Genomic DNA, 61,595 nt, shown 5'->3' on the forward strand with positions numbered 1-61,595 from the left:
TAGGTCTTTAAATACAGAAAGACATACCTGGAATTAATTTAAAGACTTAATTTTCATACAGGGACTCAGTGGCATGTAACACCTTCGATAACTTATAAGTATTTCACTGCAAAAATGTGTCCACATTTTACATTTACAACTATATACATACATATAACACAGCGTTTATTCACTTTACATTAAAAAAGACTGATTAAACAACGCAAACCTCTTAAATTGCTGCAGTCTTCCAAGAGCACACAGCCACGACACAAAGCAGCTGTTTTGAAATTTTAAATTGCCGATGACGTTGTTGCCTTTTGTCCAATCACCTCTCAGCAAATAGCGGGGGTGAGATTTTTCTTTTCGTAGAGATATTCAATTCTAAAACTCGAAAGCTAGCTACAAGTTCGTTTTATTGGACGTGTTTTAAATAAAATATTTCAGTAACGCTTATGAATTTTCTACAGTGCTTTAGACTTTCCCCCCCAAAATTCTGTCGCTATAACTAATACCCAACCACCCTCTGACATTTCTACTCGATGGTACGTTCCGTGTCGTAATCGGAAGAAGATTGAAAACATCTCAAACGCGGGCAGCGTTTCGTTCAAGGGATTCATTGAAAATAAGGTAGTAAAGTCTGTCAGTTACTGCTGTATTCTGAGTTTAGATAGACCCTCACCATTAAGGGTTAGTTACGACATTGCCAGGCTGCGGTTTGACTGGTAAAAACGACAAGCAGTGCTCCCGCATTTAAACCAGAAGCACTCACGTTTTGCTTCTAGACAGGTGACATGTTACCACCATTATTATTATTATTATTCTCCCGGTTATTCTTCCACAAAAGCCACACTAGTTTAGCTGAGATATCATATTCACCTAGTTTTCCTTCACAGAAATAACATGAAAAGAAGCGACCTTGTTGTAACTCAGCGAGAAAAAAACGTAACTCATAAGCAGTAACACAATTTTAAGCACTGTCTATATTTGTAGGGGGGGGGGAGAGAGAGAAAAACTACTCAGTGTGTATATTAACTGCGCCGAATCTAATGTTGATCAATGTAGTTTGGTAAAACATAGCCCAGCTGTGTCCTACTTGCTGTGCATGAGTCTGTAACTACTGGGATATGAAAAACAAGAAAGTTTTTGATTGACGTTTGGTTTTTAAGATCCTTAGCAACTGTAACCCTGCAGACTTTTTTTTTCTTTTTTTATTGAACATAAGCAAAAATACTGATTTAATTTAGTTAAGTTTAACTTTATTTTTTATCTGCAAGATACAAAAGAGGGTTTATAAATCCCCAGCTAGTATAGTTAACAAAAACTAAGATAAAAGTAGGCCTGAAAACAATTTTAGTTGACTGAAATAAAATCCAGTCTAGACTTTTTAAAAATATACATTCAATAAGGTCCTGGAAATGTTCTTGATATAATGGCATCAGTTGCAGCAGATTTGTGTGTTGTACCTCCATGATGTACAGCTACAACAAGTGGTTGTAGCTCAGGAGGTAGAGTATGTAGGTATGATGTATGAATGTGTGTGAATGTTAGATAGAAAGATAGGTGTAGAAACAAGCGCTTGTTTGAATGGGTGAATGATGCATGTTGTATAAAGCGCTTTGACTGCTCTAGTAGAGTACAAAAACGCTATATAAGAACAACTCCATTTACCACATCTAAGGTGCTCTGTTGAATTGAGATCTGGTGAGTGTGGAGGCCATTTGAGTACTGTACTGTTGAGTACATGTTCAAGAAACCAGTTTGACATGATGAACAGCTTCTGATGGTCAACTGTGGCTCAGTGATCAAATTGTGATAAACCAACCAAGAAAATATCCCGCATTACCAGCCTGAACCATTGATACAACGCAAAATAGAAAAACAGTGGGTCTGTTTTGCATTACTTAACAGAACTGACTTATTTTAAGACATTTTAATTAACACAACATTTATTTTGTGCCTGACTATTTTCATTCGATCCCTTTAAGCGTTAAGACAAACCTAATGTTATTTATCCTAAAAGTTGGGAGCTTGTTTTGTTAATCAGTTAAAAATCAAGTTAAACGCACCCTTTAACAAAATAGCTTAATATCATCATATATGTAGTGTTGAGACTTTTAATTATCACAGTTATCATGACTGCTGGTACATTTACCGATAATAATCTGATCAATAAACTGATGTTCTTGTTTAAAAGTGGTTTTAAACAACAGTTATTGATGATCATCCTAATCATTTCCTATCGGTTATCCTTCTGATTCCTTCAGTGGAACGTACACGCAACATGCAGGAGGACTCAAGCCACAGTCCCAGCTACACCGTGCCATGTGACGACTACGTTCATGTGGTGGAGTTCAGTCCCTTCAGCTCCGGTACCCCGGCATCTCTCCTGGCCTATGGTGGAAACCAGTACCTGGTGGTGGGCACCTGCCTCTTCCAGGTTAGAGATACAGTCTCACATGTTTTGGTTCACTGAGTGCACATCTGTTTCCTTCTCTGAATGCAACTTTGCTCCTACAGGAGGAGGATGTGGAGGTCGAGGGAGTTGAATTCAATGTTCTTCGAGCTTTTCACCATGAACTGCGTGTCGACGCTCTAGCCTGGAGCCCTGAGTCTCGGCTGGACAGGATACCCACTATCAGGTACTAGGCCACCTGCATCCCGCGTGCTTTGGCCTTCTTCTTTTTTTGATATCCAAATCAAGTCTTTTTATTAACATCGTTCACTTTGTAGCTTGGTGGCTTGTTTAAAACTCTTCATGTAAGCTCTTTCTGAAACATGAATGAAGACACCCGTGTTCAGCTTCAGGAGCTGAAGACATTAATTAAAAACATGGGTAGTCACTTTTGAGCTTGATTGAAGTTTCTCATGTGATGTTGTGCGTATATTATTCAAGATATTCCCCAACTGGTTAGCAGTGGTTCCCTGATGTTTCTGGTTTTCGCTGGGTTAAATCAGTTGCCTCCAGCATAACCTTTTTGTGTATGCCAGCAGATTCCTACAGTTGCCTGTAGGTTTTCATGTGATATGACCACCAGCTCCAGTGGTTCCTTAGGTTGCTTAGGTTGCTAGCAGGTTGCAACAGTTGCCTGTAGTTTTCCATGTAGGTCTGCAAATACTCGCCAACTACTAGGTGAGTGACTGTAAAATTTAAAAAAAAATGTAATGCAAACTGGAAATGGAAAAAGTTCAGCCATGTTATTTATTAACCGGTTGGAATATATACACATTCTTACCCAAGCAACAGGTGGTTGACAGTGTCCAAGCCAATGTAACTGGTGCCTTATTAGCAAAAGACATTTGGTTGGACATTTGTAGCTCATCTGTAGGTCATGGACCTCTTTTTGCGCGAGAGGTCACGATGAGGCAGGATTAGGTCTCCAGCCAACTTTCACTTCCACATTAGACATTTACGTCTTTTAACATAACAGGATGACTGTTGTAAACACAGTTTTTGGGACCAGAGAAGAGACATTTGCAGCGAAAGCACACCAGCCAGTGAAAGTAGTCATCACTGCCTCTTGCTGTCACACTGCAACTGCCAGGATGTGAGCAAAGTTGTTTCTGGTGCCTTTGGACAGGAGGGAAGTAGCCCAAGCAAAGATTGTTAGAAAGCAAGAGTTTCCGCCTAACTGAAGCGGTGGATGGGAAGGTTTCGCGGTCCCCCTGGAGGTGTTTAGCCTTTCTGTAATTGAAAAGGAAAGGCAGCTGGTCTTCTGTGGTTTACTCCACAGGACCCTTGAGCCAGCCCTGTGACGTGCGCACTTGTTATTGCGCTGATGACTACCCACTCAGGTTCCATCCCTCCCTTCAGGCTGCACATAGCTGTGCCTTCCAGGAAAAGTACAACGTTCTCACGGGTTTGCCTCAAGTGGGGGCCCAGAGAGAGTAACAGAGAGGGGAGAAGAGGGGCCTCGAGCTGCCACCACAGCAGCTTATAATGAGAACAAGCCTGGAGACTATTAGAACCACAGACTTCCACTGAACACACACATTTTTCAGCCTTGCCTGTCATTTACTATATACAGTGGACAACAGGCTGGCCTTTATCAGAGAGTTAAAGGCACAAAGAGAAGACGGAGAGAGGGACGTGAGAATGACGTGACAACAAAGACCCCCAACCAGGCTCAAACCATAGAAGCTAAAGTTCATGTTTGTGGCATTTTACCCTCAGATGCCCTCAGAGATGATTGCAGCTTGGATTAGTAGGCAACCAGAAACGGACATGCATCAGTAAATTACATGCTAATATATTCTGTAGTTTGCACAGAACATATTTTAAAACCTCAGCTTGGCATCCTAGTTTGCTGCATGCATGGGTATATTTGCAAGGATGTATTCTTTTTATTAAATGTATTTTCTAAATTTCTTTCAGCAAATAATAGAAGTACTCTGACAAATAAATAACTGATGGATATCGTATAATCCTATAATTCCAACTCTACTGTCTTGGGTTCCTTTCATTGTTTCAAACAGAGTTATTATAGTTTTGTATTTTGTGATTGGTTTTTATATTTATTTTATCCTGACATTTTATTTATGTTTGGTTTAATTCAGCCTTGCTTTGTCAGATAAAAAAACTAAACCAGAGTTCTTGCTCCTCCACATCAAAAGTAGGCAGCTGAGGTGGTTCAAACATATCTTACCAGAAGGAGGTCAGGGGGCAGACACATGACACACTGGAGAGATTTTATCTCTGATCTTGGAATGGCTCGGTGTTCCCATGGAAACGTCGAAGGAGGTGGTTGGGAAGAGTGAGGTTTGGACATCTCTGCTGCCCAAACAACCCGGACCAGGTTAGGCAGAATAAGTTGCAGTGATGGTAATATAAGAAGAGACTGAATAGCATTAAAATGGGGGGAGTCTAAGAAGAGGCATGGTCTGATATCCCCGCGTTGGTGTTCTTCCTCAAACACCAAAACTAATGTTGTTCCAGGGTTAACACTGTGATGCTCACACCGCACACCAAACCCTAACCCTAACGCTAACCATGTCCCCAACAGCCCTGTTTTTTTTTGTTTGTTTTTTTTTCCCGAGTGGACATTGGCAGCTTTTTTTCCATGTCACAGAACTATGACATATGTGATTGACCAAGATTAATTATGATGATTCAGGAAGAACGCCAACAAGGGGATGTCAAGTACACCCAAGGCAGAGAAGCCCAGACCTCCCCGACCACGTCTTTCAGCTCATCTGGGGGAACACCAAGGTGTTCTCAAGCCAGGTGGGAGATGCGATCTCTCCAATGTGTCCTTTTAAAAATGAAGTTCCAGTTTTATTCAGCTGTATCTGAAAGTCTTAGTGTTCGACGACATAGCTCCTGGAATCACTGGGACGCTGGGGATCAGACCACTGGGCTTCCACCCATAACTACTGTCCGACTTACTGGACCCATGCGGTGCTTCTTGTGCGTTGCGGACCCACAGAAGGCCAGGTCCACATTCGTCTTTGGGCTGCGTCCAACTGGCCCTCATAGGCTAAGGCCCGGCTACCAGACGCTCTTTCTTAGACCCCTCTCCCCGGGCCTGGTTCCAGGGGGCCCTGGTAACCCTATCCTGAGCAAAGTAAACTGGCTCCTTGTTCTCTTGTTCATAAGGGTCGTCTGAATCACTCTTTGTCTGGTCTCTTGCCCAGGACCAATTTGCCTTGCAAAACCCAACTAGGAGCAAATGCCCCCTCAACATAGCTCCTGGGATCAGTGGGGCACAGACCTCCCCACCACAATAAAGCAGGGATTCATAAATGTAATGATTACAAGATGAAAGGGGAAAAAATTCACATATGCATACAGTATATACACTCTAAATGTTGCTTCTTTTTTATGTAAAACATTAAGCCAAGATTCTGCTAATTTTGGTCAGGCAGACCTTTCAAAGATGTTCTCACTTTCAAAAACCTATCCTTTTTCAACCTCTGTGGGGTTGAAATGATGGCACAAGGTAGAGTGAGTTTATGTCAACAAAACAAAAATCCACTGGAGTTTCCCCTTTTTATTCAATGGGAATGGCTTTGACATTTAATTTTAAAAAAGGCAAAACGCCAGCGTGTGTTCCATGTTTTACAACAAACACTAATACGTAGGTTGAGAGGGCCTGTCCTAATATAATCTAATCTACTGTAGCAGTAAAACCCTGGAGCACGTTAAGGCTGTTTGTAGTGACATCATGCCAAATCCATCTGTGCCTGTGCTCGAAAATGTGTGAACTGCTGTCTGTTTATTCTGGTGATATGTGTGTGTTTTTCTTGTCATAAGTGAGTTAGTGTAATTGTGTGAATAATTGCAGGCGCTGGTATATACGAGGACTGATTAGAGGGGAAAGTCCTCTGCCTGGCTCTGCACAGGTTTTTTTGAACAGAGGCGTGCACAAATGGCGTGAGGATTCTTATTTTTCTACGTGTTTATCTTAGCTTGCAATCAGAATCTCCCTGGCAGTGTTTCTACTGATCGGCGTCCAAGTTTCTACCACACACACACACACACACACACACACACACACACACACACACACACACACACACACACACATAGAGTCTCATCCAGAGGTGTCAGTGTAGGTGGTTGCATGATTTCGTTTGTCATCGGTCTGACTGTTTTGATGCTCACTCTGTGTTTTTATGCCCTCTCTTTGCAGGTTGTGCACGGCTGCAGCTGACAGAAAGCTACGCCTGCTGACTTCTGATCTTCAGGATAGGCATGAAGTCAAGGTAATACAACATCTGGAGCGCATTGGCCACAACTGCGCTTGTCATTTGGCATCAAACTTTTGCTGCTTAGTGCTGACGTTCAGTGCTTAGCAATAGAGGAAGTAGTTAAACTGCTAGAAAACATTCATTTAACAACTTATTGATTGGTATATTTTCTGTTTTTGTTCACACGTTTGTTTTTCCCATGCTGTCACTAGGTAATGGAGGGTCACACCAGCTACATTAACCATTTGGTGTTCGAGCCCATGGAGGGGAAACAAATTGCTTCCGTCAGTGATGACCACACTTGCAGGTCAAACCCGTTTTATTGCCGTGTGTGTGCGTGCGTGTGTGTGTTCCCAGCTTCTGATTTTCAGTTCTGTTCTCTGTTAATGGTGCAGAAAGTTCTGACAGTGTTTCCACAGTGAAACACGATGCTAAGCACAACATGCTCCAGTGTGACTGTGCGTAAGCACAGAGCTGCTTTGTAGCTTTTCTAGCTAATTGGTTAAATATGGAAATCCAATTAGCTGCAGAAAGATTTTCCTCTCTCTAAAGGGGGGTGGGTGTCCCGTAACAGGGTCCCCAAAATTTCCTTTTCAATTAAGCCGAGAGGAGGGGAAAAAGTGTGTCAGTAGCTGGGGTCACCACAGGGACAACCCCTGTAACATTGTGAGGCTGGTTCTGCTGCAACATACAAGCATGTCATTTAGCTTTTACTTCTGGCTGCCCCCTTCAGCCACATAGCCGTCAGTATTAGCTGCCCTGGAGGTAGTTAAGTCATATACTTTTAGCTAGTTATTTCAGCTAGTGTTGCTTTTTATGTCAAATGGCAGCAGCAGCATTGTAGAAACTCTAATATTTTTAGATTCAAACAAAAAAAATGCAGTTAGTTGGAGATAACGGACTGGATATAAAGATGAACATAGCTACTCTTACACCACCTATCATGGAATAAGGGGTGACTAAGTAAATCAAGACTGTGGACACATAGTAACGACTCCATGCACCAAATCCTACTCTGCTTTATGTCAACCAGTTGGGGAATATCTTGAATAATATGCGCACAACATCACATGAGAACTTCAATCAAGTCATAAATTGGGTTAGGAGTAGGCTTGTTTTCACATAGTCTTTTTATACAGTTGGACCTGATTGAGTCGACACCTTCTGGCTAATAGAAAGAAGAAAAAGTTTTGTTTTTCAGACCTGACTGTAGACTGCATATGTAGCTATGTTTCTCTGTGAAGACCTCCAAAATACGAGGCCTTGTAGATCTCAGAGGGGAGTCTGGTGTGGGAATGGAGAGTAGACCTTTAACTGAGGAATCCAGTGTCTGGGATGGGGTGTAGGGGAGGAGAAGGTTCTGATAATTACTGGATTTGTAGCTGAGAAGAAGGATTTTACAGGAGACCTACCTTGACTGGGAGCTGGTGGGGGTGATGGGTTAGCAGGACTTGGTGCAAAGAACTTTCCAGAGCAATGACTTGGAAGCCACAACCAAGAGTTCAGCCTTATTGTTGTTCAGTTAGAGAAAGTTGGTTGACATCCAGATTTTGATATCTTCCAGGCAGTGAATCCAAAGCAGAAATACCTTCAACATGCAGTTTTTTTACTGGCTAGTCTGGTTGCTGAAAGACTTCAAGTGTTATAGAAGTATATTTGAAACGACTGCTCATTTCCCTTGCTCTGTGACCTCAGTAAACACTTTCCACATGGCTTTATGATCTCAGTTGCTAGTTTCAGGCCTTATCAAATAAAAAGTGAAGATTATCATAATTTTAAGAGTTACAAACGAGCATTATCTAAGTCCTTCCTGTCTTGTTCTTATTTACACAGGTAGTGCCATGCCTTGCTTTTCGTGTCTGGTTTCAAAACACCAAGATATGAAAGCCCAGGCATGCAGCTAACCACTACCAATACCTTGTTGGCATTTACTACCACATCACAGACAGTCCTTTATCATGCTGGCATTAAGAGAGAGTTTAATCTCATATTCTGAAAAAAAAATGCTATTAATACCTGTACCAGTTGATGTGGATTCTGAGGTGGAGGATATTTTTCCAGTAATTTATTGTGAAACTATGTGCGTTTGCGTTAGTATTGTATGATTTTATTTGTCTTGAGAGTCAAACTGCATTATAATTCAGCATTTTTTTTTTAAATTGTGCCTTCTTCTTATGTTTTCATTTCCACAAATAATGGCATCATATACAGTGCTTTGAAAAGGTATTTATGTATTTTTTTAGAATCATGGCATAATTTCTTAGATTTTCTCCGTATTTGTCACATTTACTTCTTTCACATCATCAAACAAATACTAATATTAGATCTCCAAACCTTTGTCCTTCTGTGTAACTTGAGTGCTCTTGAGCTTCAGGATATCAACTGATGGTCAGAAATTTTCTGGTAGAGAGCAGAATTCATGGTTTCATCAACTACAGCAAGTTGTTCTGAAGCAGCAAAGCAGCCCTAGACCATCACACTACCACCAACATGTTTGACTGTTGCTGTGATGTTCTTTTTATGAACTGCTGTGTTAGTTTTATGTCAGATGTAACGGGACTCAAACCTTCCACAAAGTTCAGCTTTTGTGTTGTCGGTCCACAGAACATTTTCTTAGAAGTCTCGGAGATCATCAACATGTTTTTTGGCAAATTTGAGATGAGCCTTTGTGTTCTTATTGGTCAGCAGTGCTTTTCTTCTTGAACTCTCCCATGGATGCCATTTTTGCCCAGTCTCTTTCTTATTGTTGAATCATGAACTCTGACCTTAACTGAGACAAGTGAGGCCTGCAGTTCTTTAGCTGTTGTTCTGGGTTCTTTTGTGACCTCCTAGATGACTCATCGATGCACTCTTGGGGTAATTTTTGTCGGCCGGCCACTCCTGGGAAGGTTCACCACTGTTTCGAGTTTTCTCCATTTGTGCATAATGGCTCTTACTATGGTTCGCTGGAGTCTCAAAGCTTTAGAAATGGGTTTTTAACCATGACTTTGTTTCTCAGCTGTTTCTTTAGATTGTGTATGATGTGTTACTTTTTTGAGTGATTCTTTTGTACCCTGCTCTCTGTAAGAAATTATAAAGGGGCAAATAATTTTTCACAGCCCTTTACTTGGTCAGTTTTTGACTGTCATCAGCGTAGTGATCGGCCTGTCCATTCACATCTGAACAAGTCTCCTCAACTCTTTTCCTCCGCTCCCTCTGCCGAGTGTCCAGAGAAAACAGGAGTGCGCTCTCTCTGCTGAAAGATTTAAATTCTGTCATGTTGAGAAAATATGGGACGCAGGAGGAAGACAGAGGAGGAACAAGGGATAGATCAAGTTAACAGGAGACGACCTTCCAGTCAGCCCACACAAACTGAGCCTCGATATGTGAACAGGAAAGAAAGGGAGGGAGGTTTCTATCTGCATGTATAGACTCATGACCTCTCCATCAGTCTGTTAGCTTTGGCTGGAGTGCCTCTACTATAAGTTTGTTTAGTGTTGTCATCACTGTCCCCTGCAGCTGTGGGACCTCTGCTGTTTCCAGTATGCAACCTGACGCTGGAGCATCAAGGTGGGGAACCAGACTGCACTTCCTCAGAGATGGAGTCTTGCTTCATGTAGTCTAAACAACTCATGGTGTCAGTGTAGGTGGAAAGGGTGTGGGTTATGCCACCTAGAGATCACGAGGGCACACTGCAGGGTCCTGAGAGGATTTGGGGCTGACTGAGTTCACCGCTGAACTCAGGAAAACGCCCACCTGCTGCTGCTGCTGCTGCATTATGTGTATGGTTTAAAGCAGTATATCCTGTTCTCACTGATAATCTGTTTGTTTTTTCCTCAATCCCTCATCTTGTGTAAGGGGAGAAAAAATTACAGTACTGTGATAGCCTGTCCTCGATTACTGGTTCCCAACCTTTTTGGGTCCCTATAAGATTAGTTCAAATAACCCTCTGTAACCCCACCCACTCAACATGTTCTGAATTTGTTGTCATGGATTACAAACCTGACCTTATTCAACACTTTTAGTTACATAAAGGTGGATATTTTGTTAATGTGGGCAGCTTCCATTACTGCTGCCTTTTTTTTTTCTTTTTTTTTTTTAATAAGTAATCTTGGAAGTTGGGAAAATTGTGTGAATCCTGTGTGATCATGTGTTTTAAAGTCAGTAGAGCGTAAGAAATGCTATTTTTATAAAACATTTAATACATTTTTTTTGTTTCTCGCTCTGTGATGTCAACAACTAAATAAGTCGTTAACCAACATTTTCCACCTTTCTCAGTTGTTTCTGGGTCTTGAGAGAGCATTCCTGTCACCTTTTCACACTCTGGACCACGTTTTTTTTAGATTGGTCTTAGCTTATAAAGAAGAAGCTAGATGTTTCTAGATAATCGAGATTCAGTGTTGCTTCCTGCTAACAGATTTGTCAAATTACAGACTTTGTGCCTGACTGATATTTTCCCATAGATTTATATAGGAACTGAAATATTTTTGCAATTATAGCTATCGCCATCTGGGGGCTTTATGGAAAAAAACACACACAAAAAACAGCCATGTCCATCTTTTATATACAGTATATGGTTCCAGCTGTCCTTTTAGCCTCATCAGAAATGGTGTTACTGGAAGGATGAATGTCAAGAAGCCATTCTAAAGGAAGGAAAACCGGGAGAAAGGCTGAGGTATGCCAAATTATTCAAGAACTGCACTGAAAATCACTGATTTGATGAAGTGATGGATCCAAACTTGAAATATGTACGGAGGCTTTAGGAGAGAGGTACAACAGTGAGTATCTGGAGCCATTGTAGAACACGGTGAAGGCCCTTTCATGGTTTTGGGGCTTGATTTCAGCCAGTGATGGTGGGGATCTTGTCAGATTTTTAACCACCATACAAAACCACCTGGAAAGCATCTCGTTATCAACAGCTTGAATGATTTCAAACACTCTGCCAATGCAGTAAAAACATACCTGAGTAGAAAAACACACAAGGGAACACCATCAGTCATGGATCGGCCTCCCCAGAGCCTGAACCTCAACATCATCTTAACAGACAACTGAACAAAAGGCAGAAACATCCAAAGAAGAGCTCTGAATGTCCTTCAAGAAGCCCGGAGAACTATTCCTGGAGACTACTTAGTAATTGAGTTCAGGTTGTGTGGAAGAACAAGGGAGGTCACACCAAATATTGACTTTTCAGTTTGTTAGCCGTATATATTTGTGTTCCCTGTTCATGTAGTGACCCTTCAAGGTACCAGGAATATGATTCTTATTTCTCACCTTTGATTATTTATTCTATTCTCTAAAACAAATTGGGTCACACAGTGCTAACGGCATTTCCCGTTTCCTTCATTTATCCGAAACCCCAAAAAACCACAACGCTCCAACCTTATTGTTTGCTCACTTAGATCACTTCCAATGTCCTTTTCATCTCTGTTGTTGTACATGGAAGCAGAGAGTTATTGCTTGATGTAGTGTGATGCAATAACAGTGCTTTATCAGAAGCGGTGACGTGTGTTTTCGTGTCTCATGTCTTTCACCTCATTCGGCAGAGGTTATGTTTTTTTGGGGAGCTGGCGTTCTCCATTTGAAGGGGAGAGCGGTTGACCGCAGTTTGGCCGTTGGTGGTGTAGCGTGCAATTGAGCTCTGCTTGGCTAGTGGTCTAAAAGAATAGGGTTTAGTCGTTGTTTTCCTCATGTGGTCTGGGGGTTTTTCCTCTCTCTTTTCTCTTTTCTTTTTTCCCCCCTCCTTCATTCTCCACAATGGAGGCCCAGGCTGCACATGGGCAGAGGAAAGAAGCCTAGAGTTTTGACAGCACCCTATCCTACTGCCTGCACGGGAGACGAGGCAGGAAAAGTTGAGTGTTTACTGTGGTCTTCATCTGAGACGGGGCATATCCTCCCCTACACCGCACCGCTGAGGACATCAATCTCTCCAACAACACACTTGACATTTAGATAGTCTTTGGAGGTACTTTATTACATGATGTCTTTTGCATGACCTCATCAGTCAGCGCCTTCCCATGCTTCACAAGCATTTGTTTTATATTCCCAGAAACACTTGCAGCCTTCCCTGTGCCCCCATCTCCACCTTTTCTTCTAGTTCAGATGTGGTTAACCGTAGATCCAGGTCTCAGGAACCGCAGCTCTCTCAGTCCAAGTGATTCATTACATCCGTGGTGTTGCTGAGCTGCTTTTGCGATCATACATCTTATTTAGCTGCTGGAGCCACACTCTAATTAAGATCGGTCCTAATCCTCCCAGAGCTCTCTGTTTCATTTGCATAAAGTAGGATGCTGTTCAACTTTTCTCCGCCACGCTTCCCCAGCTGACATGCGTTTCGCCGCCATACACTGTATTCCACAGAAAATGAATGGCAGCGGGCCGCCCACAGTGAAACATTTGGTGTAATGCAAGTAGAGCATAACGCCGACTCAGGCGAGGGTGCTTAGCCCCCTACCTCCATTCCACTCCAACCCACCTTCCTCTGCCCCTGCTGTCATAGCTCAATGTAATATGAGGCTGGCGTTTTTTCTGTAAGAGGAGTCCAGCATAAGTCTGTCTGTCTTCGAAGCTTGAAGGCCCAAATCTGAGAAAAGAGCCCATTTTCCCTGGAAAAGGATGAAGACAACTGTACCCTGCTGCAGATTAGAGGCAACCATGAACTTCAGTGAAAAGACGCCACCCATTATTTACTCACCAGCCTTTTACTGTGAAAGCCAGGCATGTTTCCACAAAGCTGCAGATTTATTGAAAAATCAAAATCTTTTTTTAAAGATGATTTTGGTGTGTGGGAACTAGAGATCCCAGGTTTTCCAGTTTGGATTTGTTGGCTTAGTCTATCTGCTGATATCAGTATCAATCCAGTGTTAAAGTAACAATGCTATATTCCTAGCTCCAACACGATTCACCAGTCTGGCATTAGTTGGTATCTTTGCTGCTGTGATCTTTATAGCAACAACAACCAGCAACTCACAAATACAGCTAACCAAATTTTGTGCTGAAGACAACAAGAGTTAAATCAACAGGAACAATATCCATCCATCCATTTCCTTTCACGCTTCCAAAGAGGTTATAGTAGCGGCAGGCAGACCGAGGTATTCTGAACGTCCTTCTGCCCAGATGTTTTTTCCCTGTGTCTTCTGAGAGATTCTGAGACACCATCAGCCCAGATGAGATATATGGTCATCCGCCACTTTATTGGTTAAATCTGTTCCACTGCTCATTAACACGAATATCTAATCAACCAATCACATGGAGGCAACTCAGTGCATTTAGTTAGTTAGATATGGTCAGGCAAAGCATCAGGATGGTGAAGAAGGTGATTTTTTTAACGTGGCATGGTTGTTGGTCTGAGTATTTAAGAAATTGCTGATCTGCGATCTCTAGGGTTTACAGAGAATGGGTCTGAAAAAGAGAAAATATATGAGTAAGTAGCAGGTCTTTGTGCAAAACAGCCTTGCTGATGTCAGAGGACAATGGCCAGAATGCTGCGAGCTGATAGGACAAAAAAAAAAAAAAACAACCCAAAAAACCAACAGTAACTCAAATAACTACTCACTACAACCATGGAATGCAGAAAAGTATCTCTGAACGAACCGCACGTCTCATCAGATGGCCTGAAGCAGAGGACCACACTGGGTACCCCTCCTCTGAGCGAAAAACAGGAAACTGAGGCTGCAACCCACATAGGCTCACCAACATTAGACGATAGATTAGAAAAGCGTTGGTCTGATGAGTCCCAGATTCCTCTCTGACATTCAGATGAAAGGGTTAGAATTTGGTAAAACCAACATGACATCTTGGAATCTATCCTGTCTGATATTAACTTATCAGGCCAGTGGGGATGGTGTAATGGTGTGGGGGGATATTTTTTGGCACACTTGTGGTTCTTTACTACCAATTGAGCATTGTTAAAAACACCATAGTGTGCCTTTCTTCCGATGGCTACTTCCAGCGGGATAATGCACCATGTCCATGACAGTGAGTTCACTGTACTCTAATAACCTCCACAGTCACCAGATTTCAATCCAAAAGAGCTTCTTTGGGATGCTGTGGAATGAGAGAATGACATCATGGATGTACAGCTGACAAATTTGCAGCAACTGTGTGATGAATCTGTGCCATGAAGAATTAAGGCAGTTCTTAAGGTAAAAGGGAGTCCAACCCAGTGCTAGCAAGGTTTATCTAATAGTCTCTCCAGTGAATTCTGGGACTACCAGGGGCATGTCTAGAGAACTTTCCAGGGAGGCATTCTGATCAGTCCAGACAGCTTGCAGCCAGCAGTAACCCATTTCGACCTTGTTTACTTGGTCATTTATCCAGACTCATGAACACAAGTGAAGGCTGGAACGTAGACAACTTATAAATCAAGAGCTTCACCTTTAGGCTCTCTTTACCACAACATCTGCATGCAGTTTCATGCTCCACCCTCCCATCACTCAAGACAAGATGATGGTGCAAGTTGAGGGAGTTTGATAACTACTGCAAACATACACAGCTGCAGCAAACACAGAACCATATCAGCCGTATCTGATCCAAATATTGGATCATTGCATGCCTTAATAGGAATAAGAAAACTCAGGGCATTATATTTGCAAAGGTCAAGGCTGTGTGTGCCATTATGCTTTTGCATTTAGCACTACTGAGAAAGAAACCTTTGGAAGGTCAATTCGTTCTAATGTTATGTAAGCGCTAAGGGTGGCTCAAAATCCCATGCTATTTTTAGGCGCCTGCTCTAAAGCCCCATCTTTGCTGTTAATTAAGAGGTAGTGGATTTTGTTTTTGGATTTTAGGCCAAGAACAGTTCACATGTCAAACTGAATCAATCCGTAGCACAACTAATTAGAAATGATTAGAGCCCTGTGTTTTTTTACCTCCTACACAATAATGAGACAGTTATACAGGTTTTGGCAATTAATTCTCACAGCACTTGCGAACACAGTGTCAGTTCCAATACTCTGGAAACAAAGTGGGTCAAACAAGGTGCCTCACTCTGAGATCACTCTGCATTTTATTGGTGTCCATTTTAATCTTTGTTGTCCACGTGAATTCATGTCTGCAGGGTGTGGGACCTGGATGGGAATGAAAGCGCTACTTTCCGGCTTCAGTCTCCTGGCATCAGTGTGTGCTGGCACCCAAAGGAAGTCTTTAAGGTAGGAGTTGCCTACTCTAAATCTGAGGTAAAACCCCTGAGTAGTATAGATGGTTTACAGCTGGAGGGTCAGGTGTGAGGTCAACTTTATGGATGCCCTCACTCCTCCTAGACATCCTCATTGTTATCAGAAACACTTGACGTTCACGTGGGTGGTCAAATAAGCCAAATAAAAGATTCTGCCCAGCATTCAAATATAGATTTTGGTGTGAAATATCTTGATGTGGTGCCCAAAGCACACATTTGGGTAAAAGTGCTTCAGCAAGCCACAACAAAAAGCCTGCTGAAGTGTACAGAGGAGGGTGAGAAACAAAAAAATATAGTTCTTAAATCCTTTTATAATGTTGCAGAGTCCAACAGAGTTCATTCTGCTTAATTTCTACTTTCTATACTGTTGCATGCTGGGACGATATATTGCACACCATATACATAAATCAGTATATATTTCACTGAAGCTCCACATCTCTAAACCACTGTCTCTGTCAATATGGTTTTTACTGCATAAAGTCATAAAGTCAAAAATAAAAATACAATAAATTATACACTAAAAACCATAAATCTGTCAGCTTTGTTTGCACAAAAACAAACGCCAGGATGTCCTGCTCAGCTAGATCTGAAAGCAAGTGAGAATAAATGACTGAATGATTGGGCAGCTCTTATGTGAAAAAATAGGTTGTTCCACAGATTAGGAGCCGCCACCGAAAAGGTCGTATCGCCTTTGCCTTTGAGCCTGGAAGTAGTAACATCCAAGAACAATTGGTTCCTAGACCTCAGTGCTTTGGTAGGAGTGTAGAGCTTCTACGCCAAAACACTGAGACTCTTAAAAACAAGTAATAAAATTTTAAACTGGATCCCGAGATGGACTGGAAACCAGTATAGGGAGGCCAATACAGGTGTGATGTGGTCACACCATTTCTTTACTGTCAGAAGGCGAGTTGCTCCATTTTGTAGAGCCTGCAGGCTACGAAGTAACGACTTAACAAAGCCAACGTACAAAGAATTAAAACAGTCTAATCAAGAGGTATTAAAGGTGAGAATTACTCTCTCAAAGTCATGTTGAAGGAGATTGTCCTTCACCTCACTGAAGAGATTTAATTGAAAAAAAGCTCATCTTGTTTCCCTGATAAAGACCTTTCACGACCTCCCCAGTACCCTTAATGACGAGTTTTGATGCCTCAGTGTTTGATGCCCATACTGTAAAATATGTGGAGTAGCTAGTGTATCACCATCACTTTTTTAAGTACCATCACTTTTAGGAAATCTCTATGAACTGACAGGATATTTGGTACCAGTTGTTTTCTGTTCATATAACCTTGGTATCACCTTGGTACAGAGGTTTAGTTGTGCTCCAGTACCCACCATGCATCCGTGTCATCTTTGCTACCTTTGTTGCAACCAAAACGAGCACCACTTTCAGAATAAAGCATGAATTTGGTGCAGAAGTACAAAGTGTTGTGAAATCCCTGATACATTCATTACGTCCTGTGCTCTCTAGTTAATGGTGGCAGAGAAGAAGGGGACGATTCGCTTTTATGACATGGTCACCCAGCAGGCCATCCTGTCACTGGAGAGCGAACCGCTCATGTCGGCAGACTGGTGCCTCACCAACACGATCAAAGTAGGCGGGGTGTCGGGCAGCGACTGGCTGATCTGGGATATAACTCGATCCAGGTGAGAGGATGTGTGGTGCTGATGCTGCTCGAGGTATTGATTTGGGATGTGTCTAAGTCACGTTTTTGTTGTTTGCAGTTACCCACAAGAAAAAAGACCAGCTCACATCGATAAAGCACGGCTGTTTAGGTGAGGAAGGTTCTGCCATAAGCCTTATTGCTTTGGTTCATACCTGCTCAGGTTTCTCCATTAAATCTGGTCAGTCTGTGATTCGCTAAAAAATATTTTAATTTTGTTGAAATTGAAAGATTTGGAGTTTTCTTTTTGGTCTTTTTACAAAGACCTGAATTGGTTGGCATCACAGAAGAAACTTTCATGATTTAACGCAAGTCAGTTTCAGGAGGATGATTTTATGTTTCAGACAGTAAATCTCCAATTGTGTGAAGGCTTTCAGGACATTGTTCTTCTCTCCAGGTGGTCTCGAGCCAATGAAAACCTCTTTGCCACCACGGGATGTCCAGGAAAGATCAACACTCAGCTGATCATCCACCATCTCGGCCACCCGCAGGTCTGTGTGTGCTTTCCATAGTTGTTATGGGTTTTTAAAAAATTAAATTTAATGTGCTTTCCAACCATCAGCTGAAGTCACGCACCTCATGTCGTTACAGCCAGTGGCGATCGGGTCGGTGACCGTCGGATCAGGCCTCAGTTGGCACCGGACGTTGCCGCTCTGTGTGGTCGGCGGCGACAGGAAGCTTTGCTTTTGGATGACTGAGATGTAGACATCTGTTGTGGAAACCTGCGTCCTGTTTCTGTTTGTGCTCAATAAAATATTTTTCCAGGTATTCGTGCAGTTTGTGTGGAATTTGATGGGAATTGGCTGCACGCTCGAGCTTTGTTCTTCTCATTTCTGACCACCACTTCAGGTCAGCTACAGATAAACGGCAGGATTGTCTGGTTTATGCCGAGAACTTGTTTTTCATTTCTCAGAGGAATGACTTACATCAGTTGTCTGTTATGTCCTGCCAAGAGAGCTGTAGTTCAAAGGAATGTGTCCGAGTGCCAACTCTACACTTCACCAGTCAACGTTGTCCTCGTACAGGTGTTTTCTCTCCCTCTTGGCTTCTGAATTTGCTTACTATCCACGGTGGACCTTGAATCATATCACGAGAAGTGTAAGCACGGGAAAAGCTCAGGGAGGCTCTGAAGTCTGAGGTCATTTCAGGTTATCTTAAGCTTCAAACTGAGCAGTTACGTGAGGATTTAGGAAGAGGAAGAGGAGCAGATGTGCCTCACCTGACCTTGATGAAGACTCGGGATGACTTGGCAGCTGCTCGCAGTAGAACAAAGATTCATTGTACCATCACAGGAATGCCTGCGAGTTTTCAAAGCGGTTGTACGACCGCTCAACTGCAGCGGGTGCTGGTGTAATTAAACTGATCGTGAATCATTCGAGGTGGCAGGTGATCGCTTCAGCTTCCACCTCAATGCACGAGCTTTATTTCAACGTAAATGTCAGCTCTAACACTGGGTTATATTGGACGCCGACGTCGGTGTGACAGAGCAGGAGCGAGCACCACTCTTTCAAACCAGTCCATCAGCCTCCTATATTTCTTGGACAGGAGGCGCTGACCACCATCCACAAAGCATAACATGCTACTGCTCTCCCGGTCCACTTTTTTTGTTTGAACAAGTCCAATGTGGTCGCAGCTCTCTGGGTTTTGCTGTGCTTTAGGTGCGAGCGGTGTTGGAGCAGCTGCGTATACAAGACCGATTCCAAAAAAAAGTGGAGAGGCTGTGTGAAATGCAAATAAAAACAAAATGATTTGAAAATCATTTAAAGCCTGCGTTAAACTGAATATTCTGCAAAGCCGACGTATAAAAAGATCGAAGCCGAGTAGTGTCACCTTCCCACTGTGTTGCATCACGTCTTACTTTAACAAGTTCAGCTGCTCAGCAGTTCGGGCCTCCTTTTGTTATATGTTTGTATCATAACGTGCCAAATATCTTTAATGGAGGACAAGTTTGGACTGGAGACAGGCCAGTTTGGCGCTCGGGCTCTCTCAGTGCAGAGCCGTGCTGTCAGAGTACGTGCACAAAGCGATTTGGCATCATCTCACAAAGTAAGCAAGCTCTGTGATACCTGCACATATCCTTCATTATCTATATCCTGTTCACTAATGGCCTCTGAAACAGTCTGGGCAGTAGCGTTTCTGGATTTTATTCGTGTCTGCTTTATATTTGCTGGGTTTGCAGAGTTTGTGGATGCAGGGGTGAACTGTGTGCACCAATGATGGTTTTCAGGGGTGTTTCTGAACCCGCTGCAAACATATCAGGTTACATTATTTTGAACTCCAACCCACAAAGCAGCTTCTCTAAAACGTTCACTTTTAATACACGATCATGTTTACCTCATTATTAATAAGATAGATTTTTTTTTTTTCAGATCTTTGAAAAATGTATTTGTACTTAAATTTTTTATTCATTTAACTGTTGTTATTCAGGAAAACGCAACTCTTTTGATGTCATGGCCAATATGGCTCAGTAATACACACAAATACTGCAAATATGAAGTAAATAAAGAGACTTCTGCTTCTTTCTTCAGCTTCTCCCTTTTGTGGTCATGGCAGCAACAGATCATCTGCTTCCATCTCACTCTATCCCCACCATCCTCTGTCACACCAATCCTGTGCGTGTCCTCCTTCACTAAATCTTCTCTGTGGCCTTCCTCCTTGCCTCCTCCCTGGCACCTCCATCTTCAGCATCCTTTGTCCAGCATATCCACCATCCCTCCTATGCACATGTCAGCCTTGCCCCTCTTACTTTGTCTGCAAACGGTTCCCTCTGATCTACTAACTCTGTCCATTCTGATCACTCCCAATGAAGATCTTAACATCTAAAGCTTGGCCTCTTTGTCTTTTTATCAGTGCCACCATCTCCAAAAGGCACATCATAGCAGGTGTCACTACTATCTTGTGAACCTTGTCTTTCTGTCACAAATCACTCAACCCTGCCTGGACTCTTCTCCTTCCCACTCGTACGCTTTCACTCCCATCTTCATCGTCACAAATGCCTCCTTTTCATTTCAGGCACCCAAAAGCATGAGAAAAAGTTGTCACAATTGTCTTGGACCAAACGGGGGGGTAGCAATGCTCAGGCGTCTACATTTACAGCCTGAAATAAGGGTCTCAGATGTTTTAAAATTACTTCAAGGCCATTTAGTGAGACAGTGCATACGATTTAGTAGATTTTTTTTTAATTAAGTTTGAAGCCTCTTTCCAATTCAGGGCTGGCTTCTTTTTGAAAGGAACTGACTTCCTTTACTCATGTCACATATGTAAGTCAGTAATAGACCGAGAGTAGTCCTGTAAAGAAGGGTAAACTAGTGGTTTAAGACGGCCTTTCATGTGTGCACACTCCGCCTGCTGCAATCACAAACACGAGTCATAATCCTGAGCGGGTTTACAAATCCTGTGACTCAAGGTCGCCATCTGATGGCTGCCTGGCAGAACAGCAGGGAGGCTTAATCTTGTTCATGAGCTGTGTGGACTTCTCTTTGCTGAAAGCACGTCCTCAGATGTCACTCAGATGACCCCGGCGTTACCTTTTGATGTAACCTGAATGAAGCTTGATCTCTTGCGGTGGCGGTGCTGTGTGGACTAATAACAAACTGTGAAACGGATGAAAGCGAGATCAGGCCGTCTTCAAATCCTCACAAACTTCTTTCTAATCTCCCGCCCTCAGATAATTCTTCTGCAGCCCTGCCAACTTTAAGCCGGGGGCTCAACACAAAGAGAGCAAAATAAAAATAATGAGGAGCATGATAGGGCGGGAAACAAAGAGAGAGATTAGAGCTCTTTGAGGCTGGTGTTTGATTTAATCTTGTGGTTGGCCTGGTTTGTTTGCGATGCTTTCCCAGAATGAAGCGATTATGCTGATCTTGATGGAGTAAGGAGAAAGAGTCAGTGAAAAAGGGTCCCATCACTTCTTTAGGGTGGTGTTGGCTCATCATCTGAAATGTTCATGCAGCCGGTATGCACTTTATGGAAGCTGTGTGTCAACGGTTTAGCCTTTTATAAGGTCTATATTGTACCTGCGCCCGATTTAAAGTTTTATGAGCACATTTGAACGAAAGAGCAAACTCAGCTGGGTGCTTTTGCACTTCTGATTTTACTCAAAGCAGCTGCAGGTATCAGGATCGTAGAGTAGGGGGAGGAATTAAAGGACAAACTGAACCTTGACACCTCATCATCTGAAATCAAACAAAAAAAAAAACTGTTCTGAGGTGAAACATTTCTGTCCTGATGGGAGTGGTCTCTTCAGAGCCTGAATAAAGGACAACGGAAACAGAAATGGCACTGAGAGGTTAGATGACTGTCAAAGGCCCAGGAATACTTAAAACCACCTACCCATCCACTGGCATCAGCTGGACCCTTAGCCTGGTAGCATCATTTGCTGGGAGGAGTTAACTATGTGGGTATGAATGGTTGTCATCTGTCTGTGTTAGCCCTGCTTCACATTGGTGACCTGTCCAGGGTGAACCCTGCCTCTCGCTCTATGGCAGCTGGGGTAGCCCACCCATGACCCTAATAAGGATAAGTGGAAGAGAAAGGAAGGATGGATGGATAAACCAAACAGAAAAACTGGGACGCCTCTGACTGTTCATCATCTAATAATGAGTAAGTAATTTATTAAATCTGATCTTACTCATTAATTTAACTGTTCTGAAAATCCATATATTTGGACCCAACTGGGCTGTATTTGAAATAATATGACTTTGGCTTTGAGAATCGGTGCCAGCAGCCTCTGGAGCTGCTGTGCCAGGCTGTAAATGTGCTTTTTAATTCTGCTTAGTTAGATATTTTAACACAGGACAAAAAGTTAATACCGTGCAGTAGTTGCGTATTGCTGCAATGGAGCTGGAAAGACAAATTCAACTGACTGCCTGAGATCACACTGAATTTTCCTTCTCCATCATAAATTTACCATAAGCTGGAGTCCTGTGCCAGGCCATCCTGGTCTTCCAGGTAAGCCCAGCCAATCACCGATGAGTGTCTTATTTCCTTACTTCTGTTCTGTCTCTTGTTCTCTCTGTTTAACTTCAGCGTCCGTGAAGCTGCTGTAAAACCCTCACACTTCTCTAAGGTTGACTTTGCTTGAATTCCAGATGTTGCAGATGCTTCCAGGGCTTCACCTAATGATGGCTGGCAGATGTTTGTCAGTGTTTAACATATTAACTAACTGAAGTGAACAAAAAAGGAACCGCTAATCAGCTTCAGAGGTGTGTTGTTTTGCTTTGCTTTCTCTCACCTGACTTCAGCTCTTCACACACAGGTATATTGGTGTGACTCAGAAAAAATGTCTCTTAAAATGTTTAACTATGCCTTTTATTTATCTGTTTATCTATAAGGCTTTCCCAGGTGACTTTTTAAGAGTATTTAATTCATGAAATACTCTTACAACACCTTCTGACTGGGGCAGTGTTGTGGGCACATCCAGATGTGGGATTTTGTGAGACACATACATTATAATTGATCAATTAATGTCATTTTACTACTTGAGTACACACCATAGACCATGACTAATAGTGATGAGAAACTGTGGAAGGGGGGGCGGTCTTCTGTGTAGACGATGTACCACTCGAATAAAAGAGAAGAAACTTGCTACAACCTAGAGGACCCTCACCATCAGGTTACCCTTTTAGTTACTGTACCCCAAAGTTTGTACCTTATGTAATGTGACTGGTCTTGAACCTCTGGTGACAAGTTCGTATAGATATGTATTTTAGAATGATTCCTTCATACTCGACCATACTGGTCTACTAATACTGTCCACTATGACATGAGCTCCTAGATCCATGAATCACCAGTTAACCTATCCATGTCTGTATAGAAGAAGAAGAAGCAGAAGAACAGTATCTGAAAGTTACATCCTCAAGAAAAAGGAAAAAAGATCAGAGAGATGTGGGATTTTGTGAGACATATACATTATACATTCATCTGATCCATCTGCTGTTCACTGACGCCTCATCAGAGTAAGGGTGGCTGTTAATGGGGAGAAAAGGGTGAGGTATACAAACTTACACAAGAACTGGCCTGATGGAGTGATGAAGAGCCTTGAGGCGACTGTTGTTGTGATTTGGCACTGTATAAATAAAATTGAATTGAATTGAATGAATTTAAATGTGAAAATTGTTGGTTCAAATTGTCATACAGAGGAGGTCAGGAGAGCAGTCCAACGGTCTACAGCCATCTGTAAAACACGGCGGAGGCTCTGTCATGGTTTGGTTTCCATTTCAGCCAGCCGTGTTGGAGATCTTGTCACAGAAAACTATCAATTTTTTTATTTTTAATCCACCATGCAATACCATCTGGAAAGTTTGACAGCAATGATCCCAAACACTGCCAATGCAGCAAAACCATCCCTGGATAGAAAAACACACAACTTCAACATTACTGAAGCAGTGTGGGATCATCTAAAGGCAGACAGCATCCAAAGAAGAGCTTTAAATGTCCTTCAAGACACTGGAGAACTATTCCTGAAGACTACTTAAAGAAATTCAAAGAAGGCTGCCTTCAGTTCAGGCTGTGTTGAAGAATAAAGGTGGTCATGTGATTGTAAGAAAAAAGAAAAAAACTATTTTGTGCTTTGTATACTGTACTACTTGTATGTTAGCGCAGATTTCAATAAATCCCTGCAGCTATTTCCCAATTTTCCTGGCAAAATAAAGGGTGGTTCATGACCTGTGTACCTTTTTAGGGAGAAAAAAGGTGCACATATTTACCTTGAGGTCCATTGAGGTGCATTAGTGCAAAACGGACCCATGAGGACTGGGATGGACTTTTAATGTGCCTCACAGAGTATCTTACTGAGGACGCAGTGAACCTCCTGACCCTGATTTCAGAAGCAACCGAGCCAGCATAGGGATGAGATGGCCCTGACATCAATAACGGAAACACTCATGGTTAGATGATACAGGGATGACACAGCATTTGGGATTTGTGGCGAGTAAGCAAAGCGCAAGAATCTCATTGGATCCCTTCTGCTGGTCGCCGGGTTACGAGAAATTATAAAGTGTGAAACATTTGGTTGGAGAGTGCTCGTGTGTGCGTTGCTGCACACTTTCAAAAGCAGCAGATTACTCTTCCCCCCCCCAGCCCTCTCTTTTTGCACACAATTTTTTCTCCTCTGCAAACACAAGCTTTTCCCAGGGAGGCTTGATTTACTGCACAGTGGAATTATGGGAAGGGAAAGCTTCCCAACACAAGGTGGCCGGCGCGAGGCTTTTGCCAGCCACCGTCTTGATGCTGGTGATGCTTTATGAATCCTGCAGATGGAGATGATTTGTCTTCTCAAGGGGAAGCTTTGACGTGCACGGCTTTGATATGCATTGTCGCCCGTGTGGAGATCAAAACGCTGGACGTCTATCAAAAACCCCGAAGGCCAAATTCTCCAAAGAGAAATAAAGAGAGAAGAGCGTCTGTCAGCAGCGCAGCCCTGCGGACCGTGCTGTGGTCGGCTGTGAGGTCCCGGCGACCTGGCCCTGCTGACGTGTTGGGCCTCAGTGCTGGCTCTGGCCTTGACCAGAAGAGGGAACACGATACTTAAATCATTCATAATTAGCTCCTTCCCTTTGCTTAATAACACGTGAAGATAAATGACTTCCAAGAATTTTCCAAATGGAAATAGTCGGTTTGGAATTAAAAGCTAGAAAATGGTCTGGGAGCCCTGTATTGTAGTGGTTCAGCCTTTGCCTTCGATTAGTCCTGCTGACAAACATCGAACCCCCTCTGCGGCACATTTTTTTTTATCTTTAAATGTAAAACAACAAAGAGTTCTTCATGAAAATAAACATTTATTATCTTTTTACATGGTCTACTTTATACACACAGTTAAATGGCCCAGTGGAGCCTTACAAACCTCACTACATAAGGAGGAGAAATCTTATACAAATGTCTCCGCCGGTCTTAAGACGAGCTGAGCTTCTCCAGGGCGCTGTGCAGGGTCTTGAGGTCCTCCCTCATCTGGCTCAGGGCGTTTTGGATTTTACTGGGTTGATCCAGGACCTCCACGCTGCAGGTGAAGGGGTCATAGCGGACTGTGAAGGGGCGCTTGATGTTTGCAGAGTATTTCCTATGCACATACAACAAATTGAAGACAAATATTAGAAAGAGAACAACGTTTAACTGACCAGACATGTCTGGGAATCACTTTGGAGATTTTCTACTGGGTATAATAAAGAGCGATTCTACTGAGATCAACTGTAGTACCGAAGACTGTCTGATTTTTCACGCAATGTCATGCCCACTGGTAGAATTGTCTACCATACTAGATGTGATATAGGTTGCTATGGAAACGTATACTGTAGTGTTGTTAGCAGTGGTAATTTCTGGCACTCACTGGATGAAATTGGTTGCAAAGATGGTGCTGCACCAAAAACCTCCTAGTAATTTCTTTGGTTGCTAGCAGGTTGCCATGGTTGCCTGTAGTTTTTCATCGTTATCTATTTGCATTTATTTATTTGCATTTCCTGCATATTTACATAACCAATAAAACTGCTTGTGCTCTGCATTTTTGACTGCAGTGTTTACTTAAATCTCAGTATAGTGGTTGGCCTTTTTGTGGGCCACACTCCCAACAGGTGGTTGTCAGAGGGTCAGTGACTCGTCTGTAGCCCTGTGTGACTGGCACTTTGGCAATTATTTTCCCAGCAACTACCATTAACCTCCAACAACCAATCAGAATACTAATTTTCCTTCATGATTGGTGGTTGCCAGATGGTTGCAGATCAGTTTCTATGTCTGTGTGACTCTGATTGTCACATGACCAAAGTGGCAGTTAACAAGTTAAACTCCAGCGGTTGGTGATCACGTGTGACTCGACACATTGGCTTGGTTTTTTTTTTAGAGCCAGAAGGGAGCATATTTGGACAAGAGTGAGCTAAACTGTACAGGTGCCACTCACAGGCACAGATATCTGCTAATCAGTGCAAGTGACAAACAAATTAAATACTGGAATTTCACTCAAACTGAAGCACAAACATTTGGATGGTCTACACCTCACAGCAGGACATATTATTAGTCAGATAATTCCCCTAAAAATGCTCCCTAGAGAAGCAGAGACACAGTAGAGAGGTCCACCTAGTGAGTTCAACTAGTGGAGGTGAAGCCTAGCAGATAGTTGGCAGCTCTAACTCCAACCTCTCATTCAAATGTTGTTACTTCTAGTTCAAAAGCACCAGAGGTGAGACTTCAAAACCCTCATTAATGAAGGGTGATGTCACTGTAGCTATGTCCATCTTTTCTATGTACATCATGCAAAAAAGAAGACAACAATATATAATATATATAGGATATAGGATATATAATAGACTAAAAAAAAGTGGGGACCTCCATGAACGTTTGATGAGGGTTTCTATGTGGATTTAAATATTTTGCTTATACCTCAGCTTCATCTTTGCATCCTCAAAGCTCTCAGACACAAAGTAAACCGGCTGGTAGGTTTGGTCCTGGTACGGCTGGACCGCAGTCTCCTCCGGGGCGAATGGCTTGTACTCGGGCTCGTTGGACAGAGCGTACTGGAGACACAGGTCACCAGCAGTGTCAGACAGCACAGCAGGTAAATGCAGAAACAGAGGACATCTGTGTGTGAGGAAACTCACCACAAGCTCTCCGTAGGAGGACAGAAGTCCAGCGCCGTAAGCCTTTACTGCCCCGTTCTGCTTGCAGAGGCCAAACTCCACAGTGAACCAGTATAACTGCAGAGTGCAAAAAAAGGGTTGGTTAAAGGTGTTTACCACTAGATGGCACTGAAGGCCATTAAACTGCAGAGAGAGAAGATGTGTTAAAAATCACTCATTTGCGTTTACATGTTCTATTTCTGAGGCTGAGAATCGTACCGTTGACAGTTTCTCAATGTCCTCATCAGAAGCCCCGAGTGAGGCAAGTCCAATCTCCTGAAAACATCCAAGTTTATTAATTCATAGTTTTTTAATGGTCACACAAAGAACAAAAACAAGCTCACAGTTCAGTCACCTGTGAAAACTGGGCGAATTCCTTATCTGCCAGCATGGGGATATGGCCAAGCAGCTCGTGGCAGCAGTCTCTGTGGGAGCGGTGTGATCTTTATTATCAAAGTAAAATCAGCCGAGAGCATAAAGAAACAGTTCAGGTCTTACTAAGAACTCACGGCTCAGGGGAGTGCATGGGCGCAGAGGAGTGTCGGATGTACTGCGTGCACTGAAACACCCTGAAGGCCAAACTGGCGAGGAAGTCTCGGGCTGACAGAAGGCCGGCTACTGGGCGCAGCTGGAAACCAGTTCTCTCTGAATTTAACCAGAAAAAAAGAGAAGAAAATAAACTGTCCGTTTTGGTATCTTCTCTTTCTGCGTCTTTACTTCATTTCACTCCTTGTTGTCACAAGAAGTAGTTTTAATTAACACAAAAACAGCATTAAGACAAGCACTGTCATCCCAGACTCCCCACTTGTAATGCATCAAAAGACACATCAGTACCTGTGACACTTAAAAAACATCGGAACGATCACTTTTCATCTGTTTATGTGTCCAAATGAAACCTAACTAATGAAAGAAAATAGCCAAGAAAATAAAAAGTTGTTTGAAGAAGTGAAGAACTTTTTAATACACTTTAAAAGAGTGATATCTTAAACCAGGGGTGTCAAACTCAAATACACAGTGGGCCAAAATTCAAAACTGGAACAAAGTCGCGGGCTAACGTTAATATTTATTGAAAAAAAAAATCTTCCTCCAGATATAAGAATGAATCTTTTCTTATGGACTCAAACAAGTTTTGCTGAAAAATTGAATATGGAACAAGCAAAGCTTAATACTAAACAATACATATATTAGCTGTATAATACCAGTAGGTCAGCTCTAATAGTGATTTGGTATGGCCTCGCGGGCCAAATGCAATTAGGCTGCGGGCCAAATTTGGCCCACGGGCCAGAGTTTGACACCTATGTCTTAAACACTACTTCTCTTCTTTATATGTATAATTTCGTCTTTTAGAGACTTTTAAAACTTGTCTCAGTTAAAATCTGTTCAGATTCTAATTTTTAAGTGTGTCACCTTTCAGGAAGGCCGACACCTCTTGTAGTTGGGGGATACGGTCCTCTCCATAGCCGCACTCTTTCTCCAGCTGCTGCAGGCCGTCCAGGAACTGTTTGCAGGCCAGACTCGGGTAAATACTCCTCAGCTGCTGGTAGACCTGCCTCCTTTAAACACAACCATACCAGAGCATCACTGTGATGTAATCGCCCCCTCCACAGTGCATCTACAGCCATGACTGTGCAGGCTGGGCTGTCTCACCATGTAGATATCTCCTCTGCTGTGTACTCCACCACAGGTAGCGGGTCCCCCCTGCAGGATATTCATAAACATCACGTGTTCAATAATATGTTCAATAAACTATTTTTAAACTGGATCTGACTGCATTCACAGGACCAGTTAACCCAGAAAGATATAAATGTAAGATATATATAAAAATAAGGAAACTATGGCATTAAAATTTAAAGTGAAATATCCTGAAGTCAAAGCAATAATCTGCACAGAATAGATAAGACATTACTAGTGGAGACAGTCCAGGTGTTCAGTAGGGGGCGCTATAGAGTTAAAAACGTCCAGCTTTTTATTCATAGCTTCACCTGCGGGTTGCAGCATCTGATCTGGTGTTTTTCTGATGACTTCTTTCTTTGTTCTGCTGCAGCTAACAATTCTACCAGCCTATGCATCATTTCAGCTGCACATTTCAAACTTTTCAACTGTTTTAGACTAAAGCTTTTAACCCAGTAATGCCAAATGAGACTTTTTCAGACGCCTACATCATCAACGTAGAGGGACTCACTGTTTGTATCTGAAGGCCAGCTCAGAGATGACGGTTCGTCTCTTTCTGTATTCAGGATCATTGTATCCCTGCAATAAATGAATAATGATCATTATGCTCTATTTTGCCTTTATTTTGTCTTTCATTTAGGAGCAGATGCGTAATCACTCACCGGATGGTCGTGGTCCATGTCCGGATCAAATTTGGTGATCAACATGTTGCATCTGTCGAGGTCTTTTATCTGTCGGGGAAACCAGGGCACTGTGGTCGAGTGCAAACAAACTAATTAGTGCTCCTGCCATCCGTCTGATTGGCTGCTATTGCATGCAGTGGTTAATGAGTCCTGTGCTAACATGATAAAAGCATCGGGGTGAATCAATGATCGGACACTTGCCCTTTTCTTCTGGCATGCAGCGAACGTCGTCGGCCACTCTCTTCAGTGAGTTGACGAACACGTCCAGGTCTGAGCTGTGAACTTCACACTTCATGAAGAACTCCAGGTCCATTGTGCTGTTCTTACACTTCCTCCCCGCTCGGCTCTCGATGTGAAGGAGCTTGGCTTCAAATGTCTGCAAGATATTTTAAAAAGTACAAAGATGTCATTTTTCTGCTTTTCCTTCAGCTTTTTCTTCCATTTCTGATGCTGGTCCTCAGCTTTACCTCATAAATATGACAAAATCTTTTTATTTGTCACTCATTCCATGAGCTCCACAGGCTGCTCAAGACAAATCACCCACACCAAATAAATCTTCACTTACCAAACACAAATTCATTGTTTTGTTTGTTTGTTTGTTTGTTTGTTTTCCATTACCCAGGAGAAAAAAATAAGATTCTTTTCCTTCCTAATTGACATTCCTTTTATCCAGAAATTCCCTCTTCAGTAACACCAGCTTTAAACTTTGCAGTAATTCTGAGTTTTCTGAAAGTTTTATCGTAAGGGATTCTGCACACCATGAAATGTGGAAAAATATGCTTTGCTCCTGGCTCTCTGTAGTTTTTTCTAATTTATAAAGGTATCAAAGTACAAGTGTCAACAAAGCAAAAAAAAAAAAAAAAAGCAAGACATTTGAACCTGGCTTTAATCAAATTTCAGATTTCTGTTCTGTAAATGTGCGAATTATTGCATATTTATATATTTAATGCATTATTACATTTCACAAAATCATCAGTCCTTAAAAGAACTGAGGAAATTTAATGGTGATATCTGACTTCATTTACTGAAAAATACCTCTGTTGCATGATTTTAATAAGAGCGTTTAATACATGCTTGACAATGAAATTTTTTCCCTTTTTAAAATTTACATGTAATTTACAAAATCGTCACACGAGTGTATTTAATGAAGTGCTTCCACACCTCAGTCTCAGGCTCACCTCAAATATTTTCCCCGTTTTGAAGAAGCCCGCGTTTTTCTCGCTGCTGAGGGCGAACAGGACGTTCACTGTCACCCTGCCGTCCTTCTCCTCAAACACGAAGCCGTCTCCGTACCTGGAGGGCCCCGGGGAGGCCGCCGAGCCGCCGCCGCCGCCGGCGCTTCCGCGCTCCCGGCGCGCGTCCTCGATCAGACTCTGCTTCCTCCCGCTGAAGGTCTGCACCACACCGTCCGTCTTCATCTCTGCTGGAGCTGAGAGCTCGGACAGGTTTAAATAGCCTCCTCTTCTCTGGAGGCTGTATGGAGATGAGCTCCTTGGAGGCCTGCTTTGCGTCACGGCTTTTTTTCTATTTATGGGGCACAAATATCAGGAGGGGACGCTTCAGGTGCACTCAGCCAAAACCATTAAGGGTTACGTAAACGTTACACAGTCTTGGATATAAATAGAAAATCATACTATGAAGATTATTATGTTCGCTTCTTATTGTATTGTGTTTTGGGTCCAGCTACAGGAACAGCTCTGATAGGACAAGATTTACTGCAGAGCTGTGAAGATTACATCTAGACTGCAGGTAAAGAAGACAACAGTGAGGTAAACATAACCTCACCTCAGCTTTATGTTGAAATTACTCCATAAAAGGAAAAGAGCACACTAATCAGCCTTACTAATAATGCTCCAGCTGACCTAAAAGATGGATTTATAAGTAAATTACCCTTTATTTTATTCACTGAACTGGTGGTGTACAAGAGAGAGAGACGTTTGTTGGTTCCAGCTGTTCCAAAAAAATATCCTATAGCACCCAGAATGCTTTGCAGCCTGTTCCGTCAGACCAAAGACTGTATATTAAAGATGGAGAAGTGATAGCCAGAAGCAACCATATTTGGAAGAAAGGTGAAGCGCTAAGAGCTAAATCCATGAACTGTACAGGTTCGTCTCATAGGCACAGATAGCTGCTAATTAGTCCTAAACAGGATTTTTAAAATGGTGCTGGGGGGCACAGCACATCTCAACATTTAAGGCCCCCATTATACTTTGAGCTTGCTCTGGTGCTAAGTGACAATATTAGCAATACAGAAGGTAAAACTATCCAAAGAGGACAACATTATTCTTTGCTAGAGCTGGAGTCTATGAAGCCAGCCCCAAGTGGGCATTAGTTATTTCCCCTCACTACATTAATGTAGAGGAATATTAGCTGACAGTAGACACAGGAAGTAAAGTCAGAGTGAAGAGATATTTATTATAAACTGTCATGCATATACAAAACATTTAATTAATCCAGATTAAATGAAATATAATAACAGAAATCCTCCTGTCATTTTGACAAGCATAACAACCTGATTAATGCAGATAGCCAACAAAGAAATGTTTATTATACAGTGCTCTTATTTTGAAAAGCTATTCTTCACGTAACATTTATGAGGTTATAATCTTACTATTCTCCATAAGTAACAGGATTTCAGGTTTCCTACTACCTGAATTATAAGAATATGGTCACTATCTGACTTGCGTATGTGTTTTAATACAAAGAAGTCGAATCTCTAAGCATGACGTTTAAAGAAGCCAAGAAGAAATTCTCAGGAGGGTTCTCCAAGTCTGATCTCCTGTCCTGTTATTCCAGCTTCCGCAGGGCTTCGCACAATTTCCCCATCTCACCTGAAACAGAAGAAAATAGAAAAGTCAGAGGAACAACTACTGCTGTATATTAATGCTCATCGCATGCTTTCATATTTATGGATTTTATTTATTTATGGCTTTTAATTACATTCACAATATGGTGGAGTATTTTTTTAATTGCACACACGAGCTCTTTAAAGAGTCATCCCACCATACTGTGTGCCACGCTGCCTACTTTTACACACTGAAGGTATAACACTACCTTAGTGTGTAAAAACACCACAGAGCTGGTGATTTTACTTCCTGAGGACCCTCAGGAAGATTATCCCTCAGAGACCATTAGTGTCCTTCTACCACAGCTCCACAGAGATCTTATTAACATATTGTTTCTATGTTTCTGCTGCAACATCCACACAGTCCTATAATTTACTGGATGCCCCCTCCTATGTCTGGAGGATTAGGTAGTTCCTGTTGTCTCAAAGAGGTTAATCTTATCGCAATGGATCCATCACCACGTTCAGCGAGTGTTTGGCTGTTACCGTCAGGCTGACAGTACAGAACAAGTAAAATGAAGACAAACTGACTGAAAAACAGTTTCTATCCCAGAGCAGTACAAGCAATAAATGCTGTAATATCGGAGAAAGATTGGAGAAAGATTACTTTTTATCTTTTACTTATTTTTATGTCTAACATATTTTCATATACTTAATGGTTTTTATATAGTGTTTTTATATAGTGTTCAAATTGCACCTAATTACCGCTGTACACGTGAAAATAAATACATCTTTATATAAACATTTAACAATAAACATTCTATTTTATTCTATTCTAGGACGGAGGAGACGAGGAGGTAAAAACTGGAGAAGTGAGAAAAGCCTGCGTTGTTTGGGTTGTTTCTGTTGTTTCTACTGTACTTTGACGGTTTTCTCCCGGGTCTTGTTTTGGTTCCACTTCCTGACCGTTTCATTGTCTTGATTATTTTCACCTGTGTCTCACGCTGCATGCATTTCCCTGATTAGTCCTTTGAGTGTATACATCCAGGTCTGTGGTCCTTTGGCTGATTGTATGGTTGTGTTCAGGTCTAGCCAAAGCTCCATATCATCACAACAACCCAGGACCATCATTTATTTCCTTCTAACAGGAGGAACGTGGCAATAGAATTTCATAAGCAGGCGATTAGACAAAAATAGCCCTGTTACATCCAACACAGATGGCTTGCTAAGATCCTGCTGTGCCGACTATAGAGTGATGAACCCTTACACCCCTCTGCACTTGAACTGACCACCTTAAATGCAAGAGTCCGTGGGTAATACCTCGGCTTCGCTGTTCTAAATTTCCACAGCAGCTCTCACGGCTGCTTATTCTTTTCACTTTTGACTTTGTCTCTTTAAACTTGGTCTCAGCTTTATGTTGCAGCTGGGTGTCATAACCCTACGGTGGCCCCTAGAGACAAAACACGTACAAGGACACTAGGGGCAGGCCTAGTGTCCTGGAGCACTTCCATTGTGTTTTGGAGTTTGTATGTGCTTTGTCTCTAGGGGCCACTGTACATAACAAATCCACACTATGCTTGGTGTTTAAATCTGAGGCACTCAAAGTCAAACATTCATTCAAGTTCAGACATCTATTATTTGATATTTCCAGACGACTAGTCATAAGTAATTTGACCAAAGCTGCTTACTGTTGATACTGTCTGCCAGGTTCCTGAGCTGCTGGGTGTTGTCCAGCACTTCGATGCTCTGGGTGTAGGGGTTGTAGCGCACTGAGAAAGGCCTGGGGATCGTGCCTGCAAATTTCCTGCAGAGAGAGTGAGAGATGAATGATTAAAGACTCGGATGCATTGTAAAACTAAAAAAAATAAAAATTGTCCTACCTGACTTTCTCTTTGGCATCTTCAAAGCTCTCTGCCACAAAGTAAACCGGCTGGTACTCTGTGATAGGGTACTTCTGGACGCTCGTCTTCTCGGGGTCGAAAGGCAGAAGTTTGGGCTTTTCTGTTAGAGAGTACTGAAAGAAAGCATTTTTTTCTTTTCACTGTTTTATTTTCTCAATGAGCATCTCTATTCTTGTCTGTAAACGGGAAGTGCGGCATGATTTAAGACTCTGCTGACTTGAGTGGACATCCTCTGCTGACAGCAGCTGATGTAACTCATGACCTCGATAGCAAGTCTTTGCCCCCACCTGAGTGCTTACCCACTGAACCACTTCACTACTGCCCTGCTGAGCAACTCCCCCAGTGACACATTAAACCTGGACCTGAGTGAACCACTAACCCACTGCCTGCTGTTGTGCAATAAGGCAAATGTGTTATAAAAAGTAATGTACAGAAAGCAAAATGTTTGTGGAGGTGCTTCATCGCTGTGACTCGGCCTTCTCTTACCTCCAGCTCTCCAAATGAAGACAGCAAGCCGGCTCCATAAGCTTTGATCTCGGAGCCCTGCTTACAGAGGCCAAACTCCACGGTGAACCAGTACACCTGAGGGACACACACCTGGGTCATGAAAAGTGACTTACGCACCACAAGCAGTAAAAAAATAAGGAAGCTTTGGGTTTCAGAGGAAATCTGAGGAAAAAAGATCTTATTTTAAGCAATATGATAACATAAAAATTGCATTTTTATACTGTGTAAAGTAAGTTCTAGTTGGATCCTACAATGTGAAATCAGCCCAATCATTTTCATTTTTAAATAATTATTTGTATATGTTTTATTTTATACTATTTTTATGTTATTTTTAATTTCTATTTCTCTTTTTATTGTATTCATTTTTCTATATTTTCCATTTTCCTTCATTTTTATTCCCTTCTTTAACATTCATCTTTACTTCTTTTATTTAATGTTCTCTTTATCCTTTTATTTTATTATTTTTTAAATATTTTATTTTATTTTTTATTATTCTCTTAATATTTCTCCACTCTTTTTTAAATTCCTTTTTATATTTATATATGTAAGACAAAAATATAAATTGTCATTAAGATTCTTAAGGTTTGCTTCTGATAAACAAAATATCAAATAAACTCTCAGATTTAAATCACATTTTTATCTCTTGTTTTACATAGAGTATTTAAAAATAGGAATATTAAATACAGATATTATATTAATAATAAACTTTTAAAAAATTTATTCAGTATTATTTTGGAGGTACTGAAAGAGTTGCAATAAATGTGTTTAGCAGCATATATGTCTTGATATTTCTAGACATATATACTACTTTATCAGCAGAAAGCCTTAATACTAATTCAATACTTATTACTAATTGTCTTGACCAATTTGTGCATTTAGAGACAATGATGCTCCAACAATGAGGCAGTTGTTTTTTCCATGTCATAACAAGGTAAACATGTGTCACGGACAAAATGCAATTCTTATATTTACAATCCAAAGGCTCTATAAAGCAAAGAGGACTGTAATTAATGTTATTAATTAAACCTGTGTTTACCCTGCAGCGACATGTCAGAATAGTCTGTTAGATTAAGAAACAGGTTATTTAATGTGGTCTAGACTGATCCAATCTTTTGTAATTAGAGGCTCATATCTATTACGACTGTTTGTCTTGTACACAGTACTCACGGTAGCAAGTTTCTCAATGTACTCGTCCGGGGCTCCGAGAGATGCAAGGCCAATTTCCTGTGTGGGATCAAAGCACATGGGTTAAGAGGAGCTGCTAAGGGTGTCAGACAAGGCCAGGATAAACTGCTAAAACTGAGATTTGTCACTTTTGTGCTATCTTTTTGCCTCACCACAGGAATTCATATCACTCTTGGTCTAATCTGAATAATAGAAAAGGTAAAAAGTAAGTGTTAATTGTCCTCTTTAATGTTACCTGTGAGAACTGCGCAAAGCTTGGATCAGCAAACAGAGGAACGTGTCCCAGGAGCTCGTGGCAGATATCCCTGGATTAGAAACACAATTTGCTCTTTAATTCAGAAATCTTTACTTCCTTGCGCTAAGGAAGATTTTACTTCACCTGTAATTTTTTATTAGCTTTATACATTGAGACACTCACGGCTCAGGTGTGTACGTGGGCTTGGAGCCGTGGCGAATGTACTGCGTGGAATGGAAGACGCGGAACGCGAGTCCAGCCAGGAAGTCGCGGGACGAGAGCAGGCCGGCTACGGGGCGAAGCCGGAAACCTGTGCATGCTGCAGGAGAGCGGTGGGGAGATGAAAGAGATGAGACAGTGAGCATTTTGTTGCTTGTGTTGAATAAGAGCATGCATGGATGGGAGGGAGGAAGAGGAAGTGGGGGTCTGTACAGCCAAATGAAATGAATGATGACTCATGCATTGGTTTTCATGGACTGTGTGATGTTGCGTGACTCATAACAGGAAGAGATTGTCTATTTCTATCAATCATTAGAAGAGAATTTACATATTATAGCAGCTTTGTTGCCATCAATAGGCAGTAATTAGGCAGCTTTTTATTAGTGAACATTTATACATTATATTATTAAACATAGTGTTTCAAATGTCTGCATTTTAACCTCGGAGTGATAAAAACAAGTGTTTTTTTTAGGTGTGGAGTTACACTGCAGGAAGCGGGAGACGTCCTCGAGCTGCGGGATATTGTCTGGCCTGTAGCCGCAGTATTTCTCCAGCAGGGGGAAGACGCGGTTGTGTTCACGGCAGGCATGAGTCGGGTACAGAGTCTTCAGCTCCCTGAACACCGTGCCCCAGGTGGCCTTCTCCTCCTCTGTGTACTCCACCATGGGAATGGACTGGCCACTGGAACAGCGGTCACAACAGAAGTTATGTTTCCCTGATAAACACTAACACCACCACACTTACCTTTAAGTTTTCTATATTTAAATCTAATCAGTTTTTCTCTGGATGTTTTCCCAAGTCTCCCTGAACCCAACAAACCTTTGAGCCACAGCTCATTATTCCTGTTTTCTAGCTTGAAAAATATCTGTTTTATTTTACTTGCTGCTCCTGTAAGTCTCATTCAGCAACTAAAGATCGAGCTAAAACCGTGTTTTAGACATTTTATTGGTTATATGTGAACATTACTAAAAAATAAATTTATGCAGGTTTTCGCAAGAAGAGTTTTGAGCGTCTACATCAACGCCAATAAAAACTTCACTATGGCTGTAGTTCTATATGTAGAGTTTTTCTAATGTCTGACGTGGAGGATTTTTAGTGGTAGCAAAAAATAAATGTGGTAATTTTTTCTACATAAAAAATAAGCCCTTAAAATAATTTAAAATATGATATAGTGGTAATATATCATATATAAATATGATATATTATATATGATATAAATAATTATATAGTATATTTTTTAATGAAATAAATAAATATAGAATTTTTTATGTAATTGCTGTGTCAGGGCAAAAAAGACAATAAAAACAACCGATAGAATTAAGAAGTGGAACCCGTACAAAAATAAAAATTAGAATTAAATAAAAATAATAAATAATTATATAATATAATCAACATTTAGAAATTTTGAAAAAATATAATATGATACTATTAATAATCTAATATATAAAAAAAATTGCAATTCCTTTAGGAAATATTGCAATAATTTAATTTGTAACAGCTTTCTTATAAACAATTTATCACTGGATTCATATGTCAATGTCAATTTTACTTACGTAGCACATTTCAGTACATGTAGACTCAATGTCCTTACCACAAAAGATAAAAACATAAAAAACTCTGCAGGTCTACAACAAATTAAGTGAATAAAATCAACAAAACAAAACTTTACAAAGAAAGACTGAATGTTATAAAGAAAAGGACAAAAAAATATTTTTTGTTGTTTTTTTCCCTTTTACTTCACCTGTGTTTTTGTTTTGGACTTCGATGCTCTCTATATACTCTAAAACTACAGTATAACTTAAAATTTATTTATTTTTTAAATTATCTACACCGTAAACTCTTTTTTAAAAACATATTGGTTTATTCCAATGAGAAAGTTCACTTCATCATTTGTCAGCAGCATTTGACCAACATGTGAATAAGACTTCCTGATTAGGTGATCCTTTAAACCCACCACTACTCAAACTCAGCCCATAACGTCTCTATGAGCATAAATATATTAAGTAGGAGTAGTTACTGTCTGTAGTTGTAGGCGATATCTGCAAACTCCTTCCTGCGAGCTCTGTATACTGGATCTGTGAAGCCCTGACAACACACACACACACACACACACAAATAAAAGCCATGTTAGATCTCATGATTGCAGCCGAGCCACTCAGAGCTAAATCAAAGGTGGAAATCCTTTGGGAAGGCCAAACGCACATACATATTCAAATGAAGCCTTTGTAGAGTGTTTTTCAGCTTATGATGAATGCATTCTGCTTTAATGTCAGTGGCAAAAGGGAGCAATTATCTATAATTACAGGGGCTCAATTAAAGCAATGACATCAATTTGTGTGTGTAGATAGTTTCCATTAGAATGGATAGCGGAGTGCGGCCTTGTCATCTCCACTGCTTTTCATAAGCAAGCGCGTGGGCGTGAGTGGACGTGCATTCACATGCGCACGCAGAGGCAGGATGTGGCGGTGGATGAGTCGGTCCTTACCGGGTGATCAGCGTCCAGCTCGGAGCCATAACTGAGGATCTGGTTGGCAAAACGGTCCAAGTCCTGGATGTCATTGGGGAACCATGGCACTAGAGGATAACAGCAGTCATTAAGTGCTTATAATTTATGTTTTAAGTCAACATTGGAGCAAACAGATCAGTCGCGCAGTGTCTGAAGGGGAAAATATTTAAAAAATATAAGAAATATTCAGTGTCAGGTAAAGGGTTAAAGGCTATCCCTGTGCCCTTTTATTGTCATATTATGCAGAGATAAATCTAGTGGCCAAGCTATTTCAACAACTACAATAACCAAGCGGGGTCATTTTAATACGGGAATACTTTTTTAATGACTGTATTTGTGTTTATTATACCCACTACGCTCAAAGGAGTCAACCAACAAGTGTCTGCCTCAGAGATTCTGCAGAAAATCTGTGTAGTATATGGCTATATATGGCTCAAAAATGACCCCAAGATTATTTATTTATTTTAAAACAACTTGTTTATTTTATTGTTTCTTATCGTATCTTTCTTCATTGGCTATTATGGCACTTAATGCTCATATTTATTTTACTTTTTGTGTACAGCGCTTTGTGGCTTTCTGTAAAAAGTGCTTAATTAAAAACTTTAATTTAAGGAAATGATCATCAGTTGAAGCTTGAATATTTTTTAATTCCTGACTTATATAAATGGCTGCACTTCACATTAATATTGATGATTGTTACACAGTCTTGTGTGCGTTTTGCCTGCAGGATTTTTTTCAGTGCTGTGGCATTTTGACACTCAACAGAGCCGTGCACGAGGGGGGCATCTGCTTATTCATATGGATTTATGACACTCAAACAACAGTGAGGCCCAATCATTAATCTGCATTTGTGCAGTGTGGTCCAGCCTGAGGCCCCTGCAGAGACAATAAAGCTGTTTAGGCTGTCTCCAAAACTGGCCATAAATATCCTCCTTGTCCACTTGACCCTGACCAGTACGCCACAGAGTCTATGCCGAGGTCAGAGGAGGATCCATGGTGGCCCTGTCTGTCTCAGCCTGCCGTGACCTTGGCATGTTCTCTGTCCTTGGGTTAGTCTGGGGCGGAGACACTAAACTCTTCTGTTCCTGCCGGGCCTGTTGGTCCTCAGTAGCTAAACTAATGTCATTCTGGAAACAACTAATAAAAGGGGCAGTGGGCCATCATTCTCATGGGCGACACTGGCTGTCCATTACTAAGTCTGGCGTAGCTCAACACCCAGCACCAGGCCCGGTTGATAAATGGATCGTTTCAGCTGTAGTGGTGTCAGCTTTTTAGATTTATTTATTTTTTTAACCACAGCTGTTTCTGGTCCTCAGAGAATATAACCTAAATTTCCTGCTATTACCAAAATCTTTAATCTACATAGCACAATATTACCACTACTACTCCAGTTATTACTGGATAGGTTGTTGTTGCTGCCTTTTCATTTTCATTTATGTGTTGAATTCAAATATACTGCTATGAAGGTTGGTACAGATATCAGGGGTCCCCAGGGGATACGCCCATATTTTCCTTTGGTATCGGAATCAGCTCAAAGGTTTTAGAACGATGCCACTCCTAATCATAAGGGATGGATGAACACAAAGAAATGTTTGGTCCTCGGAGGATAGTCCCTCCTTCCTTTGTTGACTCTTTAGTGATGAGGTTTGTCATTTTTTTGTTTTTAGTGGAATTATTTGACAGTTCTTTTGTGAATTGCCACATCTTCCGGTGCAGCTTTCTGTGTTCACCAGAGGAAAAATATCCAAAGCATTTCCTCTAGCGCTGGCGTCTTTACTTCTTTTAGAGAGACAACAACAAAGCTGGACAAAGATATTGATGGTCTGCAGGATAAGTCCTAAAGTGATTCTTTGGTGATTAGGTTTACATTTGTGTTTTGAACTGAAACATCTTACCAGCTGGGGCTGGTTTGACTTGTCCCCAGTATACAACCAGTATTTTGCTTGAACACCACACTGAGCTCAAAAGAGTTATATATATATGTAGTGAAACGTATTTACATCTCTTGGGTGGCTTAACATGAAGCATGGTAATGACATTTCCCCAAAGGATGATCACTGGTGTCTATCGCAATGAAATTTGGTACAGACATCAAGGTTCCCCTGAGGCCCGACAAAGCATCTACATCAAGGTTTACTGTGTTTTGACTAAAATATCAACTTTTTAATGTCTAATCGATGGTCTGCTACATAATCTAGTACATCTGGTACCAATGCTGATAATTCCCAGAGTATACCCTGACCAGAATGAACTTAAAAATTATATAGATGAAGAAAAAGGCCCTATGATAAAAACATTTATGATCCCCAGAAGATAATCACTATTGTGCTACATTTTTAGTTATTTTGCAATGAATGACCTTGTTTAATATCAAATGGCTTGTAATTAATTATTTGCAGGTATTCATGCGCCTCTTGTAATCATTTTGGAGACCTAGTGCCATCCTTTGGCTAAAAATAAAAGCGACTCAGATTTTGATTTATGAGTCTAAAACTTCATTGCATTGCTTGTTTAGCACTTACAGGCTGAAATAACTGGCATATTAAACAAGTTCACATTAAGTTCACTTTCACATGCAACATATATTCACATCTAATAATTTCATCATGTTGCTGATTCACGGTGCTCTTGTTCAGTGGATATCCTCTTACAACTCACTAACCTGTGTCCTTCTCTTTGCTGCGTGTTAGCTCGTGCACATGGCCGCTGATTTGTGTGCGCAGGCAGTCAATGACCTCATCCAGGGCCTGAGAGCAGGTGGAGTCTACGTTGATGAAGAACTCATGCTGCTCATTGTTCATGCGCGATGGACGGGACTCGATGTGTGTCAGGTTAATGCCTTTCTCCTGAAAAGAGAAAGATTTTGGTATGCGGGTGTCAGCTCTTTATGTCTTTATGTTTACGCTCATCCATGCATGTATTTTGTATACGGAAGTGTTAAATTTGTTTGAGAGGGATTTCTAATAAAAAAACAAGGTGGAAAATTGTCCCGCAGCACTGCCTTTGTGCTATCACTAGAGGGTGGTGTGCTGTTAGTAAACTGGTGGCACTCTATCAGACTTTGTGAGACCTCAGGTCAGCTGCCTGAACTCGCTGCCTGTACACTGACTCTGAGCCAGACACTGGATGCATTCTCTTAGTAAAGACATGTGGGACATATTGTAATAGTTAGTACACAACTGTGGAACCCTTGGGAAGCTTCCAGAGTTTTATGGTTGAAATTCAAGAACTGTACTTGATCTTAACATTCAAAATAGTTCTGGCTTGTATGTGAATGAATTTTATATGGTAATTTTCACCTAAATGTGTTTTTGTTTTTGTGCACGTTTATGTAACTTTTTGGAGGGAGTGTGTTATGTGTTTGGTCTGCTATAGGCTGCAGAGGAGGGCGTAAGCAACCCAACATCACGTTTTCTCCCATCTGGATCCTATTCAGCTATTTTTTACGGGTCATGTGGTTCTGCATCCCCCCAAAGAGTCACTACAGACACGACCAAAGATGAGACCAGGATGGCATTTTTTCAATAAAAAACCAAATATTACTGCATATCATTACTTTAATTTTTCTTAATAAATTAAAAAATGTGATACATCAAGTCATTCGTGGGGCCATCACAGAAAATATGATATGTATATGTAGCTGACAGATGTACTTTCTGATTTTTAATTAGTTTGGGATTGAGAACTGTGTCCCTGTCATCATAATTAATCTGTCCATGACTACAAAGAGAAATAATTCAATGTGTGTGCCACTGGCAGCCTAGTCCAGCTTAACATAACCAATTCCAAGTCCTGAAGCGAATATGGTGCAGCGGCAAATCTGCCACATTTCTGTACCCCTCCGAGCCGTCCCTTCAACGTGACGCCGGTGACAATAACCCCAGCTGAGGTCAAGGTCAGTCGGTAGCATGACTCGTCACAAGAAAGCCATGCCGCTGTCACATGTGCGCTGAAACCCGGGTGGATAAGCAGTCCGGCAGTTTTCATGAGCAGCTCTCTGAATGAACACGTGATGGTTGTCCAAGCTATGTGGCTAAACGTTAGCACATGGCTCAGTCGTTTTCAATTTATCAGTAAAAAAAACCACACACACACACACAACAGGAGAGAAAAAGAAAGTCCTGGAGCACAAACTCCTGAAGCTTTGTTTTTTACAGCATGATTTACTTTAAAGCATGTGAGCGGACTCAGCATGTGTTACATCACAGCTGGGCAAAAATGGGGTCTGTTGATAGTTTGGGGGTCGTTTGGCGTGTTTTACTGAAAAGTTAAGGGGAGTGGGAGGATGAGGGGTGGAGCAGGGGGAGGATCGGCAGAGTGGGAGCTTATAGGTTCAAAGGGGATCCTGATGTTTACAGCTGCATTTGAGACAAGCATTTGGCACATACTTGGTATTGATCAGAGTCAGCACAGCCACAAAAATGTGGAAAATTAAATGGCTGAAGAAAACATTTTCTTCACAAAAATGCTTTTATGAACTGAAAACATAATTTTCATGGCTGGTTTTATATGTTATGGTAGTGTATTAATGCAAAATGTATTTAAAAAAATAAAACTTGATTCTTGAAAGAAGGTCAGATTTAAAGATTAAAAAATGAAGGTGCTGCCAGTCGCTATTTACTACAAGCACGTAGTCACCTACGCAGAGGCAATTTAGATCGATATGAGAAGAAAAAACAACACTGATGTTGTTGGGATTTGAAGAATTAAGCAATAACATGTTGTATATTATAAAAACATCAAACTGATTTTCTTTGGTAAATGTGCAAAAGTACTACAAACCATTAAGTACCATTGTATGCACAGATTCCACAGCATAGAGTGTTTATGAAATTAATGTGTTAAAACAAATCTACAACAGGACAGTATCTGAAACGGATGTCCTGTATACAGGACCTGAGAGATCCATCTGGTCTTTCAGTTGATCATTTAATGTTCACTGAAGCCTCATCAGAAATTTCACAGTCGAAGGGTGACCGTCAAGAAGACCTTCTTAAGGAAGAGAAACTGGGAAAAAAAGGTTAGGTATTCCATATTAAACAAAACCTGGTCTAAAAATCACTGGCAACAGGTCTGATGGAGTGATGAAATTTGAAATTTTGGGTTCAAATTGTGTCAAAATGCAAACTGTAGTTAATATGAAAGAGAAGACCAGGAGAGAGGTCCAACAATGAGTGTCTACAGCCATCTGTAAAACACGGTGGCGGCTCAGTCAGGGTTTGGGGCTAGATTTCAAGCCTTGGTGGTGCAGATCCTGTCAAAACTGATGTAACTGATGTAAGGCAACCGACATCCAAATAAGAGCTTTGAATGTCCTTCAAGAAGCCTGGAGAACTATCCCTGAAGACTACTTAAAGACTTTACATAAGAGATTTCAGGTGGTTTGAAGAATAAAGATCATCATAGAAAATTTAAGCTCATTATATTTTCATACATGTTTCAAGAAACTGCTCTACTATTTTCCTAACAAAACATAAAGAAGAATTTATAGATAAAAAAAGGCTGTTAGTCATCAACATAGTATGTTATAAACTACTTTACTTTCACATAGGTACAGCACAGCAATCAGTTCATAGCGTTTAACAATGAAGAATTTTCTAGCAGCATTTGCCTGGTTCATTATTACTGAACCCCCAGCTGAGATCAATGATGCACCTGCCATGTTTGCAAACCACTGATATACAAACATGTGAGATAAGCTCTGTTTGTTTAGTTTCCTCCTTTAAACAGTCAGAAAAGGCCAGGAGCATGAAAACTACACCGTAAAGCGCTTAGCCTAACGGTTCATTTCTTTCCCCTCGCCAAAAGCCATTGTATTTAAATGACATGACTATTTTAAATTATGTACTAAAGTGGAACATTCCCAGGATTTACTTTTTAGTGTCTCCTCATGTGGCTTGTTTTGTTTAATGTTAATCAGTAACTTATGGTAACATAACTGCTTTGTCATGAAACACTTTTTTTAAAGGAGCAGGTTGACAAATTGTTTCCCCCCCAGAGTTATGTAAGATGGACAGATACCAATCTCACTGAAGCCAACTGTTTCTTATTTGTTTTGTCTGCACAGGCCAAAGTGTAAAAAGACAAGGATCCTTGCCAGAAACATTTTAATTTGTCTGTCTACAGTTCTCAACCACAAAACTGCCTTGTACATAAAGTACAACAGTATAATATTTTTACATTTGATCAATAACCTTTTCATATATATCATTTGTAACAGTCAGTAGTAAGTAGTAGTAAACAAAATCAACCTTCCAAAACTATGCCAGATTAGCTTCTCACACAGAGTGCAGTCAGGGGATATACATTAACCAAGTGGGATTTCAAATGTTATTTAGAGAGATTAGTGGTCATTAGGCAAGTCAATACGGTTTCTTATAATGCTAACATAAGTTAATGAAATGTTGGTTGTAACTTAGCAGGAGCTAAGCTCTGCCATAGCTTAGCATCATACAAGGTAGCTTAGTACAGGATTAGTTTACCTGTGACTTTGCTTACATTCTTACAAAGACTAGAAATTGAATCATATAGATTAATTAAATACATCAGACATACAATTTTAATGTGGTGAGATTGTGGGTATTACTAGCATGACTTTGTTCGATTAAGCTAAACTGATTACTCTAATGCTAAAATACACTAACTAAATAGTGAAAGTAGTTTAGCTAAGCATTAGCTTAGCTGTTGCATAAGTTAGCATTTTACAAGGTAGCTTAGCTCTCCCCACTTTGCGTTGTACTTTCCTATATAATAAATGTTAGCTTAAAAATAAAACTTAAAAATTTAACAAATATAATATAAAAATGTGAATTTATTTCAATCGGTGTCATTATTAGTATTACTTTGTTTCAGTTAGACAAGCCAAATTGTTTCTACCCAACACAAACTAGCTACTGGATGTACCTTAGCTTACCATATGTTTAGCTGTTTACAAAGACTTGAATCAGGAGACAAACATTTGATGGTAAAATGTTACTTAGCGAGATTGGGGGTGTTCCTGTGTGGGCTGCATTCAGGGTGCGTTCCTGTTAGTCTAACAAGGTAAGTAGTTTAGCTTAGACTATAGCTTAGCTTAGACTTAGCTTAGCCAGCTCACAGTCACAAAAACTTTGAATTAAGGTGCTATAGAAAATATAAATGAAATATAAAATGCTAATTAGTAAGATGAAAGCACACACTGTAGCTTAGCTTCTTAGAAACACTGGAATGAAGGTGATACAGATGAAACGAATGAGATATAAATGTGAGATATAAAAACCAGAAATGAGGAATATGGATGAATGAAATGTTATTTAGTGAGATTATAGCTGCTGCTTAAAGCATTTTATTCCATTTAGTCCAGTCAGAACCGCTCGTTGGAATAGGGCTGGGCCATATCATACCGTTCATGGTAATACAGGTGTAATTTTGGGCAACAATAGGAAAATGAAATATCGCGATAGAAGATGGGTAAAACGCGCATGCGCAGTGCATATGTTTACATACACATGGCGGCGATGCAGAATGAGAAGAGCGAAAGGGGATCGTTAAATGAAACGGATGAACCAGAACTGGTTTGTAAAAATGCTGCAACTTCAGTGGTGTGGAACTGGTTTAGCTTTCATCCGTCAGACACACAACAAAGCACTATTTTTGGTAGAGCATGCTAGCGGGCCGTCGTTATTACCGTGTTGTTTGGAAAATGTGGCACACTTAAAATCAATCCTTTGATTTTTCTGAAAATCGACAGTGTCCCTTATAATCCCGTGTGCCTTATGTATGAATTCTGGTTGTGTTTACTGACCTCGAAACGATTTTATGTGGTACACGGCGCTCGAAAATCTGTCAAATATTTTAGTATGACTTTGCTAAGCTACAAACCCGCACCGCTTGATGGATTGTCGGAGCATTACGGGTATCGTAGGCAGGAGCCTCTCGGAGTGATACGTACTGTGCTTCAACATAATATTACGGTATTGTGTGTGTATAACCTCTTTTTAAGTTTTGTGGATATTATACATGGTTATGCTGAGGATATGTCGGCCAATTTCCACTGGAAATGCCTTTTGGTTAAACTGTCAGCAAGGAATTTGCACTGTTACATTTTTATATAACTTTAATGCACATAAAAAACAGCTGCTTGTTTAAGTGAAAATACACTGATGGGTTTTTTTGCACTAATAAAGTTGTGGAGTTGTAAAGTATTTTGTCTAGTGTCAATTATATCGTTATCGCAAATTTTCAAATGTATATCGTGATAAATATTTTTGGTCATATCGCCCTGCTCTACTTTGGAACCTAACCAGCAACCAGTGGTTGGCTATAGCTCTACATTTAATGGTCCCCTGTGAATCTAATTTTCTGCAACAAAGCCATGAGGCAAAATGTTCAAAATACTGACAATGCTAAACACATTTTAATTTTTTTAAAATAAATTATTCTTCTTGAATGCATTTCACAATAGTCAGACATTGTCATAAATAAAGATTAATATACCAAACCATTCACACATTAATTTAACATCCTATGATTTATTACTGGAAAAGCTGCTTGTAATTTTGCTTTCCATGACTAAATAAACAAGTTATAAATCCTAATGATACTGAAAGGTACATGAATATCATTAGCATTTAATTTGACACTGAACCCCATTAGGACCCCAGGGCTGTCCACTGATATAAAAAGCTTACCTCAAAGAGCCTCAGGGCTTTGGCTAAAGCTCCGACCTCTTCTTTTAAGGAGAAGATGCAGGAGATCACCTCTGACTTATTGTTGGTCTCCTCCTCCAGGTACATGGAGCCCCTTCTCTTCTGCTGAGAGACGTATTTAAGATAAATATACAGGGCTTATATAAAAATACAACATGAATGAAGTCGTTCATACAGTGTTGTTAATGCAAAGCTATTACAAAAATGCAACAGATTCACTTTTAGCGCAGGGGTGTGAATCCTGAATTTAAAAATTGTTAGAAAAGTGTTTGGCTTTCCTTTTGTCTGCCTGCCATATGCAGAAAAACTACATGTTATGTAGTTTAAAGCCATCCAGGGCAGCACGTGAAGTTCAGAGCCTTCACACTCAGCCATATCCAGAGACGGTTTCGAATAAACACACACAAAAACCCAACACATCCCCTAATTTCTTCTGCAGATGTTTTACAGATGACTAAATACAGATGAAGAAATAACAACCTAGTTAATTATTTATTAAACTGAGCATGTCCTATGCTTTTTTTAAAGAACCCACATAAAATTAAGCTTTTAAAGGACAGTCTTCGCTGCAAGAGTTCAACAAATGACTGAATTTCTACATCTACTGGATGGCTTTTATTCAGGCTCCAGTTAAAGATTTCTAATATGTTGCTTATGAAATCTGATGTAAATTAAATAAAAGGATACACAGAGCTCAAACTGATATTAAAGATATCAACTTTGTGGTCCATCTGGCAAAAAGTTACCTGTAGCTTTAATTATTTGATTATAAAAAAGAACATAAAGGGTGGTATTGTCATTCACAAACAAAAACAGAAGCCTGCAGAGCAGGGACATTTCTTGCATTTGTTTAGCACTCTGAATTTTTCCATTATCGTCAGCTGTTTTTCACCTCTATTCACTGTAATTCTCTGCTTTGTCTGCTCTTGTACCCTGAATTTTCTAGCTCTGCCCAGCTATACTGTTGTTTTAATAAAAACACACTGGTTTGAATCGCTATTTAAGGCTGTTTGTTTTGCATAACCTCCACAAAAGAACACAAATAAACAGACAAAATTGAATGTAGTGCTTAAAGAAAGAAAATACAGATGCTTTTAAGTCAGCTATAAGTCAGATTTACCCCTGGGACTTGGTCCCCTGTTTCTGCCTCTGGGCTGTAGTTTCCATTAACCCTCTTGTATGCAGCGTCCATCCTCGCCGTCCTCCAGGTAGGAAGTGTGTAGTTGTGTGTATGCTGATGCTGGGCTGAGAGCTCGGGAAAGCTCCTCTGTGAGCTCTCTTTTAAAAACCACTCCTGGTTAACACCGGTCCACGTGACACCACACCCCCTCTGCATCGGTATGTCATGGGATGGTTGTTGTGAAACAACTAAAGTGGCACATCTGGTTCTTGTTGTGTGTGACTGTGGGCCGAGTCTGCTGGTTTTTGTGCAGCAACTTTGTCAGTTTCTGCGCAGCCTGGCTGATTTGAGAACAGGTAGAAATAACCAATGAAAAACTTGCTTGTATCCATTTAGACATATTATGTAACCATAGTTATGTTAAAGGGGAAAATGGTGCTGATATATTCTTCAACGCTTGGTTTGAGGGTCTTAATGGGGCCATTCCCAAACCTCCACACTTAAGATATAATTCTGAATATAATCTTTTAGAAGAAATATCTTTATAAACACGACTGTGTAAGGTGTAATTTGTGTAACTGCACAGTGCAAACACTGAGGATGTGACCTGCAGTGGAAACTAACCTCATGACTGATAAGGGATTAGTGCTCCTGCCATATGGCACTGTATGAACTAATAACAAGGATAAAACTCAGTTAACTAATGAACCCTGTTATTTACAGTGGCCTGCAAAAGTATTCGGCCCCCTTGAACTTTCCCACATTTTGTCACATTACAGCCACAAACATGAATCCATTTTATTGGAATTCCACGTGAAAGACCAACACAAAGTGGTGTACACGTGAGAAGTGGAACGAAAATCATACATGATTCCAAACTTCTTTTTACAAATAAATAACTTCAAAGTGGGGTGTGCGTAATTATTCAGCCCCCTGAGTCAATATTTTGTAGAACCACCTTTTGCTGCAATTACAGCTGCCAGTCTTTTAGGGTATGTCTCTACCAGCTTTGCACATCTAGAGACTGAAATCCTTGCCCATTCGTCTTTGCAAAACAGCTCCAGCTCAGTCAGATTAGATGGACAGCGTTTGTGAACAGCAGTTTTCAGATCTTGCCACAGATTCTGGATTGGATTTAGATCTGGACTTTGACTGGGCCATTCTAACACATGGATATGTTTGGTTTGAAACCATTCCATTGTTGCCCTGGCTTTATGTTTAGGGTCGTTGTCCTGCTGGAAGGTGAACCTCCGCCCCAGTCTCAAGTCTTTTGCAGACTCCAAGAGGTTTTCTTCCAAGATTGCCCTGTATTTGGCTTCATCCATCTTCCCATCAACTCTGACCAGCTTCCCTGTCCCTGCTGAAGAGAAGCACCCCCAGAGCATGATGCTGCCACCACCATATTTGACAGTGGGGATGGTGTGTTCAGAGTGATGTGCAGTGTTAGTTTTCCGCCACACATAGCGTTTTGCATTTTGGCCAAAAAGTTCCATTTTGGTCTCATCTGACCAGAGCACCTTCTTCCACATGTTTGCTGTGTCCCCCACATGGCTTGTGGCAAACTGCAAACAGGACTTCTTATGGTTTTCTGTTAACAATTGCTTTCTTCTTGCCACTCTTCCATAAAGGCCAACTTTGTGCAGTGCACGACTAATAGTTGTCATATGGACAGATTCCCCCACCTGAGCTGTACATCTCTGCAGCTCGTCCAGAGTCACCATGGGCCTCTTGGCTGCATTTCTGATCAGCGCTCTTCTTGTTCGGCCTGTGACTTTAGATGGACGGGCTTGTCTTGGTAGGTTTACAGTTGTGCCATACTCCTTCCATTTCTGAATGATGGCTTGAACAGTGCTCCGTGGGATGTTCAAGGCTTGGGAAATCTTTTTGTAGCCTAAGCCTGCTTTAAATTTCTCAATAACTTTATCCCTGACCTGTCTGGTGTGTTCTTTGGAGTTCGTGGTGTTGTTGTTTCCAATATTCTCTGAGACAACCTCTGAGGCCGTCACAGGGCAGTTGTGGAGCTGTTTTGCAAAGAAGAATGGGCAAGGATTTCAGTCTCTAGATGTGCAAAGCTGGTAGAGACATACCCTAAAAGACTGGCAGCTGTAATTGCAGCAAAAGGTGGTTCTACAAAGTATTGACTCAGGGGGCTGAATAATTACGCACACCCCACTTTGAAGTTATTTATTTGTAAAAAATGTTTGGAATCATGTATGATTTTCGTTCCACTTCTCACGTGTACACCACTTTGTATTGGTCTTTCACGTGGAATTCCAATAAAATGGATTCATGTTTGTGGCTGTAATGTGACAAAATGTGGGAAAGTTCAAGGGGGCCAAATACTTTTGCAAGCCACTGTATCTGTTGTCCCACCCTTGGCAACTTGAATTGCAATCAATCGTTTATGATAACTGGCTATAAATCTTTCATATCGTTGTGGAGGAATTTTGATCCACTTTTCTTTGCAGAATTGTGGTAACTCAGCCACACTGTAAGGTTTTCAAGCATGAATGGCCTGTTTAAGATCCCAATGTTCATCCCAATGTGACTTTGACTAGGCCACTCCGAAACCTTAATTTTGTTTTTTTTTTACGCATTCAGAGGTGGACTTGCTGGTGTGTTTTGGATCACCCCCTAGATAACTGAAATTGAGCTTCAGGGCATGAACCGATGGGTGGGTGGGTGGACGATGGGTGGACATCGTCCTTTACGATTTATCGACAGAAATCAGAATTCTTGTTTCCGTCAATTATGGCAGATAATCCAGTTCCAGGTCCAACAAAACAGCCCCAGATCATAACTCTACCACCACCATGGTGGTATAAAACTATATAACTGGTATATAACTACCATGCTGTGTTAGTTATATACCAGATGTAACGGGACTCAAACCTTCCAAAAAGTTCAGCTTTAGTGTATTCTTTTTTTCTGGGACCTCCTGGATGACTTTTCGATGAGCTCTTGGAGTATTTTGATGGGCCTCTTAAAATGGTAGGATAATTGTGATTCATTGTGGAAGTATTGGTCTGTACAAAACAAGCTGGACTAATAACCTCGGGTATAACTGGTTTTATATCAAATGTTGTGCCTTTGTAGTCTATGGTGACAATAGAAAGTTTCATCCACATTCTCTCTTGACGGTCTGCACATTTAGCAACATCTTCCTCCAAATCCTTCTTTTGAATCTAGCGTTTTTGGCTCTCTCTAGCTTCTTATTGCTCTTTGTGAGCCTCAAGACCAAACAACTCAAACATTTGGAAAGGGAGAACTCCCTCAGATGGTCTGATCTACTGCCATGCAGGGGCTGCGCTTTTAGATTAATGGAAATTGTGAAGAAATTAATGTAATTGTTAAAATGATTTATCCAGGAACTCTCTGGATTAGTCATACAGTCTCTGTGTCTGGCAGTAATCACACCTGGTTGTGGCTAGTGTAACAAAAATGTGGTTAATCACAGTTAATTCTTGACTCAACAAGGAAGGAAATTGTTTTTTCACAGAGGACCAGGTAGGTTTGAATAACAAATATGAAAAACTAACACATCAGGAAAGGGGTCAATTCTTTTTCACAAAACTGTAAATTGCTTATAAATTTTAAGTATTCCAAAGACGGAGATCACTCAATTAATACACTCGATTAATAAAAGTGATCCTTTTAAACTGATACGTTTGCATTTTATAATGTTGAATTGTAAACGTTTGCACTATTTTGTAGTAATTAGTTTAAGTTAGATCTGTATTAAAAGTAAGCCTCTTTTACTTCTGTTCCTTCAGGTGGAGAACACTCAGGAGAAGACAGATGCTGGCTGCTGTTAATGGCTTGAAAAACGACATCATCGGATCTTAAGAAGCTTCCTGTCTACAGTAATGACTTCAGCTAGGTCTTACAGGGAAGGATGCTCTTTCAGGTTAAAGAACAGAGGTAAATATCTTGATACACTTTTTAAAGACTAGATTAATCAATGCCTTGAGATAAAGTTCTTTTATACGTATTATTGTTTATAATCCCCTTGTTTCCAGTTTTATACTTTAATAATAATTTAATAATAAATATTAGAAGGCAACAAGTCCACCAGCAATGGGAGACAATTAATCCAGTTGTAGTGTAACGAATAGCTGGTCACACCATCACACCTGATGCTGAGGTGATCCACAGGTGCCACATGAGGGCAGTATAGGTTTGGTAATGTGTGCAGTAACACAAGTAGTAATAGTTTTTATGTGTAATATTTCAAGCTGAAGCTATCAAATGTTGTCATTTAAGTTACACTACACTACACAATCTCAATCTAAAGTGTCTTTTTTTTTGTTTCAGCACTAATTTCATGTAATTTCAAAATGAAAGATCTGATTTATCGAAAATTAGGTACGACAGCAAGGAGCGGTGCTACGATTGTCCCAGAAACACCAACCTGGGTTTGTTGTTAAAGGCTGGCCATACTGAATCCAGCAGTATAGTTAATATTAATTAGTATTAATATTAGATAAAGATAACCTGAGTACATACAAAATGCAATTTTTAAATGACGATTGAGTTTATAAAAAAAGAAAAAAAAACTATCCAAACTTACCTGACCCTGTACGAAAATGTGGGTAAAAGTGGAACTGCTAAAAGATCTCAAAAAGCAACACATTATGCCACGATATACAGAAACTCAAGAACATGATGAAAAACAAACTTATTGACATCTGTCAGTCTTTAAGGGTTTGGGGACAACACTGTAACCTGTGACTGTTTCAGTGCTTTACATTTAAGTTTTAGAACATGAACCAAGTAAAATAAGGAGGTACGAAAGGGGTGCTAATTAACTACCCTCTGATATTTAAATTAAATGTTTTTTGAGCAAAATATATTTTAGTCAAATAATGTTTACGTTCTCAGTTGCCTTGAAATAATATTGGCAAAACAACTTTTACAAAGCTAGGTCACTTCATTCTATAGGCTATAATAGATCAGCTGACTGAGCCTGATTGGCAGAGGGTAATTTGATTAACTTTAAGCCAAGTCATAATTTGACCCATTCCCATGACTTTGTTTTAAACTTTGTTTTACCTCCAAACCATACGGCCAGTATGGGTATCTCAAAAACTAAAGCACTTCTGTGGATCTTCCCTCTGCTGTAGATAGAAATTGACAGACTAACTTTCCATATGTTAGCTTGTATTCTGCAGATGTGACTTTGATCTCTGAGATTACAGTTGTTTAAGTTATAATTAAAAAAGATGCTCTCTCATATTTTGCATCCAGCCTATTGGCATGTATTGTGTTTTACTGTCATTTTATTGTCACTTATTGCAAATTTCAGGAGATTTCATGGCTTAAATTGCATCTTTGGAGGGAAACTATGGGCACAGTTGGCCCGTGCAGAGTAAAAGCAATGAATCTGTGACACCTTATTTCACATAAATCTATCCATTCGATCATCTGATGGCACTGAAAACTTTCTCAGTGCAGAAAAATACCCTGATTTTCCATTTCTCATGTACATTTGTGTGTATTTCTGCAGCTGTTTTGTAGTCATGTGACTGACTGTTGATTTTTACTTGCCTGTTAGTCCCATTCAGTACTTTTCTCTATTTGTTATGTAAAATATTCCTTATCCATCAGAGGCCCAAACTGCAGCAGAAGAGCTTTGAACTAAATGCTAACATCAGTTCACATAAAAGCAAACTGAAATTTGCTTTTTTTGAACACATAAAAGCAAAAAGAGACGTGAGCAACACTTAAATTCAAGAACAAAAGAGATTTTCAGTTCCATATGCTACATAAAGTGCCCAGTATTATATCTTAATCATATTGCAGTCTTGAGGTAAAGGTCAGATTTTCCATTGAGTTTATTTAATTGACCTTTACAATCTAGTCGACCTTTGTTGGAGGGTTAGCTGCAGCTTTTTCCACTCAATGGCTGTCTTACCTCACAGCCAAAAGCAGTTTAAACTGATAAATATTCATCCTGAGCCGTTAGCTGGCCTGGGATTTCACCACAATTTCGGTATAATGTAACAAAAGAGCAATCAACCTCCACCGATATGGAAAACTCAAAGGTCAGATAATTTTTTTTTCCATTCTGCTTTCAGCATTGATGTTGCCTCTCAAAGCCTCTTTGAATAAATTTCAATTTTGGAGTTAAAAAATATTGAATCATTATGGTATTCAAATTGATCCTCCTCAAAGACTTGGATTTGGTGTTGTTAGTGTGACCCCTCCCCAAAAAAACAATGCAGTCATCTCTTTTTTAGTTATATTCTCTTTTTTTGATGCTGTAACTCCCCACAGAGAAAGCAAGCAGGAAACCAGTCCGCTCCAAACAATATGGTTATATGTAGGGACTAGAAAGGTATTCCCAGTCCAAGCCATTGTTTTTTTTCCCCCTTCCTACAGGGAGTGCAGAATTATTAGGCAAGTTGTATTTTTGAGGAATAATTTTATTATTGAACAACAACTATGTTCTCAATGAACCCAAAAAACTCATTAATATCAAAGCTGAATGTTTTTGGAAGTAGTTTTTAGTTTGTTTTTAGTTTTAGCTATTTTAGGGGGATATCTGTGTGTGCAGGTGACTATTACTGTGCATAATTATTAGGCAACTTAACAAAAAACAAATATATACCCATTTCAATTATTTATTTTTACCAGTGAAACCAATATAACATCTCCACATTCACAAATATACATTTCTGACATTCAAAAACAAAACAAAAACAAATCAGCGACCAATATAGCCACATTTCTTTGCAAGGACACTCAAAAGCCTGCCATCCATGGATTCTGTCAGTGTTTTGATCTGTTCACCATCAACATTGCGTGCAGCGGCAACCACAGCCTCCCAGACACTGTTCAGAGAGGTGTACTGTTTTCCCTCCTTGTAAATCTCACATTTGATGATGGACCACAGGTTCTCAATGGGGTTCAGATCAGGTGAACAAGGAGGCCATGTCATTAGTTTTTCTTCTTTTATACCCTTTCTTGCCAGCCACGCTGTGGAGTACTTGGACGCGTGTGATGGAGCATTGTCCTGCATGAAAATCATGTTTTTCTTGAAGGATGCAGACTTCTTCCTGTACCACTGCTTGAAGAAGGTGTCTTCCAGAAACTGGCAGTAGGACTGGGAGTTGAGCTTGACTCCATCCTCAACCCGAAAAGGCCCCACAAGCTCATCTTTGATGATACCAGCCCAAACCAGTACTCCACCTCCACCTTGCTGGCGTCTGAGTCGGACTGGAGCTCTCTGCCCTTTACCAATCCAGCCACGGGCCCATCCATCTGGCCCATCAAGACTCACTCTCATTTCATCAGTCCATAAAACCTTAGAAAAATCAGTCTTGAGATATTTCTTGGCCCAGTCTTGACGTTTCAGCTTGTGTGTCTTGTTCAGTGGTGGTCGTCTTTCAGCCTTTCTTACCTTGGCCGTGTCTCTGAGTATTGCACACCTTGTGCTTTTGGGCACTCCAGTGATGTTGCAGCTCTGAAATATGGCCAAACTGGTGGCAAGTGGCATCTTGGCAGCTGCACGCTTGACTTTTCTCAGTTCATGGGCAGTTATTTTGCGCCTTGGTTTTTCCACACGCTTCTTGCGACCCTGTTGACTATTTTGAATGAAACGCTTGATTGTTCGATGATCACGCTTCAGAAGCTTTGCAATTTTAAGACTGCTGCATCCCCCTGCAAGATATCTCACTATTTTTGACTTTTCTGAGCCTGTCAAGTCCTTCTTTTGACCCATTTTGCCAAATAATAATTATGCACACCTGATATAGGGTGTTGATGTCATTAGACCACACCCCTTCTCATTACAGAGATGCACATCACCTAATATGCTTAATTGGTAGTAGGCTTTCGAGCCTATACAGCTTGGAGTAAGACAACATGCATGAAGAGGATGATGTGGACAAAATACTCATTTGCCTAATAATTCTGCACTCCCTGTATGGAAGGGTCCTTGGATGAGGGTTTTTCCCAAGTCTGTCAGATCTTAGCCTTTGAGTGATTTCTCCTCAACAGTAGATTCAAATAGACCTGGATGTTCTTTACATGGTCCGGTGGGCCATTGCTGGTGCTGTGATCATTGTATGATATTCCCTAAACCTAACCCTGTCTTCTGAAGTTCTGCTGTGACATCTAAGAAAAGTAAATAGTACATTTCCGAAAGACGCTAAAAACACTAGAGAATGTTGAAGAGAAGCTAATCTGTAAATGTTGTATTATTGTAGAGTCTTTACCTTACAATATAAAGAGTTTTGAGGCAACTGTTGTTGAGATTTGGCGCTATATTAATAAAATTGAATTGAACTAAATATGAACTTTCAGCAGACGTTTAAACTTCATGTACCAAGCAATTTTAGCAGTTAAGGCCAAACAAGGCTTTGAATATGCTTTTTTTTTGCACACCCTACTAGCCTCATTTAAATGCACATCAACATACAGTTTCTCTGCCAATTAGGACCCACAATGGACCTCTGTATGTACTTGTCTCCTCTGGTTAGCAATTTGCCGATGAACCCATCTGGGACGTGATGTCACATAAAATCCAAAAGGTTTCTCAGTGTTGTCCTCACACTGTACAGTAGATGGAGAGCTCCCTACTGCGTCATTTACTGTCATTAATGGTGATGGACACAATTGCTCATTTATCACAAGAAGTGGTGCAGTGTGTGTCTACAATGGCCTTCTCCATAGGGCCTCAGCCTTATTCACACACTGAAGATCCATTCTCACACTGATGATTAGACAGATGCAAGTCAGTGTTAATGTCTGATAGGTTTAGCGTGTTAGGAATGAGCTTCTTAACACACTGCAGCTGTCTACACTCTAAAAAATAATAATTTGAGTTTTTCTCCTGATTATACAACTCCAGGTTTTTTCATAAGTGTTTCAGTGGAAAAGTGCAGTTGAACAAGGAAGGCCGACTTCAGCACAGAGCATTGCTGTGCAGGAGGAGTAGCAGGGGTGCTTAGAGATGATAATCGGTTATAGAGTTGTGAGGCTCCTAATTGTGCTTTCATGAGACGTTGCTGATTAATGGACTAGTTGACAGACATCCTGTGAATGTTGTCCACATGTGCACAGTCCACAGGGGTGCTGAAGAATCCACTTCAGCCTTCCAGCAGCATTGTGGAGACTCTTTTCTGAGAGCAGGAGAGCTAGAGAGGGAGGGGAGGGGAAAAAAGGAGTGGGAGCAGGGAAAAGAGAATGAAACTTGGAGGCTTTCGGCAGCGCTGTTGTAAAGGAGAGTGAATGAGAGCAGGGGCCGTGCAGCCAGCCACATGGGCAGTTCTCACTCGGAATAATGGGAGCCTTTCTGTGCCTCTTAACCCCCTTGTCGCACGCTGGGAACGGGCAGCCGTCCGCCCGCCGCTCAAAACAGACACGCTCAGCCACGCTCACCCGCTGGATAATTGAATTTTACACCCAAGAAAGTCATCCCTTTCCCTGGTCATGTCCCCTGTTACACGTGGTCCTGACAGGAACTCTCCCAGGATCAACTTTTTATCCAATGAGAGAGTCTGATGAATATACTGAGAGGCAAGTTAGCAGTGTGATTCAGTGGATGGCTGAAAAATCCCAACTACTATTAGCTGGATTGCCTTGAAATTTGGTAGTTTTATGTGAAACAAATGGTCAATTGATTGGTGGTTCTTTTATCTTATTTCTAACCCCTTAACTATAAATGGTTATAACAGTTAATAGTCTATGTTTCAGACCCTTGGTGCCAGAGTGAACAAGTTCCAGGAGCTGGCGTTCCCTTTAGATGAGGCAGAGCTGAAAACTTTGAAACTGAGCTTTCTAATGTGTTTAATGTTGGAAAAGACTCTAAGGCAAACTATCTCTGAACAAGTGGGTGTGGTACCTAAAACTAACTAAATTTAAAAATAGACTCAGGTGAGACTCAGTCTTTGTATTTCCTCCGACCCAGCTTAGTTCCTAATGCAGATTTTGTCACCTTTTGAAAGGGGACTTGTGTGTTACAGTCGGTAGAAACAAATGGCTGATATCACTGTGTATTTGGGACACTTCTTGCATGGTTGACAGACTGAATTGTAGTAAGTTTGGTGACCATTTAAAACTGGGGTAGGCAACCTGTTTCTCGCCATCTTGGGCAAACAAATCCATTGTAACTCTTCAGCATATTATACTTGAAGAGGCCTCACTCCAATACCGCCTCACAGTGTTTTAGAAAGTCTAGACCATGATGGGGCCAATCTCAGGTCTGTTTAAGTCATGAGGTGAGCATGAGAAGCAGAACAAAGAGCAAAAAAGACCATGTAGTAAGTAAGCAGTGGTGACACAATAGGTTAAGTGGAGGACTTTGACCTGTGAGAAAGGAGATGTCAGAGATGGCATATTTTTGGTGTGTATAAAGCACATGCACATGTGTGGGAGCTAACTGATCAAGACACTGGGCTAACCACACTACAGGGTTATAATGCATCAAAGGTCATGCTGGTCCAGAGAAGCAAGTTCACAGTGCAACAAAAAGAATTATACAAAATTTGCCCGTCTGACCAATCAGAAACATCGACAGTCACCACTGTTTCTTTTATGTTAATGCTCATGTTGACTTATCGTGCTGATAACCACCTTTTTGTGACTGCTTAGGCTGATTGCTGATGTTGGGGTAAGTTAAAGTAGACCTCGGTTTGTTAAAACAGGCCCTTGCTTTTCATTAGCATTTCAGCATTTTCAGCGTGAGGGTGCTTCTGCTTTGCAGTTCATCAGCGTGTACTAAGAGAAATTGATTCTAAAAGATATATTGAAAATCTTAATCACTTTATTGGTGAGTCCAATATCTGTGCTGACAAAGCTTATAATGGGCTTGACAGCTGTTTTGTCACCTCTGCAGAGCATGCAGCAGAAAATAGAGAGGGATAATGTTACCTACAGGTGGCTGCTGTGTTGTAATGGCTTTTTTAGCCATCTTGTTTAACAAATATAGTAAAGATTGAGATTAGATTAAGTTTGTTTTAAGGAGCAGACCTGAGGTGCCTAACAGAGGAGATATGGCTTCGACGTATTGATGTTGTGAAGAGTGATCCATCCAGACCCTTCCTCCTTAGCCTTAGGCTGATAAGCAAGTTGGGAGGGGGACCCGGGTCACCGCCTTCCCCTGGCTCTGTGACCAAACACAAAAGGTGGTTTCCTTCTGTCAGTTGTGGTCACTTTCACCTGTCACTCAGACTCTCTCTGAGTGAACCAGCGTCCAGGGAGGGCGGCTCCAGGTGAGCATTCAAGCGTGGATAATAGCTCCTGTCCTGTCCTCACGTCACCTGGGAGTCCCAGGCACAAACCCAGGTTTATCAACTTAAAACTGATTCTTAATGGTTAATTGTTATTTGTGCCACAACAGCAGCATTTGTGTGATTATGAGTCTTTTGTAAACTGTTGGAAGGATGTAGTTAGGTTATTAAGAGAGTTGGTTGCACAAAGTGTCCTGATGTTATCCTAAGTGGATCAAAACAAGTGGAGCTAAATTCTGGATTTCAGACTTTAGCTTCTCTGTGCATCAATCCACACAGGCATGAAGAGCCTCGAAGTTTTCTTAGCACATCATTGATCAGTTTTTATTTTTCCAGCACTTTAATTCATGATTAGCATGCAGCAAAACTAATGACTTTCCCATCAGCCTCAGCTGTAGTGTATTAAGTAAATTCAAGGTTTGATTCTTCATACATGAATTTCTGCCGTCTTCCAAAGAGTTTTCAGCCGAAGCCAAAGTAAAATCCTTAGCATTGCAGACAATCACAAGATTGCAAAAAAACATCAAAGAAATCTGCGTGCCTTGTCATTCGAAGTACACAGTCTGTAAATAGTTGCCTCTGGGCCAAATTAAAACTCATCTAAACTGTCAAAGTGTCAGGGCAGGACACGCCAAAGTAGCCTACTAATGAAACGGACCCAAATGCGGACACAGGAGAGATGAACTGAGGTTTAAACAAAAGGTGAGCCTTTATTACAGCTGAATGCAAAAACAAAGCAACATGAACAGTGGTGAAAACTAAACTAAAAACTAAACTGGAAAAACTAGGAATGACTATAACAACTATGAACATGAATTTGAGCAGGAGCATGAGAGCAACTATGAGACAAAGAAACATGAACATGCCCAAAATCTCGAAAACCCTGTAAACTGGACGAGGTAGAAAGGAACACAGACGACCTGACAAAGACTAAATGAAAACACACAGACTAAGGCTACGTTCACACTGCAGGCGAAAGCGCATCAAATCCGATTTTTTTGACCCTATGCGACCCGTATCCGATCATGGTATGACAGTGTGAACGGCACAAATCCGATATTTTCAAATCCGATCTGGGTCACTTTCGTATGTGGTACTGAATCCGATACATATCCGATGTTTTAGAAAGCGACTGCTGTGTGAACGGTCAAGTCGCATTAAATCCGTCTTTTACGTCACTGACACAAGACAGACGCCAATTATCAGCGCCGGAGAAGCGCCCGATAGGACATCGCGAACGATTTCTTGCCATCCGGTGAAACTGTTGGGAAGACAACGTTGGAGAAATGTGAACATTTTATTTTTACTGTATTTTCTGCAGATTCTGACAGAAATCTGTAACTATCCTTTGAAGCACCGCTCCTCTAAAACAGCAAAAAGGATCATTATTAGGTTATTTGCATTATTATGTAAATAACGAAATAACTTAAAGCAAAAATTTGGAAACATAAAGTCCGAAGTCTTTATATTGAGGGCCATCAGTCAAACAATATTGTTTGCTCTGGGTCTAAACAGAGCGAGTTGTGTGTGACATCTTCTTTTGCGCATGCGGGCCGCTTTGAGCGTTCACACTAGAGCGCGTTTGATGTCGCATTTTATGTGTAGTGTGAACAAGCAGACAAAAAAATCGGATTTGATCAAAAAATCGGAATTGAGCATTAAGACCTGCAGTGTGAACGTAGCCTTAGTACACACAGGAGGCGATCAGGGGAAGTAGAAACACTTTAGGAAACAGCTGGCTCAAATAATCATGCTGCCACAGGGAAAAGTAGAACTCAG

At 40.9% G+C, this 61,595-nt stretch overlaps 4 protein-coding genes and 1 long non-coding RNA gene across 8 annotated transcripts in view; 2 read left to right on the forward strand and 3 right to left on the reverse strand.

Annotated features, from left to right (window-relative positions):
- The window catches only part of parpbp (PARP1 binding protein), a 19,907-nt gene extending 19,565 nt beyond the window's left edge, over positions 1–342 (reverse strand). Inside the window, exon 1 of one of the 2 annotated variants that reach the window (XM_005475893.3) lies at positions 209–342. The gene's annotated coding sequence lies outside the window, so the exon portion shown is untranslated. The remainder of the gene's footprint in view (positions 1–208) is intronic. The other variant, XM_003448089.4, reaches the window with a different exon arrangement.
- A 127-nt stretch (positions 343–469) lies between these two features.
- Positions 470–18,249, forward strand: nup37 (nucleoporin 37). 2 transcript variants are annotated; one of them, XM_003448060.5, is made up of 10 exons: positions 470–609; positions 2,247–2,419; positions 2,500–2,621; positions 6,612–6,684; positions 6,882–6,976; positions 15,704–15,794; positions 17,289–17,464; positions 17,543–17,593; positions 17,879–17,972; positions 18,073–18,249. In XM_003448060.5, exons 2-10 carry the CDS (start codon positions 2,264–2,266, stop codon positions 18,184–18,186), a joined length of 972 nt encoding a protein of 323 aa, XP_003448108.1. In that variant the 5' UTR covers positions 470–609; positions 2,247–2,263; the 3' UTR covers positions 18,187–18,249. The 2 variants fall into 2 exon arrangements, with proteins under 2 accessions (XP_003448108.1, XP_019202668.1); XM_019347123.2 differs by having other exon boundaries at positions 500–768.
- A 7,031-nt stretch (positions 18,250–25,280) lies between these two features.
- Positions 25,281–30,855, reverse strand: th2 (tyrosine hydroxylase 2). Its single transcript, XM_003448061.4, has 12 exons — positions 30,616–30,855; positions 29,639–29,813; positions 29,417–29,505; positions 29,266–29,333; positions 28,731–28,781; positions 28,491–28,636; positions 27,593–27,728; positions 27,439–27,508; positions 27,303–27,359; positions 27,066–27,161; positions 26,848–26,981; positions 25,281–25,537 (listed from the first exon to the last, which is right to left on the reverse strand). Exons 1-12 carry the CDS (start codon positions 30,853–30,855, stop codon positions 25,372–25,374), a joined length of 1,428 nt encoding a protein of 475 aa, XP_003448109.1. The 3' UTR covers positions 25,281–25,371.
- Positions 30,856–30,864: 9 nt separating this feature from the next.
- LOC112842658 (uncharacterized) lies at positions 30,865–36,377 on the forward strand. The gene is made up of 2 exons (XR_003214566.1): positions 30,865–31,206; positions 36,212–36,377. It is a non-coding gene; the product is annotated as an uncharacterized LOC112842658 (long non-coding RNA).
- Positions 31,829–48,740, reverse strand: pah (phenylalanine hydroxylase). Of its 2 annotated transcripts, none has more exon segments than NM_001279521.1 (13): positions 31,829–32,268; positions 33,911–34,026; positions 34,103–34,236; positions 34,610–34,705; positions 35,798–35,854; positions 36,051–36,120; positions 36,234–36,369; positions 36,754–36,950; positions 38,287–38,354; positions 38,755–38,843; positions 41,438–41,621; positions 47,445–47,567; positions 48,583–48,717. In NM_001279521.1, coding segments are annotated over 13 exon segments (1,386 nt in total). In that variant the 5' UTR covers positions 48,655–48,717; the 3' UTR covers positions 31,829–32,224.
- Between the last annotated feature and the right edge of the window lie 12,855 nt (positions 48,741–61,595).

This window comes from Oreochromis niloticus, linkage group LG17 (genome assembly GCF_001858045.2).
Source record: "Oreochromis niloticus isolate F11D_XX linkage group LG17, O_niloticus_UMD_NMBU, whole genome shotgun sequence".
Classification (NCBI taxonomy): Eukaryota; Metazoa; Chordata; class Actinopteri; order Cichliformes; family Cichlidae; genus Oreochromis; species Oreochromis niloticus.

Bases quoted from the DNA above. Each gene is read 5' to 3' on its own strand.
- th2 (XM_003448061.4), bottom strand. From the start codon at position 30,855: ATGAAGACGGACGGTGTGGTGCAGACCTTCAGCGGGAGGAAGCAGAGT. The intron at 28,637-28,730 runs GTGAGACAGCCC...TTGTGTTTAAAG, and splicing joins GCAGAGGAGATATCTACATG to GAGGCAGGTCTACCAGCAGC. The intron at 27,162-27,302 runs GTACGATTCTCA...TGCACTCTGCAG, and splicing joins ACATTGAGAAACTGTCAACG to TTATACTGGTTCACTGTGGA.
- nup37 (XM_003448060.5), top strand. From the start codon at position 2,264: ATGCAGGAGGACTCAAGCCACAGTCCCAGCTACACCGTGCCATGTGAC. The intron at 6,977-15,703 runs GTCAAACCCGTT...TCATGTCTGCAG, and splicing joins AGTGATGACCACACTTGCAG to GGTGTGGGACCTGGATGGGA. The intron at 15,795-17,288 runs GTAGGAGTTGCC...TGTGCTCTCTAG, and splicing joins ACCCAAAGGAAGTCTTTAAG to TTAATGGTGGCAGAGAAGAA.
- pah (XM_005475779.4), bottom strand. From the start codon at position 48,654: ATGGACGCTGCATACAAGAGGGTTAATGGAAACTACAGCCCAGAGGCA. The intron at 36,951-38,286 runs GTAACTACTCCT...CCGCTGTTCCAG, and splicing joins ATCGCCTACAACTACAGACA to TGGCCAGTCCATTCCCATGG. The intron at 34,027-34,102 runs GTAGGACAATTT...CTCTCTCTGCAG, and splicing joins GATGCCAAAGAGAAAGTCAG to GAAATTTGCAGGCACGATCC.